Source organism: Vanessa cardui, chromosome 7 (assembly GCF_905220365.1).
Source record: "Vanessa cardui chromosome 7, ilVanCard2.1, whole genome shotgun sequence".
NCBI lineage: Eukaryota > Metazoa > Arthropoda > Insecta > Lepidoptera > Nymphalidae > Vanessa > Vanessa cardui.
Window position 1 is genome coordinate 14,932,765 of NC_061129.1, and position 59,475 is coordinate 14,992,239.

The window sequence follows — 59,475 nt, forward strand, 5'->3', positions numbered from 1 at the left end:
AACTCACCAAGAATTTAAAAGAAACAAATTATAATTCATTAAAAATATCTAATAATAATCACTACTATACTAATCTTTCCTGTATTGTCAACGTATATAAGTCTAAGATCTTTAGTTATTATTCTATAATTTCATTATTAATATATATAATGTATCACATATAATGCTGCAGTGGAAATATTGATTAAGAACAAACTCGAAACTCACTGCAGAACACAGGCGTAAAATATTAGAATGTGTTATGGGATATTGGCTACGATGATTATAACATTTATATGATACATGTATCAAAATGGCGTACCATCGTAAGTCAGTTATAACGAACTGCAGTTTAGTGATTCCTTGTTTTTTAAAATGACATGTAAATTTAGTTAAAGGTTTGCTTGTTAATAATAGCATTTGTATTATAACATCGTACTTGATAGCGCTATGACCGGTAGAAAATCAGCCTTTCAACTGAGACTCCCGCAAGAATGTAGGTGAGCCATAATTTCATTTAACAGAGTTCGTTGGCGAGAGTGTGCGACTTTAAAAGTTTACCAGAAATTCACTCGCACTGTAAAGTAGTTTTGCAATTGTGTTCCCATGCAAGTTGAGGGTCGAGTTTCATTTAGAGTTTTGGTAGTTTGCACGTGCCATTTATTGTGCGGAGTATACGAGTGTTTGTGGAAAAGTCTAAACAAATATCTAATATCGTATAGAGTCTTTCAAAAGCAACTGTCTTATTATATTTATTAATACTAAAACATTCACTATTCTTTCCTCGTCATGAAAAGGATCTTGTGAACTTATACATAATCCATCTATGCCTTAATTACAATTAATTTTTAGTAAATCAAAACCTGATTTGATAATCAGTGGCTAGTCCTGTTCAGCGATCGCAGATGAAGATCTTTCGAATACCGTCGCAACAGCTGCTAAGAATTTGAATATGAAATCAAGTTAGTATGGCTTGATTTTTTGGTGTAGTAGGTGTTAACAAGCAGTTTTGAATCGAGTATTTTACATTATATAATCTAAAGCTACCAGCAATTCAGAATTCAGATTCTATCGAGAAAAACTGTTAATAAAATCAGGCGGCAATTTTGCAACATTTGGAATACAAAATTATGTCAATCAAATATGACATTAAATAATTTATTCTACTTTAATATTAACAAGTACTAATTCGATGCTTTTTTATCACAGATATGAATATACCTGGTGTTTGAAACAGTTACTACTTAACAATATAAATTACTAGTAATGTCATTAACACTTACAAAAGCCACATAGTATATAATTAGCAAAATTAATTCCGGGCTATGAACTCGAATTAATTAGATACTCAAACATAACACGGCCAAATTAAATACATGTTTCTAAATTCATAAAATAAGCCGTTCCAATACCAATTTCAATTGTCAATATAAAACATCTTCATCATTATTCTTGATTAAGTGTTGAGAGTGAAAATTCTGGTAAAACCTCGATTTCATTCGTTTCTAATTCGTTTTAATGATCTTGTCTTTCTCTGAATACGTGTTGTACGTGATTTTGAGCTTAAATAAAAATATCTTAAAATATCATATAGAAAATAGCAAAATATAATTATAACTACCTTAAATTATTGTACTGCCTATAAAGAGATGAATAGCTTACTATTAGAATGCATTGTCATCGAAATAGAATTGATATGTTCAAAAACAGTTTGTGAGAAATGACCTAAAAAAATACCAAATATTGCAAATTAAATAAAAATAAAAGAAAGTTTATTTAGGACACGAATATATTACAATCGAAAACAAGGTATATACACCTGATAAACAAAACAAATTATACATTACTTAGTGTAAACAAAACATAAGCATATATTAAAATGAAGAGAGAGGAAGAACGAATGAATTTAGGAAGGAATTACTACAATTGCTTCCCAAATAGGTGTACTCAAATCTCAAGTTGGTTAGCAAACTCGACGCCGATTTTAATGTTATTTTTCGTACGATTGATGGGCTGTAATAAACTGACTGTGTTATGATGTAAATGATGGTAATATTTATACACTTCGTAAATATCAAATAACATTAGTAATGTTTAAAGATTTAATTTAAATTCAACTAATGTAATACGCACATAATAAAGGAAGGAAGTACAAAGTTTGTAATGAACTTTCTAATTGTGTGTTGTAGGTTCAGTGAGGTAGCATATACAGCAATAGCATTTATACCGCATTAGTTATGCAATGCACCAAATTTTAAGAGATATCTTAAAATCATTTTCATATTATTTTAATTAAAAAGCTATCTAATAGCCCTTTAGTTTGGATATTGGAAACTGAAAATAAACAGTAAAACAACTTTCGTAACGTAACAGCCTGTAAATTTCCCACTGCTGAGATAATGCCTCCTCCTCTATTAAGGAGAGGGTTTGAACATATTCCACCACGCTGTTCTAATGCGGGTTGGTGGAATGCACATGTGGCAGAATTTCGATGAAATTAGGTACATGCAGGTTTTCTCACGATGTTTTCCTTCACCGCCGAGCAAGAGATGAATTATAAACACAAATTAAGCACATTATATATAATCGGTTAAGATACAAGCGGTCTAACCACTGGGCCACCTCAGCTCTAGAATAAAACAAAATTAAAACCATTAAATAAAAACATCATTTTAACGGATTCATTTACAACAATTATTTTATGATCCTTTTTATATTATCTGACAAGGGTGTTTGCTGCTGCAAGCATGCTATGAATTATTTTGCTTAAAATTAGACCATCCATCTTCCTTTTAAAATAGACCTCATAATAAAATTCAAGTAAGTATTTTCTTATCTTTGAATAAAATGAAAAAAATTCTTAAAAAAAAATTTAACCACATTTAACTTCTACGCAAATTAATGTGTGTGTTAAGTATATATTAAACTTAAACGTTCAATCAGTTCGTGTTATGAGCCTTCAAGATCAACCGATATGAGAACTCAGTGTATCCTAATCATTAATTACGAACAAACATAAAACACTTAGGCCCTCGCTGATGAGGGACGCACCACTACACGACACTATCAATAACACTGACAGTTACCACTTGATGAGACAGCCTGTCATATAACTCACGACGGTTGTTAAGTTTAATGATTTTCATTTCGATGCTTCCATAATTAATGAATGTCTATTGATTTCATGATAATTAACTACTTTATTTACAGTACAATATTTATAAATGAACATTTATAAAAACAATCTGTTTAATATATTTTTGGTAGCAAGAAAGATGTTCGGAATTTACCAAGTTATACAATTTTTCCTAAACATTTAAATAGTTTTTATAATATCTGTGATATAATAATCACTCAGAAAAGTGGTTAGTATAGCTAGGAATACCCGCGCCACTGCCGCGTGGAATTCCTTTCCAAGGTTTTGCAACTTACAACGTATTTGTAAGACCATCATTTTAATCTCATAACCAGTCCATTTAAGAACGAAAAGAGATAACTATGCCGATAAGATCCAGTATCTGGACGGATCCAGTCGGATTTTAAATGACATTGGATTGCAATCCCTAGTTCCAACACGTTGCCTCTACAGATATACATTAGAAGGCAACTATGATTTTAATTACCATATGGTTTATATTTGTGAATATGTTTTATATATTAAAGGTGTTCCTTATGAATGAATATTGTAAATTAAAACTTATTATTGTCTCGGTTTTAATTGTATAGTGAAAAGTATAAGAAGCCTGACATTTAAAAAAATATATTTTAGTGTTTTATATAATTACAACAATTGTATATAATAGTAATATTAATACCAAAAAGAAATATTTATTAACATCAGAGCTGTTTTAGTGGTTTAATTTGAAAGCTTAACAGGAAGACAAAGGGAGTTACTAGCTTTATAACATTAGTATAGATAGTACCAACAGGAAAATAAGCAAATATATCACTCACATAAGTAAATAAATTATTACCAATATTTGTTGATATTGGATGTAGGGTTATATTGTTAAACTTTTATACAAAGTACCTAATGTTGACGTTGTTAGTTTAGAATTATGCCTGGTAATGTAATGACTAGTTGATTTCAAGATATCAATATTAATATATTTTTATGACGTATTGAAATCGAATGAAACATTTATGATGAGTTCTGATCAATAATTACTTACCTCGTGATACTAGCGACCACAGCTGTGTCTTAGACGCTAAAATTAAAGGTAACTGTCATTTGTTGAAGCAAACAAATTCAAATTAAACATGGCTGACTCACATTTTGACGTAAATGCACTCGTTTCGCCATTGACGCTCTCAAAGATGGCGTCGCTAAGAAGTGTGATTTTAGGATTCAGCACATTCACGAACCGAGGAGCTGCGTTCGTTGGGTGCTTGGCGCGTTTTCTATGTTAATACGTGCAGGCAGCTCATACATACATACATGACTCTAACAATGTATTCAGAAACCAGAGCCAAGTGGAAGATAACTGGGGTTGCACGGTTTATGTGGTTTCTGGAACGCTGTTTTACAGAGCCATTTGAAAGGTATATATTATCGAATGTGTCATTGACGAGACCGGCAATACACCGATGTAATATTGTTTTGATGCAGCAAGTAACGCATCGGTGTGATTATCTGCATAAAGTTACGCAATGGCTTTTATTAAGAGTAAAATTTGGAAAATAAATGAAAGTATGTTTACCATTTGGAAGCACAAAGTATAAAATGGAATTAACCACCCCTAAATGGGCAGCAGTAGTTCCTAAAAAGAGGCGAAAAGGAGAGGAGAGGACCTCTTAAGAAGACAATACTTGGAGGATATGTAATCGCACTGCACCAGCGCGGGCAGCGTATGGTATGAGTGTGAATCTGAAAAAGAGGTTGTTTCGATTTGAATTCGCAAACTTGAAATAAAACACATATTTTCTATGTATAGTGTTGTTAACCTCTATAAAAATGTTTCACTTTGAATGTTACCTACATCAGACGTTAAGTCTTTAGTGATAACTTGTTAGTGTAACTTTTACTATAAATAAATAAACCCATTGGTCCATCTCTGTTCTCAGAATACAAATAATTTCAATAAAGTGAATTGACAAATAAACAGTTCAAATTAATTTAATTACATTTATTTTAAAATAAATCATTTTAAAGCAAAAGAATAAAAATATTTACAGCTGGTGCCCGCGACTCCTTTCCCATGACATTAAGCCTCAAACCTATTATACGGATGACATATTCTTGTATCTTTTCATCTGGCGTGGCACTGTAGTTCTCAAATGGATGGACTGATGATGATTCTTTTGATAGATAACCTTATTGAGTGCCTTGCCTTCAGTGCCACCGATAATCAAACCACAAACAATCAAACATTTAAATATTAAATATAATCTTGTAATATCAAGAAAAGATGATGTATGCGTAACTGCATAAATTTAAAGCATAAATTTTTGTATTTTAAGATTATATTATTATTTTTATTATTATTTTATTATTTTTTATATTATATTTGATGATAAATTAAAAGAAATAAAAGACAAACATGATATACTCCATAAAAATAAAATCAACTTTCTTTGGATAACGATAGAAAACAAACCGTTCATTTTAAAAATTACACATAATGCTAAGAATAACAGCGATAATTTGACAATTGATTGTTTAAAGTGATATCTCTTTCATTTGACGTCAATATACGAGCCCATCGCTGGCGAAAACAATGGGAGCATAATTACTAACTTATACTTGTGCAACACACATTGTAGGTACTTGTTATAAACACACTGAACAAACACATTTGTTATTTCAATTTGATCGTTATGGTAAGATTTTATAGTGAACTTGTTATTTATTAGTTGGAAAAAATAAATGAAATAAATTGAAATATATTAAATAAATTAAAATATATTTTTTTAATCTAGTCAAAACAAGTCTTTGCCTCTAAGCTTTGCCTTAATTGTAAAAAAATGTTAATGTCGGACTAAAATCCTTCTTTAAACTGAGGTTAATCATAATACGTTTTATTATGTCATTCGATAAGACAATCAATAAATGAACATTATACAAAAGGGCGTAAGTGTTTATGTTAGCGGTAATTAGTGGTAGATGGAGGATAGCGAGGCGAGCATCGCGTCGACGTGGTAGATCCTCAGCGATACCACGATTGATAGCCGGGGGGCACGCAATACATGCTTAAAGCGTTGAAGTTTTGATATCATCTTTTGTTTACATGTAAGTTAGATTGTAGCCACGGACTAGATACTTCGGCGAATCTCTTACGCTATCCGCCCACCAATATTTTACCACCTATTGTAAGACACTGCAATACGCAAATCTAAATGAGTTGGAAGTAGATTTATTATATCAACGATCGTCTAGTGTGAAGACTGTTTGATTGCAATCCAAAATTCAATACAGCATGTATTTCCGGAGTTTTGTCTGTATTCATTTCTTATCCAGTATTTTTTTTTTTCATTTTAATTATGTTCTTTAAATAAAAAAAATAGTTTGTTGAATTATATCCACATTTAAACCCTCTATGGGCGCTTAATTAAAAAAACGAGACGTTACTGATTGTTAAAAATGAGAGTGTATTTTTCTGTCTTGTCATAAAGTAACACCGTATGGGGTCTACCATTGTCATCCCCTATTTGTTCATACACTCATATATTTCGTTACTTTTATTAAAAGCTTACAGAAATATTTGTAGTTACAATTTCATAATTGAAGAGTTTGCTCGCAAATCATATATGTCGGCGCGGAGCCACGAATTTAAGAAAAACACGTGTCCAGAAATGATTATTTTAATAATTTAAAACTATTTCATTGTTAAATGAATAATTTTTAGTGAAATTTGAAATGTTAAATTACTCTGAAATATTTTAGTGTTTGTAAACAGATTGTATGTTGAGTGAATAAGTCTACCCACCTATTCTTGTTATAAAAGATCAAGCGCCCGCCGGTATCGACAGACTTGGTCGAGCCGTCGGAGCGATCGGACCGTCTCATATTGGAATAAATCAGAGAGGATTATTTCCTGAGTTTTATTTCATAACACCGAAAATGGTTAAAGATCGAAACTCTGACACTCGTGACGTCAGCTATGCTGACGTCATGTTTTTTTAAAAACGGGCTCGGACATGCTTCTCCGTTATCAGAAGCGGGATCGGAACAAGCTCCGATCTCTGCCACGTCCTCATCAGCTTCGGTTCCACCTGTCATATAAGGATCGCTACAAGACAGAATCATATTGCGAAGTGATAAGAAGATCTCTAAGCGCAGTGCTTAAACTTACTGCCTGGTTTAATGGGGCCCATCTATATGGCAGGACCGCAAGACACGGATCCAATAAATCATTCATCAGCTCCAAGGCCGACTAGTGCGGGAGTACCCACTTCGTCAACACTTGAGGCGGCTACTTTCTACAATTAAGAACAATACGCTTCAAGGGCATCCTCATTTGCCATGCTGTTCACATGTGTGGAACATCTTAATTGAAAAATCAACAAGAGACCATGTGGATCACGGAGATCATGGATAACACGGGGAAATGGAGACACACTAAGATAAATAACACGTCAGGAACCAGCCGAGCAAATGGCCAAGTGGAAAGAATTATTACTACCCTCAAAAACGAGTTAATAAAAATGAAGAACTGCGAGACCGAACGGTGCATCTAGTATATGGAGTTGCACCACCCACTTTTTACACAAAAAAAAACATTGCATACCACCTGAACCTCTTAAACCTGATCGACATTAATAAAGAGTCCACGTAACCACCATTACTTGATGTGATTAATTAATTGTGTCTTTCGAGATTTGCAGGTTTCATAAGAATAACGACAGTGGAGGAGGTGGTCGGCAGAGGGCGCTCGTGATCAGCTTCGTCGTGCACCGCAGCCGGGCGACCAAGAAATGTGACTGGTGCAGAGCGCGCACCGTCCCGCAGAATGGCCGTGACAGTGGGAGTTGTCGTCCATATCACGAGCTGGTCAGTCAGTGCGAGTGGTCAGCATCGACGAGAACTAATCATCGCATAAAACTGTGAGGCAAAATTTACTTATCTTACCTCTTAAAATCTAAAGAAATAAAAAAGAGCAATAACAAAAAAGAAAAAAAAAAATTTGAATATTAATTACCATTGAGATTCCTCATGCAACCATAACTACACACGTACACTCTGGTTTGAGAGTGATACCTCTGAGCTAACCACGTGTTACCCTCGTACTACTCACGGATCCTTGATGTATCCAAAAGTGAACCATGAGATACCGTTGGGAGGCGTTGTGGAGCCGTGGTAGCCATTTATATACCGTAATCTGGAGAGTGATACCTCTGAGCTAACCACGTGTTACCCTTGAGCTACCCGCGGATCCTTGATGTATCCACAGAGAACCATGAGATACCGTAGGGAGACCTTGTGGACCGTGGTTAGACATGTATACACCACAGATCTACGAGTACCTTTAGTAGCCATGTATATACCATAGTCTGGAGAGTGATACCTCTGAGCTAACCACGTGTTACCCTCGAGCTACCCACGGATCCTTGATGTATCCACAGAGAACCATGAGATACCGTAGGGAGACCTTGTGGACCGTGGTATAGACATGTATACACCACAGATCTACGAGAACCTTTAACAGTTATTATGACACAGTTGTGAGCATAGTATGCGTAAAATCTTCCCATATTTATTACAATAAAGGTGCATGAGAGATTTCTTTGTGTACTGTTTTACAAAACAATTATCAAAGGTCAACATGATGTGTTGCTTACAGATACCTGCTTCAAAAATATTTTTGATTCGCAGATTTCCAATCGCACAACTTAGGCAGGTGCAGAGCGCGCACCGCCTGTCAGAATGGCCGTGTCGGCGCGGAGCCACGAATTTAAGAAAAACACGTGTCCAGAAATGATTATTTTAATAATTTAAAACTATTTCATTGTTAAATGAATAATTTTTAGTGAAATTTGAAATGTTAAATTACTCTGAAATATTTTAGTGTTTGTAAACAGATTGTATGTTGAGTGAATAAGTCTACCCACCTATTCTTGTTATAAAAGATCAAGCGCCCGCCGGTATCGACAGACTTGGTCGAGCCGTCGGAGCGATCGGACCGTCTCATATTGGAATAAATCAGAGAGGATTATTTCCTGAGTTTTATTTCATAACACCGAAAATGGTTAAAGATCGAAACTCTGACACTCGTGACGTCAGCTATGCTGACGTCATGTTTTTTTAAAAACGGGCTCGGACATGCTTCTCCGTTATATATGTATACCATTTTGCTCTCTTAGGGGTAAATTAATAAAAAGGTAAGCCTTTATTCTGTAACATTAAAAACGGCTTAGAGATTTAGTAGTTATAGTAGGTATTAAATTGTTTAATAGACGTCTAATGTGTTTTATTGAATACTTTATAATATCAAAAAATTAATATTACAATCACTAGCAAACATAATATTCAGAGCTCAGTTCAGTTATATAATCCATTTATCGAGAAAGGTTCCAACAATACTAGCTATCCGTCTATATATAACAAAGGGAAAAAATAACCTTATTTACATTCAATTCTCGCTACAATTCACTTAAATCTTAACCAGGATCCATTTAAATACAACGAAAAAACAATTTAATAACAAAAACAAATAACATCGATATAGTATTCAACCTTTATATTGTTACTCCCACAGGGTGCATTATTAACGTGGGTGCAACCACGCGGAATGAGTACTTAAATAAAACAAATTAAAATATTTATTTCCTCGAAAGCTACGTGTACTTACGAATCAGGTATTTTCAATAAGGACAAAATAATTCGCTCGGTATTTAATTATGAAGTTATGTATAATATGAGATTATCCGCGTTTTTAGTCGAGATTTATTTATTCGAATATTTGTTTTTAATAATGGCATCAAGTTGAATATGTGTTTGTGTTAAGCAAATTATATACGTATTTTTATTTTTTTGTGAAGAGTTTATAATGAGAAGGTGAAAATTGATTATTTTCTACATTATGCTTATTCTTGTCTTAATGGGATGAAGCTTTGAGAAGCTTTTGTATAGCAGTCGTGGCCGAGTGGTTAAGGCGTCTGACTCGAAATCAGATTCCCTCTGGGAGCGTAGGTTCGAATCCTACCGGCTGCGTAACCTTTTTTCTATATATTTTTGAGTTATTAATATTGTTAGGTAACTATTGACAATTATTTCAATGATCAAAAATTTATTTTTTATTTGAAACGAGCTTTAACAAAAAGCGATAATATTTAATGAGAGCAATGTTTTGAAAAAAAAAGCGAATAACGAGTAATCTTTATAAAATTGAAACTCATGCATGCGAATTATAGTTTTAAAAATCTGTTGATGAAAAACATTAAATTCTACAAAAACAAAATCTATTTTATATATATTTCTGCTAAAATCATTACATTCCTGTTCGCTTTGCCGGAGTCACGTAAGGATAAGACAAGCATCGATTTAATATATGTTGGCTATTAGGGTCCTTATCCTAAATTCAAGAAAAAAATATACCTTATTCGTACTTGTATGAAGCGCTTTCACGAGGATTCGATTAAAATTGATCTCGTCGGTATTTTTAATAAGGTTTGGAGTGGAGTATGCCTTTGAGTGTCGCGTCGTCGACGATACTGCGAACTTTTCGTCCCGAAAGAGTTGTACGTTTGACGTGGCGTATATATTAAACGAGAGAAAAAAACAGCGTCACTTTATTAGTTTATTTGATGGGATATATATGTACAAGTAATCACATTACTTGGAAGAGGTTCTAAATATTTTAAATCCTGACTGACGAATAGGTTACCTGATGGTAAGTGGTTACCAATATTCATAGACAAAGCGCTGTTAATATTATTAACCATTCCATACATTCTCGATGTCATCAAGCTTGGGACTTTTGATTCTATGTGCGCTGTATCTGGTACATTGGCTTACTCATATTTGAATATGAAACACAAAAATGAGTATTGCTATTTGTAACTACAGGCATACCGGTGCGCCATCAACCATGGAAGCTTGGAAGCTTCAAGGTTGGTAGCGCATTGATGTTGTAAGGTACGTTTAATACTTCCTAAAGCAGTAATGTCTATGGGCTGAGTTAACCGCTTACCATCAGGTATGTCATTTGCCAATTTCAACATTTATAACCGACCCTCACAGTGCCAATACTGGGCACTAAGATGTTTCTTTTTCGTGCCTGTAGGTACGTTGTCTTTTTTATGTCATAGATGGCAAACGAGCAGGAGGCTCACGGACGGATGTCCATGGGCGGTGGTTTCCATCAGGTGTGCAACAGCATTGCAGGTACGTTACCTGATATCTCAGTCACCCTTCCAACCGAAATATAACTGTGCGTAATATTATCGCCTGGCAGTACAATATATGTGGGTTGTACCTACCAGAGTGGCTTGCACAAAGAAAGTTCATATAAATACATCAAATTATATAAGAAGTATCTCTAAGTTTTGCTTATAAGGTTCATTCATTTTATAATCCAAATAATGACCATTTACGACATAATAAAGACTTTAGCTATGATTACGCAAGTTATGTTATTGTGAGCTTGTTATGAATAGAACCTGATAAATTATATGTCGTATGTTATTTGACCTTTTAGTTTTTATATGTATAAATTGTAAATATACATTATACAGCATAACATATGTATATAAATAAATAAGAAATTATACTCTGTTGTTCTGTTCAGTAATTCTGGTTCTTGATAGAAAACACATACGATGCTTACGTCAATTATATTTGGAAAATAGTCAAGACATACCAGAAAAATATTTTTGAAATAATTTGAAAATCATATAGATTAGAATGATTTCTCTCCACACTTATTGTCTTAACTTTAATGATTATTAGCTTCTTTTTCAATTCACTAAGACTATTTTCCATGAACATTTTCTTCGACTCTAAAAAATATGTTAAATATGCAATTATTTTTATTACTTTTTAGTGCATTTTTATTTGTTTTAAAATAGTGTTTTGTTTGAAGTCGGTTTTTCTTTTTGTTAAAAATTTATTTATAACTACGAGAGGATAACAGATAAGTGAGGAATTTAACACGAATATGTCAATCAATTAAGATTTATCTGATCGAGATCTTGAATAAGCATTTTGGATTCTCGAAAATCTGACATTATAAAGACAGCGAAGTTCTTATAGGAATTTTGGAAGTAAAATTATAGTGCATAGAAGTTGTTATGGGTGTACGCATTGTAGTCCATACAGTTATGTTAGTAGAACTCCTTCTACGATTGGATAAAGCTTTAAGTATCGACGATATAACGATGGCGGAATTGGAAGGTTGACTTTACCACCAGTGATACTTGTGTTAGAATTGATCACTCACTAATATAGTCTTAGACATTACCTAAATTGAGCCAGTGGGTGAAAAATCACTCTTAGCCAAGGATTCCGAGTTGACAATCGGGCCACTAAATTTTCATATAAGTTTGAAATTATAATTAATTTCGTGTGGCCTTTCATGTGTCGCATAAAACTCAACACTACCACTGTATATTATGAAAATACTTTTAAATATCATAAATATTAAACTGGCACAAAACACAGCGAGCAAGGAATGATAAAAGGTGAGAGTAACACAGGGGAAACTCATTCCAAGCGTGGACGTCGTAATAGCCAACTAAGGGATTTTTTGCTAAGTCCTTCCAATCGAGCACGTAAGCGCCTTAACCACCCAACGCTGGAACCAACCCACCAGCAATGCATTCACGAGGAGAGAGCGCCAAGCTGGCGGCCTGCCAAAAAATACTGTCAAATCCTTTTAAACTGCAGTTTACACACTGCGTCGTCGCGAATAAACGCGATTAGGCAAGGGTAAATTATGTTAATTCGGAACTGGCTTCTAATTTTGGAAAATTTAAGTTTCATATGTGTTCAGATAATCGGCTAATATTTTGACCTTGGCACTTAAAAACCAAAATTTAATTTTATAACCTATAAAATAAAATTTTTATCAATTTTTCACAATGAGATTACTAATAAATATGGATGATTTTTTATTTTATCCACATATATCAAAATAAATAAATTTTATGAAATACTTATTAATTTCGTGCCAAGCGCACTCTTGATTTTATTTATTAAGAAATTATATCGTGAATAGGCGGGGAGGGTCGCGAGTAATTCATAAATTAAATATTTTGAAGTATTTTATGACGTAACAACATCTTATTAAGTTAAATTAAATTCTCTAACAAAGGTGATAAATAATAATAGCAGTGTAACAGATTCATTGTTACTGCAACGTCAGTAAATATATGCAAATTTAATTTATTAAGGAATTCTAGAATATCATTGGAATTTTATTTTTTTTATTTCATTTTAAATTGTATAATTTAGTTCGAATTCCAATCAATTGAATGTTTATTTAATGTAGTATTTTTTTAATTAATTTAGTTTATATTATCGTCAATATTATTATTGTTGCTGAAAATAAACAATTTTTATTTTGTTTTATTTATAATAACAATAAATTCCTTATATCTCTAAAATAGTATTTTTATTGGTATCGGTTAGCGATCGGATAAATGGACATCCTTATGACATTGTATACATTTCTAAGGGAATCCTCAGCCAATGTGTCAACACCCTTGGGAACTGATGTGTTATGTCCCTTGTGCCTGTAGCTACACTGGAGCAAACGCTCTTCAAACCGAAACACAAAAATACCAAGTATTTCTGTTTCCCAGTACAATATATTATACATATATTTGGTCTGGGTGACTTGTTTGACAAAGCCCACCACCACTTAAACTTCGTTTTTCATATTTGGCATAAATAACTACTGATTATAATCCAAATGCTATTCTTATTTCATACGACGTATTATTAAATATTTGAGAAAACATATTTGAATTTATATTATTAGATTCCAAATATGTACCCAAGAAAAATCTTTATGAAAGTATATTAATCCTGTACATCCGCGAAATGGAAAGTTAATACGCATTTACCCGGCTTATTAAATAAAGCGTTATATTTATCAATTTATTCGCTATATGTATCTTGTGATATTTATGGCTGATTTTCATCATTACTTCTCCCTTCTCCCTCAAGTCACCCTTCGGCGGCGCCAGACCCGGTCAAGACGAAGAACCGTCGCAAGGGCCAGGGTGGTGGTGCCACCAATGATAAGGAGGAATATTAGACCATTAAAGTTACATTTATTTTATTCCCTATTTTTTCTTATATTTTTAAAATCAGTCAACAGACTTTGTAGCGGATTTGAAAAAATAAATGACAAATAATGGTATAATATGATTTATTTATATGACGATATCTTTTTTGAGTAGTTTTCTTACAAATTCGTACCGTTATTTAATACAAACTCTTTCAATTAAATGTACTACAAAAAGTTAAAAAAATATAAATACAGGTTTAAACCAAACAATTTACTAAAACCAAAAACTTATACGTATTTCAACTAAAAACCAGAATATAAAGGACTCTAATATTAAGATTAGATATTAAAACATATTTATATAATAAATTTTGAAGAAATAGTAAAACTAGCATGCTGTCTTCGATGATATAAATAATATGATTATTCGTTCTAAAAATAATATCGCAGTCGGTAGGATTCGAACCTACGCTCCCAGAGGGAATCTGATTTCTAGTCAGACGCCTTAACCGCTCGGCCACGACTGCTCGCTGATGTCAGGGCACTATTTCTGCTACACGCTGTGAGTACATTTGGTATTTTACTTTCACTTCACATACTTTGAGAACTGTGAATGTGCTCATGACTTTCTGTGACGTCATATCGGCAGATAATTACGATTACGATAATCTAGGTCGCCAGATCGGCCGTCAATCTTATTTGCTGTTATATTTTGTGTTCCTGTGCACTGTGAGATATATTATAAACCACCACATAGGTTGTCGTAACGTGGTGCCATTATGACATCAAAGAAGAAGTTGTGTAATATTTGCTTATAGATACGACCATTATTAGTATAAAATTAGTTTAGTGGCATGACGTGAATTACATGTTGGCTATTATTTTATTCATCATCATCATCATCATCATCAGCCCGTTTTTGTCCACTGCTGGATATAGGCCTCTCCAAACGCACGCCACTGTGGTCTTTCTCCGGCTACTCGCATCCAGCTCCTGCCTGCCGCCTTGCGTAAATCGTCACTCCACCGTGCCTGAGGACGTCCTACACTACGTGTTATTTTATTGTATCGGTCTTATTTATTTCGATAATTGTTACTTGTTTTAAAGGTTAGTTACCAAGGAATAGTGATGGGTGAAGTGGTAGGTAGTAGGTTAAAGATGATTAGTGCAAAAATACAGTCAAATAGTATTTGGTCATTTTCATTACACAATGCTATTTCAATCCAAAAGGAATACACCAGATCATGAATATGCATACATTGCTAACTTCCATATTCTGGATATCTGGCAGAAAATTCAAATAATTTTGTTGGACCAAGGAGCTCATGATCATGATCTGCAGCAATATATACTGGAGCAACAAATACCTATCGCAGATAACTAGCTAAATAAATAGTAAATAGTCTTGTACTAAGCCGCCGCTTAATCAGCGACCTGAATGACGTTCGGTCGATACATCTTCCCTTCATAGTGTAAGTCTAGTCTCTTTAGAAAATAAACAAAAACTACTACTATTATACTAATAATATTCTAAAACTTTTATTTATAATATAATATTTAACCTAAACTAATCAAAGTTGGGTTATAACATAATTGTTTAGTTAATCAGCATCGTTTCATTACATATTCTAAAACAAAGTCGCCTACCGTTGTCTGCCCCTCTGTATGCTTTGTTATTTAAAATTAAATAACGATATTTGATTCGGTTTTTTAAATTAGATAGATTGATGCAAGAGGAAGGTTAATATGTATAATACACGCACAATATAGCAGAGAAAAATTGATTATATTAGAGGTTTCTAAAGTAATGTCGTAGAAAAATAATTTTGTTGGTTATTTAGTATCAGATAGTAGGGTTTCTAATATTGTATAAAAATATTGTAACCAGTCTACCTTCGCTACAGACACTTAAATCATGAGCAGCCAATAGTAACTCTAGTAGAAACGATATAAAATCAAAAATTCTAAATCTAAATATACTTTGTTCAAGTAGACTTTTACAAGAACTTTTGAGTCTTTAACAAACTATATTAAGTGAAACTACTACCGGTTCCGAATTCAGATTACGCTGAGAAGAACCGTCAACGAACTCAATAGTTACTCCTTTTTAACATTTAAAAATACAAAGTCTTATGAGAAGCACAGAAGACTTGTTGTCTTCTGTTCTTGTTGTTTACAGTGCTTTATTCAAAGGTTATCTGGAAAAGTTCTCTTAGTGACAAGATCCTCTTTTATACAAACTATCAATTTTATTATCTGTTTATTAATGTAAGATACATTAATTAACTCTGTTGGTGTAAACTAAAGCATAGTCTATAGCATTGTGATCTAAAACTTCAATTATTTTATTTCAAGAACTTTTGAAATGTCAATATACAATTTTTTTTAATGTTTGCTTTTATTAATTCACTTTTTTTAATATTCGTTGTCCATCTAGCTCATATTTTAATACAACCAATATTAAATGCCGCATAACCTATCAGCGTCATTAATTATTTAACGTTTAATTATATTTGTTAATCGCAATATTTCTTAAGATCACATATTTTTCAAACAATGAGTCCCTTATAAAATCCATAATACGTGAAGTGGAGTAAATATAATACGCACAAGTAGCGCAATACCCGACATATAAGTTCACCTATAAGACAAATTGCTCATTTGTAACATTATGATATTCAGGTTAGAGAATCTGTGTGAAATTTGACTGATTTAGTTAGATCGATGTAAAGTACATGGCTCTAACTAAATATATTTAAAAGAATTTTTTTCATCAAAAGTATAACACCTCGCCTCATTGCCTCTATGGTGACAGGGGGGCTGGTTTGTTTTTTGCCCAGAGGATCGGAATTGCGATTCAACGGGGAAATGCTGCTAGCATTCTTGCCACCATTCCACGCGGTTAAGATTTATACAGTAACTAGTTTTATTTCATGTTTGTATATATTTAAGGATTTAATGCTATTAATTCTTATGTTAATTTATTATATGTAATTATAATTATGATTAAACCGAATCAAAACTAAATATACCGTCGAGTAGTCTTTTTAAAAGAATAGGTCTTTATCGTATATATCCATTTCGATTAAGAAAGCCATGAAGAAATACGTTGATTAGAAAATCAATAAAGGTTATTCAGGTTTTTTTTTTATTACTCACTAGTGTGAAAACTTATCTCGTTGATTAAAGCTGAATGTTAGAGAATAGGGCTCAATCACGTATGTCTTCGATCACGTACCCTCTGACGTACGCCCACTTCCCTGTAACTTTATTCCTAATTATTTGACACACTGTTTTAATTCTTATCATTAATTAGAAGCATTTTTTTTCAATGTTCAAAGAAAATTCGGTTTATAATGAATTAAAATTCATGTAATTAAACGTGGGTGGTGCTATATTCGATAACAGCGTCCTACTTAAATTAGTTCTTAAAGAGTGTTCCAGTAAATAAAATATAATTATTCCAAATGAACGTATTCTTCACAAACGTGAACAAATCTACTAAAATCACAACAAATAAGTAAGGGAACCGTGATCATAATTCATCCAAATATTATGAAGGAAACTGAATGACTCGACGAAGCCTAAAGCTTGGTCACATCAAATTGCCAGTGCGCTAAGAACGATTCTTTGTGCGTATATATTTATCGGGACTCTCTCTATATACCACTGAGTAACTAACTGATTGTCCAGATCAAATTTTTGTCATCAAGACCAATATTGTCGAAGACTAGTTAATTGACTATTGCATTTTTACGAATAAAAAAGTTCAGCTAGCAAGTAGGTTTTAAAGCCCTTTTTCGGAACACTGGTTTGAAATGTCGATTCTACTGGAAATAACCAGCAAGAAACTCATTGGTTATTCTAAACAACAGTTTGAAATATAATAGGGTCATTACAATAAAAAAAAACAAATTTTTAAATTGCGAGTAATTGGTCGTATTAGTGGTAGTCTTACATTATTATTAGTCTGTGTTAGTGTGTATTAAACGCCTGGTAATGTGTGCAAAATTAAATGAATTTCTGTTTGTCATAGAAAATGCGCTTTTTAGCTACAAAACTTAAACTGTACCAAATTTCATACCCCTTCGTCCGCGTTAATCAATTTAATATAAAGTATCTGTCACTTAATTTTTTTCCCTGACACCTCTACGCAACGTTGTAGCTCGTCAGTGTGACGCAGTTCTAAGGTGAAGCGCTGACTCGTCGTCGCATTGCTAGCGAAAGCGCGTCCCTCTTCCGACATGAAACTACGTCACAACTTTTGCTACACAAACTTCCTAAACGATCCCAACTAACTTCCTGAAAGTTTTCCGCACTGCGTGAGATTATTGTTTCTATTAATATGTTTTTAGTTTGCTGTTATTTATTTTCCATTGTTTACTATTAAATCATAAATAGAGCATTACCTTCTTTATGGTACGGTTTTTTGTAAAGCCCATCAGGGTAGGTATGTATATATTCTATGGAGTGATACTTAGTGTCGTTGCCTGCCGGTTGAAGGGTGAGTGTAACTACAGGTACAAGAGACATAACACCCTACTTCTCAAGGTTGGTGGTGCATTGGTGATGTAAGGTATTCTTAAGATTTCTATCAGCTCTATTGCCTAAGGGCGATAAAGACCCATGTAGTCATGGTTATAAAAAAAATCTTTAAACTAAAACTACAGTTTATATATGTCATCTACACTTCATGATATGTAACAAGTTTCTGCCCGTGGCTTCGTTCAGAATTGAGAAGGGTTGTCAGGTGATTTATTTCCAATTTCATACCCCTGCAAAATGTGTATGTAATATTTCCTGATGATCGGTTGAGTAGTTAAGAAGTAAAAGCGTTACAAACGCGCTCACTTTACCGTTCATAATGTTAGTTAGGATTATACACAACTGACACTAAATACCCGACTAATCCAAACTAATCCAAATAATCTGAACAGTAACGATAATTTCATACTTATCTTTCACAAGTCACTGAAAAAAGATGATGAAGTTGGAATTATATTTTGAGGATATAAAAGCGAGGAATTCCTTTTCCTTAATTGCCAGCCAAGATATATACTCGTATACACAAATTTAATTTAAACTCTATAATTAAAATGATTGAAAAGTGTAACCACTGAGTTTGTTGTTGGTTCTTCTTAGGAGTATCTACGTTTCGAGGTAATGGTAGCTTTATATATATTTCAATCCTATACTGTAATGTACGGGACAAAAGTCCTCTTATGAGTTTACTTGATAAATACTTCTTTTTTTGAATTTCGAACACGTGGATCTTGATAAAAGGTTTTGGGTAAATAAAATGTACATGTACATGGTAAGCAGGTTAGTTATTCATAAATCAATATCTTTCGAAAGATTCCAAATCCTTGTTATCTCGAGATATTTATATACGCCAGCACGAAGTGACATTATAAATATAAATGAAGCACTTGAAAACTAGGTAGCCTTGTAAGGGTTTCAACCCAAAACCTTTTATCAAGATCCACGGGTTCGAAATTCAAAAAACGAAGTAAGTAAACAACGAAGCAGGCAAAACTAAGTATATATAAGTAAAATAAATGTCTGTCAATATCCCACTGCTTCAGAAGGACTATATCACCCTTTTCAGTAGATGGTTCGGAACTTCTCCACCATGTTATCCCAATTTGGGTTGGTGAATCTTTGTACAATCATGCCAGGGCGGATATCTCGTCTAGCTGTTCCTACTCGTATATAAATCAACACCCCTTGAAATAAAGGGTTCCCTCGGCAAAGTCTTTAATCCATTTAATTTTCTTATTTTCCAAACAACCCCTAAATAACTCGTTCAATGAATTATTCATTAAACATTTAACGTTTATTTATTCGAAAATAAAAGTTCGTTCAAAAAACTCTTAAAGTTAAATTAAAAGTTATAAAGATTGCCTACATAAAAGCACTGTCTTAATAGAGGGTGTATTAATAATGATGCTTATTTTATTATAAATAACCCAGAAGTTTTACTTTCCCTTTACAGATATTTTTGAAATTTATTTATCTTGATCTATGATCTAATTTATATCTTTATTTAAAAAGGGCGGAGAGTGAGTCCAGTATACAATACGCGTATTTCAATCGTTTGAAATTTTATTCCGAATAAGTAGGTTTGAAATTTCATGTCTTATTTTGTCTTATGTTTGTAATTCTTTAGCTCGTGGTCTGTGATGAAGTACAAAAACATTATATACCTACTATTTAGTTTTTTAACTACCCAAAAGTATATAATGAATATTTATTTTATGACATTATAATTTATATAAGTATATTTGTAAATTAGGTTAGTGAAGGCATAAATGGCCCACCTGATGGTAAGTGGTAACTACGCTCATACACATGCGCTGTAAAAAATGTTTACCTTACAATTGGTCTTGCATTACGAATGTTTCAAACTAAAATATTATGGTCACACAAACAAAATAGTAGCTTGCATTTAAAAAGTAATTCAAATAATAATAATAATAAATGTGTTTTCTCATAAATTATATAACAACTTTTATGTACTATACATACCATACATATATATCTTTGACGACCTCCGTGGTCGAGTGGTGTGTACACCGGTTTTCATTGGTACGCCACTCCGAGGTCCTGGGTTCCATTCCCGGCTGAGTCGATGTAGATTATCATTAGTTTTCTATGTTGTATTGGGTCTGGGTTTTTGTGGTACCGTCGTAACTTCTGATTTTCAATAACACAAGTGCTTTAGCTACTTACATTGGGATCAGAGTAATGTACGTGATGTTATCTCGTATACGGTTCACTTTCATATACTTCATAATGAAATACGTTTTAAGATTTCAGTTTGTCAAAAAATACTTCTTTGATTATATTATTATAATAATATGTGTTTGTTTTGTTTTGTCATTTTGACCTTATTTGCCTCAAAATGGCTACTCGGTTGACAATGAGCGAAGGTATTCAGTAAAATACATAAACAGGAAAATTCACGTGAGTTTTACTCTTAAATTTGACCGTTGAAGTATAATCTAATGAATAATAAAATAATCATCAAAGTCGACTTACAATCGGGATAGCAGTCCAGCCATCAAGGAAAATACATACAAAAAAATAAGGCCGAATTGTTAATCTCATTCCTTTTGAAGTCAGCTAATTAACTTTTTCAAACACTAAAAATATTTATATTCAGGCCTTCGTGCAGATAATCTTTACATTTTTACAAATAAAACAAAGTTGCTTTTTCTGTCCATATATCCCTCTGTATGCTTAAATCTTTAAAACTAGGCAACGGATTTTGATGTGGTTTTAATAGATAGAGTGATTCAAGAGGAAGGTTTTTTATATATAATACATAGACAATATAGTTAAGTAACACTGATAATTCTAAAACTTTCTAATGGGATGTTGTAAATAAACAAATTCTGTAGTATATATAGTATGAGTATTGCACCCGTGCGAAGCCGGGCGGGTCGCTAGTTAGTTATACAATATTGTATATACATACAGAAATAAAAAAAAAATACGAAACAAATCCTGACCGTCTGGTGGTGTAACTCAGGCAACATTTTCACTCAGTAAAATTTATATCTGATGTCTGATGTCTCAATGGAGGCAATGAGACAAGGTCTTTTGCTTTTTAATAAAGACCAGAACTCTTATGTACATATTGTAGTATCAAAAGTATACAATTATTAATATCGATTAGTACGATTGTGGATCAATATTACCTCGCTTGTGAACAAAAGCGTAAGGCAGTCGTGGCCGAGCGGTTAAGGCGTCTGACTAGAAATCAGATTCCCTCTGGGAGCGTAGGTTCGAATCCTACCGACTGCGGATATTTTTACAGTATTTGCGGGATTAGAATTTATTTGTTTGAAAATTAATATTTCTTTGACGTGGCTTTTAAAAAGTAGTCACTCTTTTCTTCAATTTGTCTCTCATATTAATAAATTATAAACAACCTGTGTTTTAAACTTAATTTTGTAAATTCAGTTTTAATTTAAATTGAAATAAAGTGTTTACTCACTAAAACACACTTTTTAATCTTTATTTTATAAGATTATACTAAATATGAAGCTATGTAGAAAAGCTCGAGAGAAATCAATAGTTCCTTTGGACTCGTTAAATAAATAACTTACGTTACCAACACCGATATATACAACCTGTATAAATTAACATGTATTAAAAAGGCATTCTATCGTCATACTTTTTTTATTACGTCATGTTTATTAATTTATAATGATAAAGGATTAGGTTTTTAGTCATTGTACTTTTGGTCTTTTCTACTTGATGCCTTGACTTATTGCTCTTTCCATTCTACCCTGGGACCAATTGGACATGGGATACATTTTATCCCGGTCGATGAAATGGTTCCCATGGGATAACTAAGTGCAAGGCTTTTATCAAAGCGCACGAGCTAACTTGTAGGCTCTAATAGATGTAAATTAACAAAGAATTAACTTTGTAGAGCTTTTAAAATTTTCGACTCTAATCAAGGTTAAAATATAGTAAACCGTAATTATATTTGAATATAGAATACTTTTGTTTTTAATTGACTTTAAAACAAGAAGTAGGTTATTCATTCAATCCCACCTCTTTAGCTTTGTTTTTTTTAACTTTGAACACCTATATTTATGAACCGATTTGGAAAATTCTTTTTTTTTGGATATGTTTTACACTTCTCATTAAGATTTGAAAAAATATTACCCAATAAATATTACTAAGAGTGATAAAAAAGAATGAAAATTTTTATAATTTAATTTTTAGTATTTTCGAGTACTAGAGGTATATTTTTATTATTTTTTTAAATTATTACTTAGAAGGTAAATAGGCTACTTGAAGTTTATGTAGTGAAGTGATGTAAAGATGATGATGACCTCGCGACTGATTTGTCTGGAAGTCATTTTCAAGCTAATTGCGTTGTACATATAAAACGAGTACATATTCACAAGTGGCTTTAATCTTTCACTCTTATAATCCGAGCGGAAAGAGTGCAGCATCGGCTTTACGTTCTAAGGCGTGAGAGTTTGGGAACTGCAGACGTTCTGCACACTCACATTTTCCTTTATGATTGATCACAAGATTAACTATAAGCCCAAATTATGCGAATGAAAATTCAGTGGCGTTCAACAGAAAAACAAAAACAACAACAGCCTGAAAATTCCCACTCCTGGGCTAAAGGCCTCCTCTCCCTTTGAGGAGAAGGTTTGGAACATATTCCACCACGCTGTTCCAATGTGGGTTGGTGGAATACATATGTGGCAGAATTTCTATGAAATTTGTCACATGCAGGTTTCCTCACGATGTTTTCCTTCACCGCTGAGCACGAGATGAATTATAAAGACAAATTAAGCACATGAATCAGCGGTGCTTGCCTGGGTTTGAACCCGCAATCATCGGTTAAGATGCACGCGTTCTAACCACTGGGCCATCTCGACTCTTGTGGCGTGTGGCGTGTTCGTGGCGTTCGCTTCGCTTTAATCCTTTGGTTAAGATTCACGTTACGTTTTCAGTTCATCACTGTCATTTTAATTTCATTCGACATTTTAAAAGCCTGTCTCGAATATTTACAGTATATGCGCATTTTATAGTACATGTATTTATGACATGTAGGCGTGTACACATTGTACAGTAGCAATGTCTCCTTTGACTGTATTCGGTATATACGGCCAAGCCGGGTAAGCCAATTATCCGGACAAACCGGGCAACTGGTGCCGGTAGTTGTATTTCCGGACCCGGATTGAAACTCGACCTAAAATCGTTTACATTTCGATATCTTAGATTAAGATAATACATATAATAAAATCATAATATAAATGTGAGAATACATCTTTCTGTCTATTTACCAGTTCCAGTGTTTACCAGGTCCAGTGGTTACAACGTGAGCATCTCAGCCGATGATTGCGACTTCAAACCCAGACAAGCACCACTCTATATTAATGTGCTTAATTTGTGTTTACGTCTAAATCACAGACAACATATTGTTAAAATTTGGCTTGAAGCATGCCTGACCTCCAATGTAATACTTTACCAAATAACTGGTCTACTCAGACTCAAGAAATGCCTTAAAGAAGAGTTAAAGGATTGATTCTAGAAGTTTAGAGATAGGAGGTTAAGTTATATATATTATACGTCCAGAAGGGTTCTGTATGTAAGTAATACACATTATGTTCATTTCAACTTCGCCAATTCTGACCAGAATTTGATGAAACTAGTAAATAAATAACTAGTTTGTTTATTACACAATATTTTTATTTTTTATGCTCTAAATTATTTAATTATTTTACTGAAAACATATTAGATTGAAGGTTATTAGAAGAAATATAATAAGTTAGATAGTTAGATAAAGTCATCCATAATTGGATATAGATTAAGATTACAATTTAAAGGATTTGCCTTTTTTCTGTTGACATAAATCCTTATCTTCGTCAATTGTAATTTCATTGTAATGATTAGATTACATTTTTATTGTAGTTCCTGTTATTTTTTATAAAAAGCTAGCGATCCATCCCGACTTCGTACTTTTGCCTGGGCATTTTATTCAAAAAATACAAATATACTTTATTCAAGTAGGCCTTAACAAGCATTTTTGAATTGTCATTTAATAAGTATATCAGTGAAGCTACCACCAGTTCGGAAGTAGATTCTACGGAGAAAAACTGTCAAAAAACTCATTATTATTTAGTATTTATTAAGAGTATGATATTAATGTAATCTATTACACTCACACACAGGAATTATGTAGATATATGTAATAATATCTATCAATGAAACATATTTTAGAATTAGATTATTAGTATCGGTGATTGTAACAAACACACTTACTTCTTTATAATCTTAGTTTAGGTTGTAGAAGTAGAGCTTAACATTTAATAAAATAATAATACAAAAAGAGCTTTTAACAGCCTACTTGAACAAAGTTGACTTTGATTTGACTTATACAGTCCTAACTTAAGTTTAGCAACTGTTTTCGGATATCGAATAAACTGCTACGAAACGACAGCACGAAGGCCGCGTAACATTTGAATGGGACTGTCTGTGACTTACGATATAATTGGGGTCACTTAATTTATATATTTACTTTAAAACAAGGATCATTTAAAACGACTCATTGGTCAGTAATCTCCATCTGTTCCGAGGTTAAAACTGTAACGAACTGCGTAACTCCTAAACTGTTTAACGGACCTCGTAAATAAGGCGAATAGGCCTCTGTAAGCCCAGTATCAAAGTGTGCTTAGCGGCGGGGCTACGAAAGATGAGTGCTCGGTATGATACGTTGATTGACAATATTTTTTATTTTAATAATTTTACACTGGTTTTTTAAATATGGAAATGTATTACTTCTATTGAGTTTACAATGAGATATTCCAACTTCCTAGAGCCCCTACTTCCAACTTTATAATTGCCATTGTTTCATTGTTTCCTGACTTTCATTGGCTATTACTTTCTTTCATTATTAAAAAATATGATTCGTTATGATTATAAATCATAAACTTATTGTAAAATAACAGATAAAATGTTAAATAAATGTAAGACATCAATATTATTTTTAATCAAAGTATCAACAGGAACAGAATACTCTAAATATATTATGTATAAATTTAGCTGAATTTCGAACTGTCAGAAATAAATGAAATGTAAATCTTCATGAATGTTTGAAGATGCGTATGTATAAATAATGAAAATATTTTTTTTTATTGAAACAGCATATTCATCAGCCACTTCATTCTTAAATATGCGAAGAACTTCGAAGACTTCCCACTGCGATCTCTCGTGTTGCATACGTGGAAATTCATCGAATCTTTATTTAAAAAATATATTAGGAAACTTTATAACTTGAATTTATTGGCGCATCCCCTAACTTTCGACTTTAGAGGTTTTACGATCAAAAACATACAAGGGGTTTCCATGTTCATGTTTCACCAAACACACAGATAAAAACAACGTTTAAAGTTAAAAACGAAACCGCGTGTAAAGTGAGAAATAAGTTGGAAACAAGCCAGGCTATTTAAAACTTTGACCAACATTGGTTGTAAGCTGTCGATAGCTTGTTCTTTTAACCAAAATTATATTTAACTCTATATAAAATGTAACTAAAAAATTGTATCAAATATATTTATTCATCGAAAGAGAATGCTTAACGGATTTTCTGTTTGAAGCTGTTTTTGAGGAAATGTGTTGGTGAGTAAACATACATACAGGTAGAGAAGGAATAGGTATTTATTATAAAGAAAAATTAAAATAAGCATTATGTATTTGTATTCGCCATACAAATAATTTTGAAATATAAATCATTAAAATGACACCCTAATTTTAAATGTGTTCTAAATATAAACCGGTAAAAATAAATACACAAATCGCTGGCTCCGTTGCCTCACTTAAAGTGACACCCCTAATTTAGTATCGTATTTATTATCGTAGTGTTTTAGTTGGAGTCGGTTTAAGATTAAGTCAAAGTTATATTCGAGAACCAACCAGTGGCCTCTAGTTTAGAACTACAACGCCCAGATTACATCCTGAACCTAGAATTAATTGATTAGTCACTTATAAGTTAGGCTTTTTTGTAATTATAAAAATAAAATAAAATTAGCCTTTATTGCTGTAAATCCACAAAACATAACTTTACTATAACTTAATCTAATTATATCTAAACGTTTATTATACGTAATTATTCTAAGCTAACGGCGTTCGGGTGATTATTTTCTGCAACAGCTTGTCTTTCGACTTAGGCCTCCTCCAAAGATTTCCACTTTTCTCTGTCCCTTGCAACTCTGATGCATTCCTTACCAGCCACCTTGTTCAGATCATCTTCCCATCTTTTTGTTTGTCCACCTTTGCTTCTTTTACTGTCACTTGGATACCACTCTGTTATTATACGGGTCCACTTCTCTTGCCCTTCCTTCAACATATGCCCTGTTTATCATGCCATTTTTGTGTTCTATATACAGAATGAGCCTGTTTGTAATTAATATATTTTGAATAAAATTCGGGTCGTACATATTATATTATTATAATATAATTTGCAATTACGTTTGATGTAAAGTTTTAATGAGACTTTAATTACGACTTGGTAATTATGTGCGGCGTAAACATGTACATTGGACTTTGACATTGTGTATGTCGCAATGTATGTCGGGCTTAAAATTTCCTCAAACAACATTTCAGCATTTCATCTTTATTCAGAAATAACATAATCTGCTGCTTGGCTGTAAGCACGGGGTTATTAGTAAAGAATACATATTGGAAACAGAAAAATAGAACTAAGAAATCAGTGCTGTGCATTTTAGAAACTCACTTCGTATTTCATTTAATAAGTATTGTAAATCTTACGGTGTTATGGTGTTTTGATGGATTAATCCTTCAAAAAATATTTTTAGAGTCACTATTGCATAACAGCTTCTGACATTTTACGACCCTGTTCTGCCGCGAATTTAGAGCATTTACAGGAAAGTCTTATTAATATGTAAGTGATAACAAAATGTTTTATATATAATTGCATTGTTAGTAAAATGGTAGTCTGTAAATGACTGATTAGTTAATTATTTTTTGTCTATAGACAAAAAAAGAAAATTTTATCAGCATAATATCATACATCAGCGAAAACTGTTGTCTTAAAAAAAATAAAACCTCCTTAAGGCTATGTTGCCCGCATTTCTCAATTGATACAATATTATTTGCATGATCACAAACATGTGTATACCGAAAATTTACTTATTTAAAATTATACGTGTATATACAAGTGGTATATAAATAATAATGATATAAAACTAAATTATTTATTCCAAGCAATAAGGTGTGTGTTTGTGTATTTGTGTGCGTGTGTGAATGTGCAAGTGAATATACATTAATCAGTGATTTTTTTCCCATCCAGCAATATCCTTCGGGATCATGCTGGATTCCTCCTGCTGTTTTCCTTCACTGCCAAACATGAGATGTATTAACTTAGTAGAGCTTATTTTGTTTAAATACGTAATATTCGGTTAAGATTCACGTGTTCTGAGCCATCTCGGCTTAAGCGTCATTAATTTTACATTTTAATAAACGTTTAATTTATCATGTTTTAGACTGACCTGTCACTGGAATCTCTTTCTTCGAATTGTTAATTTTACAACGATTTAAAAATAGAACACATAATTGTTTAGTAATAAATATATCTACTTAATATAATCTAAGCAAATTCCTTTATCTAAAGCCGCAACAAAATATTTACTGATAAAATTAATCTAGTCAATATTACAAATTTTACATTGTATTTGTCATAAAATTAATTATTTTTGATCAACAGAATTTTTTACAGAAATAATAAGGTAGTGTATACGCGCATTTATATGCAGAGTATATGTATAAAGGTTTATTTACTTTAATTTGTCACGACAAAATGAGGAAAAAACAAAAATTATTGGTCTTCTTCTTTATTGTAACTGGTAAGTAAGTGCTTGTTTAGAGTTCAAATCTGTAATTTGAAAGTAGCGCCTGGCGTATAATTTGCCAACAGTTTTAATACATTACATAAAATATATACGACGATTGCCGCAAGCCGGTGTTTATCTACTGGTATAGTTTCTTTTTGAAAGTATCTTTAAAAATATTAAGCGTACGTTTGTGAAAGTTATTTTTGTCAGAGCGAATGTGAGCAGTCGTGGCCGAGCGGTTAAGGCGTCTGACTAGAAATCAGATTCCCTCTGGGAGCGTAGGTTCGAATCCTACCGACTGCGGATTTCTTTTTGTTCTTTCAATAAAATAAACTATGAAAAAAAATCACAATTAAAGACTTAGAGTAACCTTTCCTTAATATAAAAAATATTAAACCACGATTCAAAATAACAAAAAGAAATTGATGATAGATAATAAAACAATAGCGAAGAAATATCGAAATTAGTAGAGACCGATTCTTATGGTGTTGTTTTGTAATCAAAATTCGTTTTACAGCATCTTCGTGAATATTCTCTTATTTGGCGTAGAGGGAGAAAAGTGAGTTGTCAATCACGTCGTACTCAAAGGCATACTTCGTTTCGAGCTTTATTAAAAATACCATCGCGATTTTTAATCGAATCCATCTACGCGGCGTTACCTGTATGAAAGTCAAACAAATTAGTTTTATTAATTTTTCGTGAGCTCTATCGAAGGAAAACCAACCTTATCGCTACAAATTTTAAGTTATTATTCGTTTGGTATTAGTTTTTAAAATGATTGAATCAAATTATCTGTTTTTAATTTGCGATCATACGATAGTGAAATGAAATAGAAGCGTTGTAATAAAAATGTTGTCATCGGGGATATCTGGGCACATATTTAAAATAATGAACAAGTTATATACCGTTTTAGGTTTTCAAAATGTTTAAAAATTAGAATATAAATAGTAATGTTAAAATATATTTTTTTAAATTAGCGTGAGCTGAGATGAACGATCTGTACATTTTTCAAAAGAAATTACAAAACTTGAACGAGGTAGCATGGGTTACATTTATTTTTACTATTTTAGGACAGGCAAATAGGGTACCTTTTGATACGTGGTCTCCACTTTTCAAAGAATTTTATACGGTGTCGATCGAACCGAATAATATTTCCTTAACCTCTTGAACTGAGATGTTATGTCCCTTGTGACACTAGATGCACTGGCTTACTCACCCTTCAAACTTTAAATTATCATTGGTGGTAGGTTAGTGGTACCCACATGCATTTACACAAAGTTTTACCAACACCTCTTACAAGTAAGAGTAATAAAGAGCGTTTAATTTTGTAATACATCAAGTGAAAGTAAGCCTTGAAGTGTAATAACACAGATTGTGAGCCGTTATTACACATATTTTATTAATTTTGGGAACTCTAAATGTAGCAGTCGTGGCCGAGCGGTTAAGGCGTCTGACTAGAAATCAGATTCCCTCTGGGAGCGTAGGTTCGAATCCTACCGACTGCGGGAATGTGTACCTCAATTTAATTATGAAATTGAACTACATTTATTTTATTAAACCACGGAGCGTTATTAGCGTTAAATTAGTCAAAAATTTAGCTCAATAAATTGTGGTGTTATAGATTTTACCCATATGTATTATTTTTGTTTTATATGGAGCAGTTTATTATAATAATTTGTACAAAACCAATTTAATTTACTAAAATTTCTTTTGTACTGTCTTTCACATTTGAATTTCTTGTCTACAGTGTCAATTAATGATTTTTTGCTACTAAACTTTAGTATGATTACAGGGTAGGGGACTATTCTATGCGTTAATCAATCTATAGCAATCGGGTGGTGTAATGCTGAGATGTTGGAAGTAAATCTGTAAGACGTAATAATTTTATAGATTATCATATCGAACACGAGTATTAATAAGGTATGCACTTGAAATACAAACACCTCGTGATTGAAATACACTCCCTAAATTAAATAAATCCCATTTAAACATGTTTTTTTTATAGTGAAGTCACCTGAACCTCGTAATTCAATTATTACTTACTTTCGAATAAACTAATATTTGCTTTTGACAATGGAATATTTATAATAATTTGAATTCCAATAAGCAATAATAAAAAATATAATTGTGTTATTTATTAATTTTGTGATTTTCCAACCCATTTTCGCTGAAGATATTTCACTCCTAATGTCCGAAACGATATGTCGTAACCGTAGAGAGACCAGGATTTGAATCCCTGTGCTCAGAATCGACATCGTTATAACTAACTCACTTGACCAATGAGGTGGTTATCGATTATCACGTCCCGTGGCCAGTCGGTGTGATTAATATCATTGATGTTTAATCATTATTGACTAGCTCAGAGTACTCGCTGTTACCGTAAATGTCATTAATTTTATTGGCAATCATTTGTGATCCACAGACGTCATTTCCTATATTATATATGAAGACGTGAACGCCTTGTGAGATTTAGCATTGTTAAGGTTTATATGGAGAATAGTATGCAGACTTATATATAGGAGCAGAGCGCAGAAAAATTAGAAGTAAGGCTGTGTCAATTTAGGCCCGGTTACACACGGCGACATATTATCGCTAATGGTATGTTGTGGTAGGTTTTTATGCAAGCTCGTCTAAAGTACCATACTTCATATGTTCTACTGTCAAGCAGGAATACTTGACTTTCCATCAACAACCCATTGGAACAACGTGGAGAAGGAAGTTTGAGGAGAAGGTTTGTAACATAAACCAATATATTCCAAACCTTCTCCTCAAAGGCAGAGGAGGCCTTAGCCCCGCAGTGGGAAATTTATATGCTGTTGTTGTTGCTTGACTATTGATCCGGTTTTAAAGGTAAGTGAGCCATTATATTCAGCCCATATAATAAGGTTGGTGGCGCATCTATGATGTAAGGTATGATTAATATATCTTACAACGCTTTTGTTTATGGACAGATATACCCCTGTTCCCCAAACCATCATATATCAAGATGAAGTTTATCCTACTGACTACCAATATTAAAATGCCTTGAGTCTGGTCAGCTTTACCAATTGATCGGTGTCTATTAATGGAATAAAGCCTACCTGTGTAGTGGTACCTACTTACCAAACAAGGATTAATTTTCGGCTTTTTTGTTATATATAAATGATCTCCCTTTGGTGTTATTTTTTTTTGTTATATAGTATTATTTGCTAGTGATACCTCATTATGACGATGTAAGCAATGCTTTATAACTGACACAAAGTAATTTTGTAAAAAAAAAAAAATAGTTACTAATAATAAATACAAAAGGCGAACTGTGATCGTTACCAAGCAAATTTTGAAGATAACTTTAAACAGTATTGACCTAAATGTCACTAATACTAATACTTTCTAGGAATCACTTTAGACTCAAAGGTTCAATGGAATCATCATTTATCTGGGAGACTCAGCTTCACAACATACGTGGTTAGAAAAGTTTGGCAATTAAGTGATGTCGATAGTTCTCGATTACTTCTATAGTATTATGCTTTACAGTGATTTGCTCTGGGGTAACGCTACAGATATTGTAGATTAAATGTTAAATAAAACCTTTCTGGTCCATTTGTAATCTTGGTGTTTGGGATTCTCGGACCATTTTAAATAAAGAATGTACCTACAATAGCTTGAGAATATGATTACAGTATTGTTTGTATTCATAAATTAGTTTTTGAAATAAACGGTGACAATAATTGAATAGACACGAGGATACTCATGACAACATGTTTTTGATTTCGCAAAATTAATACATTCCTTTTGGTTCACGGTATTCGTTTCTAGAGTAGTTTTCCAGAGTTCGTTTTAACTTGTTCTTTCAAAAAGTAACATTATTAATCGGTATTTGATGATTTAAAGATTATTATTGAATTTCACTGTTCTGACAAACTCTATAATTAAAACGGTAGTAAAGAACACTATTGAGTTTCTTGCCGATTCTTCTCAGTAGAATCTATTTTCCGTACCATTTGTTGTTTTACATATTCAACACCTTTAACGACTACTCAAAAGTGCTTTTATGACCCTACATGGATAAATAATATTATTATTTTGATAAGTTACACGTCAGATAAAGTTTCCAATCCGCATTTGAATCCAGCAACATAGCAGCGTGATGTAATATGTTTCAAGTCTTCTCCTCAAAAGAGAGAAACCTTAGTGCAGTAGCGGAAAATTTACAGGCTGTAAGTCTAAGTTTCACGGTAGACAAATCAGAATGTGACGATTTAAAAGTGATTTACGAAGAATACTCAAAAAGTACTCACAATATTTCGAAGTTAAAATATTTACCCTTAATAAAAATAATGCATTACGCTGACCTTTCATTTTACAGTTCGACAACAAAACGAATTCTCGTACAAGAAAGAAGCCCAATTTTTTCTCGGAAAAATTTTAAAGTAGATGCCTGAGGCAATCACGTTTTTACGTCCGAGTTTTACATTATTTACTAAAATGTTACAATTTATTACAGTTTTAATTTGAGCCGAGTAATTAATATAATCATCCATCCAATACATCACGGGTAGTGATATCTCTAATTAATCGAATATCGCTCACGACCGACAGTCGCGTGATTAAATTCGTTACTGCTTGATTACTGCTAGGTTTAGTTCCCTCCCACAATTACCGCTTGTTATTAATTAATTGCAACTCGGACGATCAGCTTTGAGGTAGTTTCGAGGGTCTGTAAACCATTGATAGGATCATACGAGACATTAAAAGCATTTCAGTTGAATTTATTCGATATGTTTTATGGGAGACTAGCGACCCGCCCCGGCGTCGCGCGGCTCATTAATTATACTATCAATTTAATTATTACATTATACATCATAATATTTTTCCAGTCGTTAGGCCTTCTTCTTTAATCAATCTATATATTAAAACAACCGCATCAGAAATCGGTTGTTTAATTTTAAAGATAAGCATACATATGCTCTAACTCTTCTGTCTCATATAATAATAATTTAAAATATCTAAATGCTTAAAATTATTATTATATCGTGGAATGAGCACCAAACTCCGCTATTGAGAGGCTATTACAGGTTCTACATAGCGTAGATCATTTGAACTTCACAACGTATTTTAATGCAGTTTTTGTCAACAAACAGATTGAATTATGCGAAAAGTTGATCCCAAGGCTGGCTTTTCTAAAAAATAAAACAATAACTTTTTTTATCTAAATGGTACTAGTAACTAGTAATAAATACCTAAGGGATTAAATAAATAAAAACATAGTTTCTTTAGTAGAATCTATTGATTTTATTACTATACGAATATACTGATATTTTACATTTCACAAATATTTGTGTCAATAATTTTTATCGTCGTTATACTAAAAGCTGATTTATGAAATGATTTCGTTTTATAACGACAGGCGTTATTGACAATTAATCGCACAAATTTCGTGAAACACGTCAAATGTTTGGAAGCGTTGAGATAAAAAAAAATTCTACATTCTTACGATACATAATTTATAATAGTTTTATAATTTAAGTGTATTTTTTAAATAACGATATTGTGGTGATATGATTAATCAAAGTCAAAAAATTTGATACTTATTTACTTCAAGCGTATTATGGGTTTTAATATTAGATTTCGCCGGCGGTTTTTCCGAACCGATACGACAAGGGAACCTTCAAAGGCCGGCAACGCACCTGCTCCCTGCCCCCTGGTGCTGCAGATGTCCATTGGCGGTGGTAATCACTTTCCATCAGGTGAATCTCCTGCTCGTTTGTCCCATATCACATAAAAAAAAATAGATAATGCCATATATGTCAGATACGGCTCTTTTCTTAGCCATCTCAGCAACATGAAATTTTGCTATTTCTTACATCGCCAATGGGATGTCACCAACCAACTTTAGGCACTAAGTTAGTTAGGGACACTCATCTATCAAACCCAAAAACAACAATACCAGGTATTGCTCTTCGACGGTAGAATATCCTATGAGTGGTACCTACCCAGATGGTCTAAAAATAACCAATGTTGGACATTTTCGAACCCAGCGTAGATGATATGCTTTCATCATTTCAAATAACGAGAACATATATTTTACAATTATTATATTGACGGCAAAACTATTCAGACAATCACTTATAACATACCATTTAAATAACGTGTATTATTGATACATGTAATTGAAAGCAAATCGAATATGTCAAATTCGTTGTGAAACATTCGAAAGCGATTTTTCGTTTGTAAATGATAAGTTAGTGGTTATGCCATAACTCGTATATTAAAGTCCGCAGGCAGTGCGACCTCGTTATGCCATAATTCGATCACCGCTGTTCACTAATCACTCGTTCATTTACATACAATTCATTTGTTTTGCGCCGCAGCTCCCAATTTGACGGGCGATTGTTTGACTGCGCCATTTTAGTGGCTTCGCCGTAGTTGGCGTGCTGCCACATATTACGTTTGATATTATTTTTATTTTAAACCAATGGTGTCCCTAAAATCGGTGAGTATTTTTAATATTTATGTAGAATTAGGTTTACGCGATGAATACTTGATCTATCGATATACTTTGATTTCAACAAAAAAGTTTAATAGTTAATAATGTAAAGTATATTTAAAAAAAGTATAATTTCAGTTCATTTACACATTTAGGGGTGATATTATTTCTTCTAATTAAAATGGGACTTCACGTTGAACATGTTTTCAAAAAACAAAATAAATATGTATATATTTTCCAAGTAAGCTCACAAATGAGAAAATTCCGAGGAAGCGTACATAAAAATACAACCTAATTGATAACCATATACTTTTTAAGTCGGTCAAAATGTTTGGCAAAATATTTTATACTTTTCGCTCATATGAATATATTAGTTTAATATTTATTTTCTGTAACACTAAATGTATACTTGTGTGTGTCTATCAGGTGTGCACAGGTTTTGTTTAATATTCAACCTGACGGTTGGATATTAAAGTCAGCGTCAGCGATTGTCGTATGTAACTTTGACTTATAATGAGAGAATCAACACTTATTAGAGTTTTATTCATTAAAATATCAAAACTAGCGATGATATTGACGTCGTTCCGCTAAATGTGGCATCACCCTTCTCCTATATATTAGTTTAGCGGTGTAGTGTGAGTGCGGCCAGTTATTCGACAGATAAGTTCGGCAAATACGGATTTCATTTGTGTAGGAAACCTCCCATTGTATGTGTTTGTTAATTTGCAATGTTTATACAATACATATGCGATACTTTGCGTTATTTACATAACACCGTGAAATTAGAATGTATCGTGACGCGGTTGTTTCCAACAATATATATGTACTGTCGGGTATCGGATATATACTTCATCATATTTTGTCTAGTTGCTATATAACTTATTATATTTCTCACATTAAATGTATGATATACATTACCAATATATTTTATTAATTGAATGTATGTTAATTATTTTTCCAAAAAAATAGTTTAGTTTAGTTTATTCTTTATTGTACACCACACAATGAAATAAAAAAATACAAATGAAAAACATATGGCCTAGATATAACAGGCGTACAATTTTGGCGACCTTATCGCTACATAGCGATCTCTTCCAGGCAACCAACGGTGTAGGATAGGTCATAGAATATAAGGTGGGTGGTGCTCTACTAATAAATAAAATAATATGAATCTATTAATAAAACTATGAAATAAATATAAATATAGAATACACAAATTATATATCCATTAATAAATTATATTGTCAATACATATAAAATAAATAAATATATATATATATAAATCTAAATACAATGAGTAAGAATATAAACGATGTCTTCAAACATAACGAAAAAATAAATAAATTAACAAAATAAAAAAACAGAAAAAAGAAATCATTATCGTAAAGGAACTTGAGACAGAAAGTGATTTTTTAAAAGTTTTTTAAAAATAAATAAGGTTTTGGCCTCCCGAATATTTAAAGGAAGGTTGTTCCAGAGCGTAATAGCCTGAATTGTAAATGATTTTTTATAAAAAATAGACTTATGTTCGGGCACCCTTAAAATCAGTCTCTTCGTAGAACGAGGGTGTTCTCCGGGTTTTCCTAAAAATATAAATTTTTCCTTCAGGTAAGGGGGAGTAACAGGGTGAAACAACACACAGTAAAGTATAGACAGGACATGCATATTCCGGCGAAGTCTGATGGGTAGCCAATTGAGACGGGAACGAAATTGCGATACGTGGTCGAATTTTCGTAATCCAAATATAAACCGAATAAAGGTATTTTGAAGTCTCTCAAGTTTATTTAACTGGTCTTCGGATAAGTCCACAAAGCTTGTATCAGCATAATCCAAAATAGGAAAGAGTAGAGTTTGTGCAAGCATAATTTTGGTAGGAATGGGAAGAAAATTTCGAAGACGACGCAAAGAACTCAGCGCGACGAACACCTTCCTGCTGATTTCATTCACATGGCGAGTCCAGCTAAGAGAATTATCAACGAAAACTCCAAGGTTTTTGACGGAATCGCAATAAGGAATGACAGTATTGTCAAACATTATCAGAGGCAAGGAGGACCAGTCGACTTTGGATAATTGTTTCCGGCTGCCAATAATTATGGCTTGAGATTTACTAGGGTTGACATTAAGACCAAAAGTTTTACTCCATTCAAGAATGATATTGAGGTCATTATTCATCCTTGTGATTGCCAACGGAAGATTTTCCACAGTCGACTGGGTGTAAATTTGGACATCGTCTGCATACATGTGGTAGAGAGAAGAAAGGTTGTGAGTAATAGAATTAATGAAAATAGAGAAAAGTAACGGTGATAAAACGCCGCCCTGTGGTACGCCAGCATAAATATCACACCACGACGTGTAAGTATCATCAGTACGAATACGTTGCCGACGACCACGAAGATAACTGTGAAACAAGTCAATGACTGCAGGAGACACGTTAAGAGAGCGCAGCTGACTCAGTAGGACATCAAAGTCAACACTATTGAAAGCATTGCTGAAATCCAACAAAGTCATAACAGTGAGCTGTTTACTGTCCATGCCTAATCGAATGTCATCGGTAACTTTTATAAGGGCAGTAACCGTACTATATCCTGGGCGAAAACCAGATTGGAAAGGATTAGAAAGTGAATTAGTTTTTCAAGAACCTTTGACAGGAAGGGTAATATAGAGATAGGACGAAAATCGGAAAAGGTAACAGGATTAGCTTTCTTCGGTAATGGTAAAATATTAGCGCTCTTCCATACTTCAGGAAATACACAGCATGAGACACATTCATTTAGAATATATGTGATCACGGGAGCGATAATATCAAGGAGAGGAATGATCATAGTACGGCTAACATTATCGGTACCAATGGCATTAGATGAGACGGACAGCACGCTTTTCTTAACATCACACACAGTGAACTGACTTAACACAAAAGGAGGATGAGAAGGAGTTGAAGTCATAGAAAGTGAGTTAAGAATACGTGATTTAGCTGAACTATCAAATGAGTTCGAAGTATTAGAAAAATATTGATTTAGGAGTTCTGTATCAATATTAAGAACAGATGGATTATGAGAAGATTTACCAACTCCAACAGTCTCAAGAAATTTCCAAACTCTGTGAGAATCGCTATTCTCGACTGAGGCATGAATGTGGCGACGTTGTGCATCCCTACATAATGTATTGCAGCGATTCCTAGCTTTAATATACTTACTACGATTTTCGTCAGAATTATTTAATTTAAATTTACTTTTAGCAACATTTTTCCTGTGAATGCTAGTTTTTATGTCTTCAGTTAGCCAGGGTGCAGGAAGATGTTTCATCTTTACTTGGTGAATTGGCGCATGAACGTCGTACAGTTGATTGAGCAACGAGCTAAAGACATCAACCCCTTGCTCAATACAAGACGCCGACTCCACTGCTGACCAATCAATATTACGCGCATCAGCACGTAGTTGTTCAACATCCATTCCAGCAAAATTACGCCGCAGAAGTATCTTAGGCTTAACTTTAGGAGGGCGCAGTTTATACGAAAGAAAAATTAAATCATGATAGGAAAAGGCATCGGCAGAACACTGACCGTGCTTGGAAACGAAATCAGGAGAAGACACAATTATAAGGTCAAGAAGAGAAGGAGTAGAATTTGGATATCTGTGGGTCGCTGAAAGGGGAAGAATATGCATGTTACTCGCTTCGCAAACAGATACAAGCTTATGAGCTCTGCTGTCATCCTTCAGTAGACATGTGTTGAAGTCGCCCATTAATATGGTGTGACCATAATTTGGGACAAATGTTTCTACAAGGGCTTCGAAAGAGGAAAAGAAATTCGTTAATATAGAGGGACTGTAAAAAACGCCAAGTAAAATTTTTGTCTGGCTTAGAGAAACTTCTACTAGTAAGTGTTCAGCCGAATCAACAGGAGGTGGCTGACATGACGAACTTACTATTTTAAAAGGAATGTAGGATCTAAGATAGATCGCCACACCACCACCAGTCCTGTTGCTTCGATCATTACGAATGAGATGGAACCCTGGCAAAGAATACGAAGTAGACGGTAAACAGGGCTTAAGCCATGATTCCGATACTAAAATCGCATGAATATCACGGGACTCAAAAGAGGCAAGCATGTCAGGATAATGGGCTGGAATACTTTGGGCATTTATGTGTACTACATTAAGATTTTTCACACATTCAGAAAAGAGAGAATTAAGATTGGCGTTAAGAGGAAGGGAAGAAATAGCACTTTGAAGACTTAAGTCACTCAATGACTCATCACCCGAAGATACCGAAAGAAAAGTATCACTAAGAATACTACAATTTGAAGACATTGTAATTATAAATATATAACAATAAAATAAAATAAAAAATAAAAGTTAGAATAATTAAAATATGTATGTATATAAAAAAAATAAATAAAACTAATAATAATAATAATAAAATTAAAAATTAACTTAAACGTAAAACTAGTTTACTTAATTTACTGTTACTGTGCCCGATATCCACCGGCGGCATGAAAGAGACCAAAAGTATAACAAAACGTAGTTCAAAAATAATTGTTTACAAAATAAAAGTTGTAAAAGTAAAAAGAAAAAAAAAATCAAGAATAACAATTAAAAATGAATCAAATGGTGTTTTTGTACCTTATTGGTTTAGTTAGAACATATCTTAAAAATAATTGATAAACAAAAGAGGTAAAACTAAAGTATAATAAACAAAGTTCAACATATGATAATATTAAATCCTTAGCTAAGTAAAAAAATAACATTATAATTAAACAAAGCAATATATCTACGAGGCCTGCGGCGGTAATAAGAAATATTAGATAAACAGTTGCAAATAAGACGTGTAAAAGTGAACCCGCGTCGCTCGTTGATAATGCGATTACTATTGCAAATAATCAAACATCAACCTTAGTGATATAGTCGCAGTGTTGATTTTTTAAAAAGTAAAGTAAAACGAAGGATTGATACACTGTTTTAACATTAATAGCTAGGAAGTTAATCAATATGAGACTTATAACAAAGATTACACAAGTGAAAGGTTAAATGTAACTATTTTCTGTAGGGCTTTCTGGGCCTAACACTTGGTTTCGGGGTAATCGAAGCCACTGAGGTCTGCTTCCGTACTCCCACCTGCGTGAAGGATGCCGGTTCGGCTGACACGGCGTCACCTGCACTGTTGACGCTGCCAACCACCTCCGGAATAGCGTTCACTTCAGCCACTGTGACGACACGATGGTGCTTACCGTCAGGACCGACCACAACAACACAGCCGTCTTTCGTCCAGCTGCGTGATACCCCGAACCGTTTACGTGCCGCAACAAAGGCTTCGTGCCGGCCCTTCGTCAGAAATTCGGATAATGTGATACCGCTGCCCTTTAATTTGGATTTGCCGTACCATATCTTGTTGCGGAGCCCCTGATCAAAGAATTTAACACAGATGGCACGATGCTTGTCACTATTATTTGAACGGCCCAAGCGATGGCACCTCTTAATATTGCTGACTGTGACTTCTGCCAAGGATAGCCGCTCATTCAATATCTTGCACACAGTCTCAGCTGGGTCTTCATTGTTGACCTGGGGCACACCGTGAAAAAGCAAGATGTTTCTTCTGGATCGAACTTCCATGTCCTCTTGCTGCCTGGAGAGAATCTGAAGCTGCACCTGCAAGTTCTCCAGCGCCGTCATCACAAAAGTTCTGAATGCACTAAATTGCGCATTTATATTAGATGACGGACTAGCTGCAGGAATAGATGCCCGAACTTCCCTCTGGAACTCATTCATTTGAGCTGTGAACATAGTAGCTAGCTGCTCGATCGATTTCTGGAGCTGATCCATTATACTTGTTCCAAAAATTAGTGGTAGTGATGTGGCAAATATTTCATATAAGTTATTTATTTAGAATTGTGTTAAAACAATTATTTATACTTGAAGCCGGTGGATATTTGAACTCACAGGTACATTTTATTTATTATTAAACTAGTAAATTAAATATTAAATATTATTTAAAAACGAGACTGTTTTTTAATGTGTGTACTCTATCGCGCCTACCCACGGATATCAAAAATATTGAGATATTAACCTTTTAATCCGTAGGAAATAGTCCCTTTGATTTTTTACGCTAGATATTATATCCAAAAGGAGAGAGAGAGAGATAACGGTTGTTTTCTGTAATATACTCATAACAATTTTGATAATATTACAGAAATAAAACGTTAAAAGGTGCGTTTGCATAAATTAGCTCACTTCGGATTAGTCATGAGATATAACATTGTATATTATAGGCATTTATGTTGTACTGTATGACAGAATATTATTTAAATTAACCAGAAAATTCTACGCCAGGTTTATATTTTACATAACTTAAAACATTATATATATTAAATTAAACACATTATTCAAAAGGCACATAAATAAATAAAAAACGGTATAACATTGTTATTGTTATAGTAAAGGACAAAATATCTATAATAAATAATCAGCATCCTTCTCAGAAGGGCTGGGTTGGAGCATTATTAATGTTCATATTGTTTCAAGATCATTGACCTTGGATTTGTTAAATATTCAAGTACATTAAGATCTCATACAGATTTATTGAGAGTGGTTATTTTCATCCCAACTGATATTATAAATGCTAAACTGATAGTGTTTATTTAGTAACACTTTCAACTGATGATCACATATGTATACGTTGTTAGAGGTAGAAATTATGAGAGGTTATACCTGCCTTATACCTGCCCCCTGTAACGCTGGCGAGTAGTATTAATATAAGTCAAGTTTTTAATATGTATTGTTTGAAATCTTGTTAAATTCATAATATTAGTACGAGTCTATACATTTACAAACATTCGTCTAAACGAAATATACCGATGTATAAATATATAAATGCTGTATAAAGGGACTGTTAACACGAGAAAAAGTCGATCATTTAAAACAAAAAACCTACATTTTATTAGAAAAAAAAAATTTGGAATATAAAATAAAGAAAATTAGTATTAGGTAGGAAACTCAGCAAGTGCTTATGGTTTCGCGATCAAATTCAAACTGATCTTTAATTAATACAATATAACTGTCAAGAAAATGAAGGTCCTTAATCAACGCTTAATCATTATGAATACTAGCATTGTAAGGATGTATTAGAAGACTTTAATAAAAAAAAATTAAAGTGTTAACTAAGCACACGTGGAGCCGAGATTACTCAGTGGTCAGAACGCGTCTTATCTGATGAATGTGGGATCAACCCCAGCCAAACAACACTGAATGTCCTTTATTGTGTTTATAGTTTATCTCGTTTGCTGAGGTGAAGGAAAACATCGTGAAGAAACCTGCACGTGTCTAATTTCAACGTTATTGATATTATAACTAATACTTATTTGAACGTTATATTTAGCGTGGTGAGACAAGTTCCAATCTTAAAGTAAGAGAAGACTATAGTCCAGCTGTGGGATTTACAGGATGTTACTTTAACACACAACATGAAAATAATGTACCTATTCGTAAAAGAAAATAATAAAAAGATGATCTAAGATGTGTGTTGACGTATTTATATATGTAGATAGTGTATTGATTCGTAATACCGTTAGCTTCAAGCAGTCGAAAAAGGACTACCCATTGCTTAGATATAATCCATCGTAATATAGCGTTGGCGGGACTGCTCCCGATTCGATGATATGAATTATAAAACAGTGTTGAGCACTTGAAAAACACTGTTAAATGCTTAGCTTTAATACTTCTCGTATTCTGTGAGAAATTTCCAATCAACATTTGGAAGAGAATAACGATTATATGAAGCGATTACACAAATTATTATAAGTTCATTAAAATAAAAAATAAAAACATATTTATAACTTATTTTACTAGTTTATTTTACTAGCTGCTTGCGTAGAATATGAAAACACGCCTTAGTACCCACTAAAGTCATGATATGACATTTTATAAGTGTAGATCAACAGTCTAAAAAATAAGTTTTATACCTCGAGTTCTAAAAATGACAATACTTTCATACAACTTTTCATCCCCTTTTTCAAACCTTTACAACACTTTTTTCCTATTAATAAGTAGCCTATGTCCTTTCTCAGTATCTGGACTATTTCTGTACCACATTTAAATCGGTCTAGTAGTTCGGGCGTGAAAGCAAGACAGACAAACAGAGTTAGTTTCACATTTATAATATTAGTACGGATTACATAGATGTGTACTTCAGCTGAGGTGGCCCAGTGGTAAGAACGCGTGCATCTTACCCGATGATTACGGGTTCGAACCCAGGCAAGCACCGCTGAATATTCATGTCCTTAACTTTTGTTTATAATTGATCTCGCGGTGAAGGAAAAGATAGGGAGGAAACCTGTATGTGTCTAATTTCATAAGAATTCTGCCACATGTGTAACCGCATTGGAACAGCGTGGTGGAATATGTTCCGAATCTTCTCCTAAAAGGAAGACGAGGCCTTAGCCCAGCAGTTGGGAATTCACAGGCTGATGTTGTACCTTAGTTGTATCTGTAATCAAATTTAAATGCACATATTTATAGAGTTGTATACTCTTCGACATTGTGGGGCTAAGTTGAGCTTAGCTTATAGCTGGATGGATGTTTGTTCGTGGCTTTTGCAGAGCTTTAATTAAGAAGGAGGTGATTGAGAAACTATAATAAATTAATTAGATAACTTTTTCCACTTTGTAAGATAATTTGCCATTTTTATTATAAATTAATTGCAGCTGTTTACGTTTTAATGTATTATAGTAACTTTTTATGTATTATAGTTAATTTGCGGTTACAGGATCGTTAACAATACGCATCGAACACGAAAGACTATCGTCCAGGGTACACCACGAGGATGTTAGTCACCTGCGTTCTGCACCCAATATCATGATACGACACCAAGATTCCTCACTTCGCTTGTTCATAATTCTAATTATTATAATGAAATTAACACAAACACCAATCATATCTATAAGGATATATTCCTTACAGCTTAGTATGCGTAAAAGGTTTGTATAGTTAGAAGGTATAAAGTAACATACGTGATTATAAAAACAGGATAAACTCATTACTTTGTTTTGCACGCGCTGTGCAGTTTAATATAAAGCATCAATGCTTTCTGACCATGTCAGGTTTATTGCTTAGTGTGCAGCTCCCATTATTTGAGTGGCAACTTAATGAGTCCTTTTGAAGTTTCGTTTTGTTTGAGTTTACGCCAGTATTAACCTTAGACGAGGGGAACGGAAATGGCATTCATTAACACCGACTAGATTATTTTATTATTATAAATTCAGTTACACTTCACCCAAACAGGCTTTTAATTAATAAATGAATAAATACTGGATAACATCACATACATCAGACCGATCCTGATGTAAGTAGCTAAAGCACTTGTGTTATGAAAAATCAGATGTAACGGTACCACAAACACCCAAACCCAAGACAACATAGAAAACTAATGAACTTGTTCTACATTGACCGGGGATCGATTCCGGGACCTTGGAGTAGCGTACCCAAGAAAATCGTTGTACACATTACTCGATCACGGATTAGGTTTATTAGGATTTGGAAATGAAATCGTCAATTTAAAAAAAAGGAACAACCTGTAAATGGTTCAGTGCTTGGCTAAGGCCCGCACCCTTTTGACCATTATGCCGTGGCCGAAATCCATCAATACCTTTTAAATGATAACACCTGCAAATGATAACAACGATATCTGTTCGCACATTATACATTTTTTTAAACATGCCGCTCTCCACCCGAATGTAGCTTTTTCCCGCTCTCTAAAATTAATTCTTTGTTAAATCGTAACAATTTAGTAAGTTGAAATCAAGAACCTTTAATTTTCAGCGCATTCTAATTAAGAATATTACCGATTTTTTATGTGCAGCGATTGTCCCATAATCACTTTGACGAAAAAAGGTTACGCTTTTACTATACAAGATACAATCTATTTTTTTTTGTTTTGCTGTCTTTACTCTTTTTTATTTCTTTCACGCGCAGTATGACAACTTCTAAGCACGAGCGTCACTCAAATTTTTATATGGCTTTGAAATCACAATCTTCAGTAGAGATATGCAGAAAGTTGTATGTATTTTTCAAATTGCACCGTTAATCTTGTTAAGCATTGCCATTTCTATATCTCTATTGGATCGTTGGTAATTGGTGAGTATGCGCAAATTACGTTGCGTTTAGTTTCAAAAGCAATTTTGGTATACATTACTGGTAAGCTAATACATCTTTAAATCTTGTTTTTGTATATATCATTACGTTATATTCTAAGTAGAATTTTCTTTTGCATATGACATACATCGACACAATGAAATTAAGAAATTTTTAATACCTCCGGGAAAAATAATTATAAATACTTAAAAATAAAATATTTAGCGTTTATCTTGTTATTGCGGTTTAAAAACCTTTTAAACCGCAATAACAAGATAAACGCTAAATAAGAACAATAACGAAATAATAGATCTAAATGAATAATTAAAATATTATGAAAAAGAAAAATTCATAAATAGGGCACAAACAGTCCTTTACGTTACGTTACGGTTTAAAAACCTTTTAAACCGCAATAACAAGATAAACGCTAAATAAGAACAATAACGAAATAATAGATCTAAATGAATAATTAAAATATTATGAAAAAGAAAAATTCATAAATAGGGCACAAACAGTCCTTTACGTTACGTTACGGTTTAAAAACCTTTTAAACCGCAATAACAAGATAAACGCTAAATAAGAACAATAACGAAATAATAGATCTAAATGAATAATTAAAATATTATGAAAAAGAAAAATTCATAAATAGGGCACAAACAGTCCTTTACGTTACGTTACGGTTTAAAAACCTTTTAAACCGCAATAACAAGATAAACGCTAAATAAGAACAATAACGAAATAATAGATCTAAATGAATAATTAAAATATTATGAAAAAGAAAAATTCATAAATAGGGCACAAACAGTCCTTTACGTTACGTTACGGTTTAAAAACCTTTTAAACCGCAATAACAAGATAAACGCTAAATAAGAACAATAACGAAATAATATTTCTAAATGAAAAATTAAAATATTATGAAAAAGAAAAGTTCAAAAATAGGGCACAAACAGTCCTTTACGTTGAAGTTCTCTATAAATTTATAGTTATAGTATTATATTAATTAATTCGTATCAGAAAAAGTTCAAGTCAGAAAAAGACACTATTAAATAAATTGGGATCATCTTGGTTCTGTAAATTAAATCAAAGCAATTAACGAACTATAATCCGAAATAAATTCTGAAATCCCGCTTAATCACAAAGTGGTTTCATTGATAAGGGAAGGCTGGTTTCAATTTAAAATGGATACACAACTTGAAGCGCTAGTCTTACGAATCAGTGAAATCCTTCAAATTCAAGGAATCGCTTACAGCCGTATTCTGGTATATTTAAAACCATACTCTGCACTTTATTTGATTTTCTATCAAGTATATTCATTTTCAAATTTTGAAAACACATAATTCATTTAATTTCAATGTGTTTTTCAAATTGCACATTTTAGAAATTTCTTCAGTGTTTAGTGACAAATGTGTTCCATATTTTTTCCTTCAAATAATATTTTGGAAAAACTAATAGCTATAGTAGTGTGCATATAAAACTGAATATTTACTTACATTTAACTATATTCATATTTTTATTTATACTAATATTATAAATGCAATCGTAACTTTGTCCATCTATCTGTTTGTTTGTTAATCTTTTTTCGGTTAAGTTATGAACCGAATCTGATGATTTTTTGTATAAAGCAAGCTTCAATTCCAAAATGGGCATGCATACAATATTGACTTTTATGTCTAACACCTGACGACAATCGAATAAAAGGGAAAAAAATTCACGGGTACTTAGTATAAAATAAAAAGAACGACATAGAATCGAATTTGATAAATATCATCAAAAAGTGGATGAAATTGAACGTATCCATAATTGGTTCACGGAGGAGTGCTGAGGGAGAGGATCAGCAAGTTTAATTACGCCCACATTAACCCTTGCCAATTTCGAGTTAAGATAACTGCAGTCGATTCTTTAAACTTCCCCCTTGGCTTACTGGAGACAATCTCCGTCAATTATCTGGCGCTCAGTATTTCGGGACGAGTTTCTGATTTCGATGAATTTCTTAATTGCTTTTATGTTTTGCTTTATTTAATATTTTATTAGTTGTCTTATAAACGACTCGCGTTTCTGTGGTGAAATATATTTTGAAATGTAAATCGTTATTTACATTTGTTGATTTAATGTTTTGGTCTCGTGGTCTTGTGGTCTGCTGGTTTGTGGATATGAATGAAAATATGAACGTAAGGCATCTTTATGCTATACACTGATGTGCGTTGAAACAGCGTCGTGCATTGCTCCAAATTATATTTTCAACAGAATATTTTTAGCATATTATTGGAACAATTACACGATGTTGTATTTATAAAATTACAAATATTTGGGTACTAGCTGTTACACGCGTATATATTTACAAATTAACTTAAAGTATTACGTTGATGATTCATACACAAAGAGGTCTTTCATCCATGTTTCCAAAAAACGTAGATTATGTCGTATCTTAAGCTCTACACTATACCATACCAATATTCATTTAAATATATACCAAATTTCATTTAAGGGGACTACAGGAGCTAATTGCCCTTGAGAATTACGCGTACACACCTACACTAACGACAAAAACGGCATGTCCCCGCGCGCACTACGCTTAGCGAGGCGGCGAGGTTACGCCTGAATATTCCAATAGATGGCGCCGAACCGCCGCGCGCCGCGCCGAGCGAAAGCGAAGCGAAGTCAATTCTATCAATTCTATCAATCATAGATTACATAAAAATAGACAGGACAACAGAATTATTTTAATTTCTTTGTGTCATTTAAAAAATTATGATAAAATTAAACTGAATTAATTAAACTTAAATTATTATTATTTTATGTACAAAAAATAGTTAATTTAAACATTTTTTTCTTTAATTTTTACTGTATCAATTCAATTAGTTGTAATACTAAATATTAAATCGTACCTATTTTTAAATTTTGTAAGTTTGTTAAGCGATTTATTAAATAAAATTGGAACTGTTCGTAATTTGTACATTGACAAAAAGCGTAGAGTTTGTTCGTTTTACTAATATCGGTACACAAAGAAAAAAAATTAAGTTAAAAAAGTCAGCATCAAAAAGTTACTATAAAAATAATATCGTCAAGTCGGTTTAGTACAATTATTGGTTAACTCGGTCAATCACAGTGGGTTTAGTCATAAATCTCATAAAAATAGTTTGGATATTAGAATTATTTGTATTGTTTTTGACTGATATTTGAAATAAAACTGATTCAATTAAATTCAAATATTTTTATTTATTTTTGGTTTAACAAAAAAACAAATAAATTTCGTTTCAATTTTTTTATTAAAATATTTTTTTTAATTATTCGTTCGTCGTCGTACGTTATTAAAATATCTTGGATACTTGCAATCAATATTTCACCCACTTTCACTGAAGCTACGAGCTAAAATTTTTCAATTGATACTATTTCCAATCTTTAAAAAATATTGAATTACGTATATGACACTTCTAAATATTTTAGTTCTTTGGTTCACAACAATTACATATTTCAAGATGGCCCAGTGCGTAGAACGCGCGCATCTTATTGCGGGTTCAAACCCAGGCAAGCACCACTAAATATTCATGTGATGTGCTAATTTGTATTTATTTATTTTTTTTATTATTAAATTTCATCCATACATAACTATATTTCCTATTATAAACAAAATTGATAAAATTAAAAATAACGTAATAGAAATAGCTTCCGTGTTATTTTTTTTCGATTTTCTTAATTCTGAAAAAATAAATGCATAGTTGTTAGGAATTAAATTTTAATAATTATATATATAGGGGAGAGTTGGTTATATCGTACTGCCATTTAAATCGTACCACTTCCAAATTTCCAACTAAATCAGTATTTTTTTCAACATTGGCAACACCAAATCATAGCCCTGCGCAACCCCCCGCCGCCCGCCAGTTGCAATTGATGTGAATTGACTAGCGTGCGCGTGAGTGAAAAAATATTTTTTTTTGTCAATGTTACTGCAAATTTTGTCGCAAATTCGTAAGGGTATAACTCGTAAACAAGGTAAGATACAGATACTCAGTTCTCTCCTTTCTACTACAAATATAAACTAGATTATTTATGATTTTTATTGCGTGGCTCAGGTTTGAGGTTATGCCGGAATTTTGATATTATTTTTTAAATTACCTTGTTCGTTAAATCGTACCGCTTGGTAGTTGGGTAAATTGTACTGGTACGATTTAGCCGACTAGTCTAAACGCATATATTTAACGGGCTTTATTTATGTTGTTATAGATGACCGACACTAAAGCTAAAATTAAATATTACAATTGGAATAAGGAGGACCTAGAAAGGGCTATTGCAGCTTACGAAAACAAAGTATCAAGTTTGAACCAAATTTCAAAGACTTATTCTATACCAAAACCTACAATTCTACGGCATGTAAAAAAGAAGAATAAGATTGCTATTGATAGAAAAATCCAAAAAGGGAGACCGGTTATCTTCGATGTCGAAACTGAAAATAAGTTGGCTGAGCATATTCTTCATCTCGAAACACACATGTTTGGTCTCACAATAAACGATATTCGACGTCTTGCATTTGAAATAGCTGAAATCCATAATATTCAGAATAATTTTAATAAAGAAAAACGCATGGCTGGCAAAGCATGGTTCTATAAATTTATGAAAAGGCACCCACAACTAAGTGTTCGTCAACCTGAAAACACATCTCTGAACAGAATTAAAGGATTCAATAAAGAAAATGTTTTTCACTTTTTTGATTTGTTAGAGAAGATTATAGATGAAAATGGTATAGAACCTTCAATGTAGACAAAAGTGGATTTTCAACCGTTCAAAAGAAAGCTCAAAAAATTGTAGGGTTAAAGGGAAAGAAGCAGATTGGCGCTGCTACTAGTGGAGAACGAGGTGTCAATACCACAGCCGTATGCTGCGCTAGTGTATCTGGCCAATTTATCCCTCCAATGCTAATATTTAAAAGGATGAGACAAAACCCGGAACTAGCAAATGGTGCTCCGTTAGGAAGCGTTGTTACTGTTTCTGAAAGCGGTTACATTAACTCTGCGCTTTTTGTTGAATGGTTAAAGCACTTTATTAAAATAGTGAAGCCCACACTTGAAAACAAAGTTCTGCTGCTTTTGGATGGACATACGACTCATTCAAAAAAATTTGAAGCTCTGTGTTTAGCTAGAGATAATGGCATAATACTGTTACAACTACCAGGTCACACCACAAATCGAATTCAGCCTCTTGACGTATCATTTTTCAAACCACTGAGTATATATTACATCCAAAGCACAGAAAAATGGCTGAGAACCAATCCTGGGCGACAAGTAACACAGTACCAAGTTGCACAATTATTTGGAGAAGCTTACGAAAGAGCAGCGGTGATTGGCAATATTGTGAATGGATTCAGAGCTAGTGGAATTTGGCCTACAAACAGACATATTTTTCCGGAGCATATGTTTGAGGCTGCTGACAATTTGCTTACCGCTGAAACAGCCAATTCAAGCAACGAAAGCGTATCAATTTTGCAAAATTTAACGGAATTCGAAAAAGAAGATAACTTTAAGAAAAGAAAAGAGGTAGAAGGTAATGATGACAAAGAAAAATGCAATCAAGAAAAGGGCAATAACGAAAAGAAAAAACAAGATAAGGAGCTTTTAAATTCACAGCCATCCACGTCTAAAGTTAAAGATATTCAACTAAAAACCACGCCTGCTGATATTAAAAAAACAATAAAAGTTTTATCACCACTACCAAAAAATACAATGAAAAAGAAGAACACTACATCAAGCCCATATAAAAATCAACTAGAAGACAAGATAAAGCAGAAGAAAGATAAAGTAAAAAAAGAAAAGGTTTGTAAACCAAAGAAATATAAAGCAGCAAAAAAAGAAAATAAGATAACAGCTATATCCAAGGGTAAATGCCAAAGTTTCAAGAGAAAACGATCCCCTTCTATCACTAGTAGCGATAACTCAGAAAAAACACTTGTTATGGAATTAGATGACGATGATGAAAGCGATGAAGATCTTGAAAATGTATGTGGAAAGTGCAATCGTTCCTACTGCGATAAAAAAGGTCCAAAGGTTGATTGGATTCAATGCGTTCGCTGTCAGCGGTGGTTACATGAAACTTGTACTTCCAATCCAGATATTTGCGATGATTGTTTCCAATAAGAACTATGCACAATTATTTCTACTTTACGTTATTAATATAGTAATACTTTTCTAGTTTTGTTAAATGTTGATTGATCTCAATACAATCCAATCATTATTGTGATAAGAAAGCTTATAAGATATGTTAATAACATTAATTTATCACCTAAGATTTAAAAATAATGTTCCTTTTACCTAAAAGGTAGTTAATAATGTTGCAATATTACCAAAAAATTTAAAATAAATAATTTAGTTGAAAATTTTACTGTCTTTAATTGAGTGGTACGACTTAAACATCTATGGTACGATTTAAAAACTCGGTGGTACGATTAAAACGACGAGTTGGCTAAATTGTACCGATGGTAGTCCTTTATAAAAAAGCATTTTTAAGGATGTTAGAGTAAACGTATGGAACTGATTTCTCTGTATCAGCAAGGTAAAATATGAAACTTTATATTGTATATTCATTAATTATTGTAAGTCTTGACATAGTCCAAATATTTAAGAGAAAGTAAAAATTGGTACGATATAACCAACTCTCCCCTATATATATATATATATATATATATATATATATATATATATATATATATATATATATATATATATATTTATCCCGCAAACAATTGGCCGTCCACTGAAGGCGAAAATGCATTTAAACTGGCGTCCACCTGCTTTTGGCGTCCGTATACCGGACGCCACTTTTTTAGCCGGTGGCACTGAGGTCCTATACATCCTAGCTAGCTGTAGTACAAAAATCGACGGAAGGTAAAAGTCGCTTAAAATAGTTGAAATAAAATATTGAAAAGTTCCCGAAGAAATCACCGCGCAGGTGAGGCGCTGCCGCAGCGCGTATATCGCACACAGTATATCGAGGGGAATTCCTGACTACGGACTCGCTTGTTTGGCGTCCAAAATTGCGACGTTGCCGTCTCGCTCATTTCACTTACGACTTGCATAATACCTATTCGGTGCTTGATTATTGTTTGTTTTACATCAGTGTGTAGAAATAAACTGTTATTGGAACTTATTTAATGTTTATTAAATATATTAATAATGAATATATGAATTCCCGAGGACTTCGTGGAAGAAAAATTTTAAATATTTTACAATAATTAATATTTATATTCATTATAATAACATAAAGTATGTCTGTCTGTCTGTTATCTTTCCACGATTAAACTGCTGAACCGATTTAGATAAAATTTAGTATGGAGACATTGTAGAGAAGAACATAGGATAATTTTGTCTCCAAAATCATACCCTAACGAGATAAAAAAGGAAAGTAGAAAGAAAGGATAGTTTCCATCCACGAAATCATCCTCTAAGGGACTAAAAGGGGGTGAAAGTTTGTACAACATCTAGATCAATCGTGATTGGTATCTGTACTGTTAAATCTTCTGTTATTCGTGATTGGTAGTTTTTATTATTCGGTGTAAATAAACCGGCGTAAAGCTTAGTACTTTGTACAAGCGCCAAATAGCCATATACAGACGTCTAATAGCTGTATACGGACGCAAAATAGCTGTATACGGACGCAAAATAGCTGTATACGGACGCAAAATAGCTGTATACGGACGCCAAATAGCTGTATACGGACACTAAATAGCTGTATACGGACGCCAAATAGCTGTATATGGACGCCCAATAGCTGTATACGGACACTCAATAGCTGTATACGGACGCCCAATAGCTGTATACGGACGCCCAATAGTTGTATACGGACGCCCAATAGCTGTATACGGACGCCCAATAGCTGTATACGGACGTCTAATAGCTACCGGGGTTCGGAAAGTAGATTCTACCGAGAAGAACCGGCAAGAAATTTAGTAGTTACTCTTTTTCAACATTTAAAAAATACAAAGTCGTGTTAGTTAATACAATTATATAAATTAATATATCCTGCTAGGAAGTCAACAGGTATTACTTCCACGCTTTTTTATCATCTATAAAATCTTGTTTCGAATAATATGCTTTTTTACCAATGTATTTTTTACAAACGATTTGAATTTACAAAACGGCAAAGTTAAAAATGTCTGCGGAATTTTATTGTAGAATCGGATACCTTGCCCCAAGAAGGATTTATTGACTTTGCGGAGTCGGAAATTTGGCGTTATAAGTTTATCATTAGTTCTAGTGCACGTACAATGATGATCACTGATTTTATCAAAGTGATCAATGTTGCTGTGAATATACATAATATTGTTGTAAATATACTGTGAAGGAACAGTGAGTATTCCTACTTTGTTAAAAACATCCCGAAGAGAGTCCCTAGCTCCATGATTATAAATAAACCGGATTGCTCTCTTTTGTAAAATAAAGACAGATCCAATATCTGCAGCGTTATCCCAAAATAATATGCCATATGACATAATACTGTGAAAATAACCAAAATATACTAGACGAGCGGTATCAACATCAGTTAGTTGACAAACTTTTCTAACCGCGTATGTTGCGGAGCTGAGTCTTCCTTTTAGGGATGATAAATGAGGACTCCACTGAAGTTTGGAATCCAATTCTATTCCTGAGAACACGGCTACATCAAGACGGTCACCGTTTCAAGATATCTGATAATTATGCTTTCTAACATTGGGTAGGGTAAAAACTACACATTTTGTTTTTTGAGCATTCAAAACTAAATTATTTACTGTAAACTAATTGTGTATCTGTGATAACGCACCGTTCATATCGTCATAGTCAGTTTTTTTTTGTCAACCTTTAAAATCTGTGAAGTATCGTCAGCAAACAACACTATATCACAAATACCTTATACATAGAAAGGATGATCATTTATATATACCAGAAATAGAAAAGGACCCAAAATTGAACCTTGTACGATAGCCGAGCGATAGTGATCTTGAGGCATACAGTATTATTTGAGGTGGTACTATGTGGCTGCAAGCTACCAACTATAAAATGAAAGCACTGTTCCCAGTAAATTCATTTTATTATAAGTACTATCATTTTATTATTGTACATATAAAAATTGGTAGGTAGACATTTAGGACATACAGGAAAAATAAAACACAGGAGATAACAAATACAGCAACAAAATAATATGATAGAGAGGACATAATTATTCCGATGAAGTTTTATGGGCAGAGCCATGAAAATGAGAGACACGATCATATTTAGGCAAACCAAATATGAATCTAATTTAGAAATTTTGAAATCGCCCGAGTTTTTCGCTGATCCTCCGTGAGATGTGTATAACAGTCGTCGGCGTAATCCAGGATAGGAAGCAAAAGATTCGTATTTACATATTATAACATATTGGGCATCCGTATATGTATAAGCCGTACGAATATTGGAACAAAATAAACGTTGAACTATTTGTACAGAACAGCGATAGGAAAAGAAAGAGACAACAAACTTAAAGCTGGCAACGTCGCACTTCCAAATACAGTCCATCCTGTGAGGACGCTAAATAATCGATGCCATGGGTAAATTATGATCAATATATCTAGGAAGCCTTAAATGTATCATCATGGTTAGGGGTTCAAAAATGTTTGGGCATGACTGAAAGACGAATATCGCGGATTTTCTTTTCATCGGAAAACAACGTATCCCAAGGACCTGGAAATAAAAAAACTAAGCAGTATTCATTATGACATGTTAAGTAAAGTAAGGGGAACTTGGGGACGTCGTAATGATGCACCACGTACATGACGCCAAAAAAATTGTAGGATGTATATATATATATATATATATATATATATATATATATATATATATATATATATTTAAGTATAGTCCTTTAATAATAATACAATTTTAGTTCAGAGTGCGGGGATCGAACCCGCACACTTTCTTGGACTTGCTTGCATTGACCAAATACTCCATGGTGACTGTAAGAAATCTGTCGAAAAATCTGATTCTATGCGAACTAATTGCATTGTTTTTAATAAATGTTTCCAATAATCATTATTTATAAAATATATATATATATATATGTTTACTAATTAAATACTCTTACCTTTTCATATTATCTTTCATATGTTCGGCTTTTTAATTTATATGAACGTTTTTTAGTTTTCTTCACAGATTGTACTTTATTTCCCATGTTTACAAAATTAAACTTTATAAAAAATAACTTAACAAAAAAATAAATGTCTAACTACAACTAGACTATTTTAATTTAATATATTTATTTACATAAAAGAATAATATTCGATAATTAATTTACAATTAAAATTACACAAAAATAAAATCTACGAGATTTTATTCGCAACGGTTTTATTTTATTCGGTGAAAAGAGCGACACGTCTGTATAGCAACAGGCCTCGGCCGGCAGTGTCTGTACGAGGCGCTCACGCACACATGCTTACGCATTTTGGTCGAAAATAATAAAATCTGTTTTAAAAAAAATCTATTGATTTTACTAAATAATTAAGATAATAAATTTTTAGTATTATGTTTGTAGAATAATCTGACAAAAGACCAAAATTATTGAAGGTATATAAGTGTAGTTAAAAAACAAAAAAAGACTTTTTTAGAGGTAACTTTGCGATTTTTTTCTATCGTACCAAATTAATTACATCATGTTTTCAACACAATTAATAACTAGCATCTATCCTGAAGATTAACATATATTTTTTTCATTTGGTTTATTGCATTGGATTATATACTTTTTGGCATTTTAAAACTTGCATTTAGCTCATGTAGTCCCCTTAAATCGGTCACATAGTTTTGGCGTGAAAGTGAGACAGACAGACAGAGTTACTTTCGCATGTATAATATTAGTATGGATTTTTCGTTCAACTACAAATAATGAACTGGAACCGAACCGAAGATAAATGTCGTTTCCAGATCTGCTGCAGTGTTACGACAAAGGTTTTTTCAAAGCCTTTTTGTATTAATCGGGCGAGTGAAATACCTTACTTTAACCTCAGTACAAGAACCCTCGCAGGACTGTCTGAAGAGGCTCAAGCAGGTCACAAGACATTCCATGCAACAATGTAATAAAGGTACTATTATATTCCCGCGGAAGGAGTATTCCGGTGTAAAAAGGTAATGTGTGTAATTACGGAGAAAAAGGATGTAATATGACACTTCGTAGTTCAAAGGTCTTAATGAACATTTTGAAGTCTAGTGAATCATTAATGTAGTCACGATGGCAACTGACATTTACATCAACACCTATTGTTTGCTTTTAAGATTTTTTGCAGGTTTATTGATGGTTCCATGAAATACAAAATATATTATTGGAGAGGATTGTATTTTGATTAGTTCTTCGAAATTGCACCATATTAGGCACCCAATAACAAGATATGCAGGAAATAATTTAGTTTCGACGACAACGAGGAAAACAACGTTCTCTAACTCAACAAGTAGCTGTAGACATTTTTTTTTATTGTATAGGTTGGCGGACGAGCATATGGGCCACCTGATGGTAAGTGGTCACCATCGCCCATAGACAATGACGCTGTAAGAAATATAACTATTCCTTACATCGTCACTGTGTCACCAACCTTGGGAACTAAGATGTTATGTCCCTAGTGCCCGCGGTTGCACTGGCTCACTCACCCCTCAGACCGGAACACAACAATACTGAGTACTGTTATTTGACGGTAGAATAATTGATGAGTGGGTGGTACCTACCCAGACGGGCTTGCACATAGCCCTACCACCAAGTGAGACATATTATTGTAACTAAAACAACATCACTTTTAAGAATTAATTTAGAATCAAACATTCAGTAGAATGCTTGTTTATCAAACTTTAATACCGAACCAATTCATACATTTCCATAAAATCCATACATATTTTTTTTTTCATAAATAACAATTTTGACGCATAGCATTCGATTGACAGGGAACGATTTTGGATTATTTAGATGTTTGTTTACATTTCTGTTACCTTAAAAAAAAATTTGAAACTCACCGAATTGACCTACATACTATATATATATAAATACTCTTCGTGCTTCATCATGAGTCGCGTAAAAATTCGATCAAAAACATATAACTGTGTGAATAATTAATTGAACTGAACGTTTTCACCTCACTTCAATATTCAGAATCTATTTACGGCTCGTATATTAACGTCTAACGAGGGTGGCGATTCTGATTTAATCACTGTATTCAATATAAAACAGTTTATTTTTAAAATCACTTAGTAATTATATAAGTAAATAGAATAATTACCCGTGTTAGATAACTTACAATATCCCGATTTACCACGTAAAAACTGCGTCAACGCTACCGTTAGCTTCGAGCCGCATGACAACCAACTAACTAATAACGATCTTTAAGGGCCCTTTTTGTATTATGTATTTTTACAATTAAAATTGTAAAATTGTGGGTACATCCTATTTTCTTACAAAATGTTATGTTAACGATACGATAAGATAAGAATCAGAAATGGTAATTTACTAAAAAAAAAAACAATCTACCGACAAATCACTCTTATTTTTTTTAAATCGTAATAAAGAATTACGATTAATAATAATAGATAGTAATAGATTAGTAATAAAGAAACAATAACTTTATTTACACTATATAGCTGCCAATAATAACAATTTGCGAATTACTAATTGCATTACGTGCCGACAGCGAGACAACCGTCTAGCGCATGAAAATAAGTGGCCCTTAGTTTTTTTTTTATGTGTAAAGTAGTGCTGTTGGCCCTACTGGCTTTTACAGCGTCACTGGACGTTCGGCCTAGTACTATATTCAGCCCTGATGTTGAGCGTTGGACTTGCTGTTAACGTTCGTCCTAAGGGTGTCTGCTATGAAATCGCACCTCACCTCAGAACGAAGTCGGTAGCCTTAGTCTTGGAACGGCACGCCTTATATAGCTTGTAGCAGGTAGGGTAGTTTGGTAGGGATGATACTTATTACAATATTTTACTTTGTCTTCTAAAAGTAATTATAATGTAACAGTTATTTTTGGATTGTAGAAGAAGAGGCAACTAACGTATTACTTCAATAGTCTAGTATTGTAGAGGTTGTTTATTTATATATATTTATGCTTTATTGCACCAATAAAGTACACGATGATTTACAAATTCTATTTATAAAAGTTCCACGAATGCAACAGGCGGCCTTTTCACTAAAAGGGAGACTTCTTCCAGGCATCCTTTGCGCAAAGGACTGGTTGTAAAACACATTTTTGAAGGGGTACTATACCCTATACTTCAATTTAAAATTATATACTGCACATAACATATAATAACACACATAATATATATGTATATATAAACAAAAACGTATATATAGATATAATATAATCAGGATTTTTCAACTGGAAATATCTGTGTTATAATTTTTAATTTAAATAGATAAAAGTTTAAAAGTATGCCAATCATTTAGACTACGTTCATTCAATTATTCGTACACATATATAACATGTGTTTCAGAATCAATAACTATAAATTGTTTATTACTTTTCTCGTTATCTGAAATGAAAATTTAGGAATACTAGGAAATAATGTAAAACACATTTTGCTCTTCAAGAATGTATTACTTTATTATAAATCATTGTTCCGTTAATAAATAGTAGATAACAGATATATTGACGCTATTTTTCCACTATTATTAATAAACATTATTGTATTATGGAATTTGCTTTCTCATTAGTTATTTAAAATATATAAAATGTGAAGCTGCGCTGAGAATAATTGGAAGCAGAGATGGGATGTGCCGTATTTATTCTCTTTTGCCATTCGCTTATAAACAAAGATCGTAAAAAGATCTAATCATATAGAATTCATTGACTTCAAACAGCAGCGCTCATGTGATACTGTTTCTTAAAAATGCATTTTGACTGCAGTTAATATTACTTCGAATCGCAAGATTTAATTTAGAAATATAATTCCAAATATGCCATTTTCAGTATACTTTGAAAACCGTATAAATTGTCAATATGGCAAGATAAGTGCAGTCGATTACAGGATTGTAGTGGGGAATCTAATATCTTATACTCAAGGAGTTAGACAGAAAATCACTCGCCATTCGAAAAAGTGAAGTCAGTCTTAAGAATATTCTGTGTCTAGAATGATTGGGAGAAAATTGTAATACGGCGGCTGCACATGTTTACGACGACATTTGTTGTTTTATCGTGGAGGTTGAAGACGATCTGCAAGTGGTTCTGGGAAGCTAGTGGTAAGTTCATTTGGGGAAGAAGATGTCAGTTCAGTGTCTAAAGATAACTTTAACGAATATACTACTAGCCTCCAGACATCACCGAGAACCTCTGCCAACCCCCCAGCAATGATTAGGTTCGATTGAACAGTGAAATTTAGGTACG

General features: G+C 33.0%; 1 protein-coding gene and 5 non-coding genes across 6 annotated transcripts; 4 read left to right on the forward strand and 2 right to left on the reverse strand.

The window, feature by feature from the left end:
• The first annotated feature begins 10,047 nt into the window (after positions 1 to 10,047).
• Trnas-cga lies at positions 10,048 to 10,129 on the forward strand. The gene has a single exon. It is a non-coding gene; the product is annotated as a tRNA-Ser (tRNA).
• Positions 10,130 to 14,595: 4,466 nt separating this feature from the next.
• On the reverse strand, positions 14,596 to 14,677 carry Trnas-aga. The gene has a single exon. It is a non-coding gene; the product is annotated as a tRNA-Ser (tRNA).
• A 7,200-nt stretch (positions 14,678 to 21,877) lies between these two features.
• Trnas-aga lies at positions 21,878 to 21,959 on the forward strand. The gene has a single exon. It is a non-coding gene; the product is annotated as a tRNA-Ser (tRNA).
• A 6,799-nt stretch (positions 21,960 to 28,758) lies between these two features.
• On the forward strand, positions 28,759 to 28,840 carry Trnas-aga. Its single transcript has one exon. It is a non-coding gene; the product is annotated as a tRNA-Ser (tRNA).
• A 1,120-nt stretch (positions 28,841 to 29,960) lies between these two features.
• On the forward strand, positions 29,961 to 30,042 carry Trnas-aga. The gene has a single exon. It is a non-coding gene; the product is annotated as a tRNA-Ser (tRNA).
• A 9,381-nt stretch (positions 30,043 to 39,423) lies between these two features.
• LOC124531411 lies at positions 39,424 to 41,025 on the reverse strand. The gene has a single exon (XM_047105997.1). It carries the CDS (start codon positions 40,817 to 40,819, stop codon positions 40,034 to 40,036), a length of 786 nt encoding a protein of 261 aa, XP_046961953.1. The 5' UTR covers positions 40,820 to 41,025; the 3' UTR covers positions 39,424 to 40,033.
• Between the last annotated feature and the right edge of the window lie 18,450 nt (positions 41,026 to 59,475).

What these genes read in the sequence shown, in the direction of transcription:
- LOC124531411 (XM_047105997.1), bottom strand. Translation starts at nt 40,819, where the DNA reads ATGGATCAGCTCCAGAAATCGATCGAGCAGCTAGCTACTATGTTCACA.